This window comes from Haemorhous mexicanus, chromosome W (genome assembly GCF_027477595.1).
Source record: "Haemorhous mexicanus isolate bHaeMex1 chromosome W, bHaeMex1.pri, whole genome shotgun sequence".
NCBI classification, from domain to species: domain Eukaryota; kingdom Metazoa; phylum Chordata; class Aves; order Passeriformes; family Fringillidae; genus Haemorhous; species Haemorhous mexicanus.
Window position 1 is genome coordinate 701,334 of NC_082380.1, and position 72,089 is coordinate 773,422.

The 72,089-nt window shown below is 43.3% G+C and overlaps 1 long non-coding RNA gene across 4 annotated transcripts; it reads right to left on the reverse strand.

Moving 5' to 3' along the window:
• Positions 1-10,527: 10,527 nt before the first annotated feature.
• Positions 10,528-58,783, reverse strand: LOC132341489 (uncharacterized). 4 transcript variants are annotated; one of them, XR_009490238.1, is made up of 8 exons: positions 58,731-58,783; positions 57,608-58,006; positions 56,394-56,553; positions 55,144-55,210; positions 54,903-54,946; positions 54,668-54,809; positions 12,807-12,882; positions 10,528-11,139 (listed from the first exon to the last, which is right to left on the reverse strand). It is a non-coding gene; the product is annotated as an uncharacterized LOC132341489 (long non-coding RNA). The 4 variants fall into 4 exon arrangements; XR_009490240.1 differs by lacking the exon at positions 56,394-56,553; XR_009490239.1 differs by lacking the exons at positions 10,528-11,139; positions 12,807-12,882 and adding an exon at positions 33,849-35,249.
• Positions 58,784-72,089: the final 13,306 nt, after the last annotated feature.

Genomic DNA, 72,089 nt, shown 5'->3' on the forward strand with positions numbered 1-72,089 from the left:
CTCTGCAGAGCCCTCTACCTTCCAACAGATCGACACACACTCCCAGCTTAGTGTCATCTGCAAATTTACTAATGGTAGAATCAATACCCTCATCCATGCCATCAATAAAAATTTTAAACAGAACTGCCCCCAGCACAGATCCCTGAGGGATACCGCTAGTGACTGGCTGCCAGCTGGATGCAGCACCGTTCGCCACCACTCTCTGGGCCCAGCCATCCAGCCAGTTCTTAACCCAGCAAAGAATGCTCCTTTCCAAGCCGTGGGCTGCCAGCTTTTCCAGGAGTTTACTGTGGGAGACAGTGTCAAAGACTTTGCTGAAGTCCAAATAGACAACATCCACAGCCTTTCCTGCATCCACTAGGTGGGTCACCTGGTCAGAAAAGGAGATCAGGTTGGTCAAACATGACCCACTCCTCCTAAACCCATGCTGGCTAGGTCTGATACCCTGATCATCCTGTAGGTGCCATGTGATGACACTCAATATAAACTGTTCCATTATCTTACCAGGTACTGAGGTCAGACTGATGGGCCTATAATTTCCAGGATCCTCCTTCCTACCCTTCTTGCAAATGGGTGTCACATTGGCCAGCTTCCAGTCATCTGGAACCTCACCAGTGAGCCAGGACTGTTGGTAAATGACAGAGAGCAGCTTCACAAGCTCATCTGCCAGCTCCCTCATCACCCCGGGATGGATCTCATCTGGTCCCATGGATTTATGAACATCCAAGCAGCTCAGCAGTTCTCTGACTGCTTCCTCCTGGATAATAGGGGAACCATTCTGCTCCCTGACACCATGAACCAGCCCAGGACAGTTGTCCTGAGGACAAGCCATCTTCCCACTAAAGAGTGAGGCAAATAAGGCGTTAAGCACTTCTGCATTCTCCTCATCTGTAGTCACTAAATTCCCTCCTGGATCCACTAGAGAACCGAGGTTGTTCATACCCTCCCTTTTGCTATTAATATATTTGTAAAAACATGTTTTATTATCCTTTACAAAAGTTGCCAAATTAAGTTCAAACTGAGCTTTGGCCTCCCTAATTTTTTTTTTCTACATGCCCTAGCAACCCCTTTAAATATTTCCTGAGATACCTGACCCTCCTTATAAGATGACACATCCTCTTTTTATTCCTTAGTTCCTTCAAAAGCTCCTTGCCCATCCAGGCTGGACGTTTGCCTCATTGACTCATCTTTCAGCACACAGGGACAGTCTGTTCCTGTGCCCTCAAGATCTCTGTTTTGAAGCAAGCCCACCCTTCCTGGACTCCTTTGTTTTTAAGGGCTGCTTCCTAAGGAACTCTTTGAATAAGTCTCCTAAATAGGCCGAAATCTGCCCTCTGGAAGTCCAGGGTGGAAGTTTTATTGATGCCCCTCCTTATTTCACCAAATATTGAAAACTCTATAATTTCATGATCACTGTGCCCCAGATGGCCTTCAACCACATCTCCGACTAGCCCATCTTTACTTGCAAGCACTATGTCTAGCGCAGTCCCTCCCCTGGTGGGCTCACTCACCAGCTGCGACAAGAAGTTGTCCTCCACACTCTCCAACAAGGCTTTCCCTTTTTGTTGGTATGAAGTCAAGCAACACACCATTCCTTGTGGGATCCTCCACTACCTGTGATAGGAAGTTGTCATCAGTGGTTTTCAGGAACCTCCCAGACTCTTTGTGCTTCACTGTGTTACTTCTCCAGCAGATGTCAGGGCAGTTAAAGTCCCCCACAAGAACCAGGGCCTGTGACTGTGAGGCTGCTTTCACCTGCCTGTAGAAGGCCTCATCCCCTTCTTCCTCCTGATCAGGTGGCTTATAGCAAACACCCATGACAGTGTCACCCTTACTAGTCTGCCCTTTTATCCTAATCTATAAGTTCTCAACTCGCTTGTCATCCACCCCAAGACAGAGCTCAATACACAATGTGTTGCCTCACATAAAGGACAACTACACCACTGCACCTTCCTGGTCTGTCATTCCTAAACAGTGTCACTCTTTCTAGTGGGTTGATGCTGACGAGATGCCAGGCACCTACCAAAGCTGTTTTATCACTCCCCTCTGCATCTGGACAGAGGAGAGAAAACATAATGAAGAGTTCATGACTTGAGATAAGGACTAGGAGAGATCACTCACCAAATACTGTCACAGGCAAAACAGGCTCAACTTAGAGATACAATTTGAATTTATTACTAACAAAATCAGAGCAGGATAATGAGAAGTAAAATAAGACCCTTAAAAACACCTTCCCCCACCCCTCCCTCCTTCCCAGCTCTACCTCCTATCCCAGTGGTGCAAGGAGACAGGGAATGGGGGTTATGGTCAGTCCATCACCTGTAGCTTCTCCTGCTCTTCAGGGAAAGGAGTCATTCTCCTGCTCCACCGTGGGGTCCCTCCCATGGGAGACAGTTCTCCACGAACTTCTCTGACATGAGTCCATCCCATGGGCAGCAGTCCCCCTCAAACTGTTCCAGCGTGGGTCACTCTTATGAAACAGAGTGGAAATTTACCAGGGTGGAAATCCATTTCAGATTTAGGTGAAATGTGCTGTTTAAAAAACCTGCCTCACCTGAAGGAAAAATGTGAGAGAGATAAGAGGGACCCCTTGAACTTTGAAACAGATGAAAACCAAAGCTGAGGCTGTGGGAGACAGGGCAAGAAGACCCAGGAGTTCTTTCTGTACTTTCTGATAAAAACACTAGCTGCAAGTTTAACAGGAAACCAGTAAAATGAATATGTATTGACCTATTGTGAAATTCTATGTATATGTACCAGTAAGGGAGATAAAAAAGGATCAAGAGTTCTCAAGGGTACGCATGTCCTTTATGGGGAACGATCCCCACATGTGTCCAGCGCTGTAATAAACATACTGACTTTACAACTTTGTAAAAGTTGTGGAGTTTTTTCCTTCTGCAAATCACTTCCATGGGGTGCAGTCCTTCAAGAACAGGCTGCTCCAGCATGGGAGCTGGGCCCCTCTCTCTACAAGTCTCCCACAGGATCACAGCCTCCTCCCAAGCATCCACCCACTCTGGCTTGGGGCTCCTCCACGGGCTGCGGGTGGACATCTGCTTCCCTGTGGACCTCCATGGGCTGCAGGGGGACAGCCTGCTTCGCCATGGTCATCACCACAGCCTGCAGAGGAATCTCAGCTCCGGTGCCTGGAGCGCTTCTGTCCCCTCCTTCTTCACTGACCTTGGTGTCTGCATAGTTGTTCTTCGCACATGTTCTCACCCTGCTCTTCTCTGGCTGCAATTACAACTGTGCAATAACTTTTTTTCCTTTCTTCTTAAATGTATTATCACAGAGGGGTTACCACCATTTCTAATTGGCCCAGCCTTTACCAGCCGCACGTCCATCTTTGGACCCACCAGGAATTGACTCTGCTGGACATGGAGGAAGCTTTTAGCAGCTTCTCATAGAAGCCACTCCTGTAGCCCCCCCTGCTACCAAAACCAGGCCACGCAAACCTCATACACCCTTCATGACAACAGTCCAGTCATGTGAGCTATCCTACCACGTCTCTAATTGCAATGAGATCAAAGCCCTGCGACTGCACACAGATCTCTAGTTCCCCCTGTTTGTTCCCCATACTGTGTGCATAGGTGTACAGGCACTTTATAGAAGTGGGATTTTGTGTCAATATCCCAGTAGGGTGCAAGGAATTCCCCATAGTCCTGTCTTGTAATGACATCTTTGGCTGCTTGCACTTGCTGAATGTATCCCCTCTTAAGCGTTCTTTTGCTACTTGGGTGAGCACCATAGTTGTCCCCTTCCTGCACCTTATCCCTGTCAAGCCTGGCTATGTCCCTGTTCCCCTTCAAATCTAGTTTAAAGCTCTCTCAACAATCCCTGCTAACTCCTGAGTCAGGATCCTTTTATCTGTTTGAGACAGGTGGACACCATTTGTTGCCAGCAGGCTCAGTGTCATATAAACTGACCCATGATCAAAACCCCCAAAATTCTGCTGGTAACACCAGTCTCGAAGCCAGATATTCATCTGCATGATTTTCCCATTTCTTGCCCCACCATTCCCTGCAAATGGCGGGATAGAAGAGAACACAACTTGTGCTCCAGATCCCTTGACTGGTTGTCCCAAGGCCCTGAGGTCCCTCTTGATTGTCCGCAGCCTTCTTGTTGTGACTTGGTCAGTACCCACCTGGAAAACCAGTAGTGAGTAATAGTCAGTGGGCTGTACCAGACTCAGAAGTTTCTAGGGAATATCTCTTATCCAGACCCTAGGGGGGCAGCACATCTCCCTATGGGTTGGGTCCAGTTGGCATATCAGGCCCTAAATTCCTTTTAAAAAGGAGTCATCAATGACTACTACCTTACTTTTTTTCTTAACTGTGGAGGTCATGATGCCGGAGGTTTCGCTGCCCTGCCCTAAGTGACGTCTCCAAGCTGGATGCATCTTCATCTACTTCCTCATTTCCCTGGTCCTCAAATTCCAGGGCCTCATATTTATTGTGTAAGGGCACTTGGGGAAGTGAGGTAGGTTGGGAGGGGATTTGTCTGCCACCTGGAGCAGAAACCCATTTCTATTCCCCTCTGTCTCTAAGGTCCCCTCCGTCTGCCTAGTGGTAAGAGGGTAGGGGATCCATTGATTCTTGTGAAGTGAATGGCAGGTCTGTTTGTCTGAGGCTTGCTAGAGTGAGGCTTCCTCAGTCAATCCCTTCTTCAGAGTCCCTAATACTTCTTAGTCTTTTTACTTCACCTCTCAGTTCGGCCACTGGGCTAAGTATATTGTTGATCTGATTGCACCTCACACAGCTGTTCTTTCTGCTGCCTTCTGAGAGCAGCACCAGGCTCTGGCACCCCCTGCAACCTAAACCATGGACCCCTGCATGCTTTCATGGGCATTCTGTCTGAGTTGCCACATCCTTTCTGATATGCACAAAGGAAAAAACTTTTGTCTGAGTATACACCATACCTGAGCTCTCTTTGTGAGGGTGATGACCACTAACTGAGCTAACTGAGCTGGCAATGCCTCAGCACCCTTCCTGCTCGTCCTGCCTGCGTGAACTTCCACACTCCTGGTCACTCTTGCTCCCTGGGAGTGGCTTATCTATGAGGGGCTTGGGCACCTCTCTCTGCTGTGGTATCAAGGTCTTGCTGGGTAGGAAAGCTCATCTTACTCCTGTCACTATAGGATACGTGTCCTGGTTCAGGGCAAATTTGGGAGAGAACCCCCAAAGGGCTCCTCTAGGAAATCAGATTCTACCACCCCTCCCCCAACCGGTCCAGGAGAAAATACTTCCTTGGAGAAAAGTGGAAAAAAACTGTTTATTAAACAAGAAAACTTAATATTAAACAATAAAACCCCTTGCTGCTCCAAAGGAGATGACAAACCCAGAAAGTCCCCTCCCCAGATTCCAGTTCAGCTCACTCAGTCTCTTATCAGTCCCTCCGGCGCTGGAAATGCCGTGGCCCAGGCCTGGCCCGGCCCACCGATGTGAGCTGCTGGTGCTCTTATGGTTGTTCAGTCCAGAGCAGGTGTGAACAGGTCCAGAGAAAGGGGAAAAAAAGGAAAAAAAGCACAGTCCAGGGAACTTCTTTGCCTCAGCTAGCTAAACTAACTAAAAAGCAAGAAAAAAAGAGAGCCCTGTCCCGCCGTCTCTTCATCCGCAGAAACACGCAGTCCAGAAGCAGGAATGTGTAGGAGTGAGTTCAGTGTCTGAAAACAAACTGCGCGCCTCCTCTACCCACCACAATCTTTGAAGCAAGTCTTAAAGGTGCAAAACTTACTATTCAGCATAAACGGAACAAGACGATTGGGGATAAAAGCATCATATAGTCAACCTAGGACAATACGAAAGAACACAAGTGCACACTGCTGTTCTCAAGGTGAAGGAAAAAAGGGAAGTTTATTTTCTGACTCCAACATTTATAGTTTTCCAAAAGTGACAGTGGATTGGAGGGTGACAGTGCCACCTCTCCAATGACACTGGACAAACCAACAGTCCATCAAATTTCTCCTCCTCCATAAAAGAATGCAAAACAATGAGTTATTTATAGAAAGTGTGTGAGAAAGTTAGCTCAAAAATGTCAACATCAGAGGGCTTAGACAATCTTAAAAAATCAGGGCAACATTCCTCCCTCGGCACGATCCTGAGCTCCAGAGCACATCTGTCCGTGCAGATTGCCTTGGAGTCTTCACTGACATTGGCCACACATTTTCATGTACTTTTAAAAGGGCAGAGTTAAAAGGTGACCACATACTTAACTATAATGCATCTGTGTCAGAGGGTACATTTATGGTCTTTAGTGTACTAGAAATCAAACTTTGATTTATTTAATTTACAATAAAAAACCATCTGATTGAAAGCAGTATTGAAAAAACTGCTACATGAATAATTAAAATATTAAGCTTATGGACACTTCTCTCAAAAACTAAAGTTTCTAACAAAAGAAATAGAAAAGGAGGAAAAGCTATCCATACCTTTGCCTAGTGCTCCTCCCATTCAGGGAAACTCCTTAAAACCGCAAAAATATCTCTATTTGTCTCCTATCAGAAAGTAGTGTTGAGGAAACTAGACCAGGGATTTGAACTGGAAGAGGCCATAGTAAGTGTTAAATTAAAAACTATTTTCCTCAGAGATACTAGAGCACAATCATTCATGGTTAAAGCAGAATCATGTCCTGAAGTCATCCCTCTGACACATCAGAAAATATTAGTGAATTGATTAAATAGAGTAGTGGTTCCTTACTCAATAGTAAAGGTATGATTGGAACTTCCTTTTTTCACCCATAGTCATCCCTGCGCCCCCTCACCCCCAGTAGTGAATGCTGCTAAGAAACTTAAATATAATGTGTATGGATATTTCGTGAGGCAAAAGCTGGATACAGGGCAAAACTAAACAGGCTTTTGAAACAACTGATAAAGAAAAAAATGCTTGTTACCTTTTTCAGCATCAAATAGTTAGGGGATAGGAAAGAAGTCCCCATGTCCACTTGGCAAATTGATTATGTCAAACCTTTCCCTCAAATACCTGAGAAGTGATGTTATATCCTTACTGAAGTTGAAGTAATATTGGGCTCAGGGAATGTTTTTCCATGCAGGAAAGTTGATGGTCTAACTCCTGTGGCAGGACTTAATGGATAGTTTTCAGACACTCCCATGATTTCTGCCGTGCAGTCTGACAATGGCACTCATTTAAAATTGCACAAGAGTGGTGTGAACATAATGGAGTTGCCTGAGTATTCTACCTGCCCTCCAGACTCCAAAGTAATGGCATGGTTGAGAGATGGAATGATCTACTAAAATGAACTCTAGAGCTAAATTTATATACAGAAAAACAAAGCAAAGCCCTACATGAAGCTGTCTGATTCTTAAATAATGGACAGACACCCACCAGCTGCCCAGTGGAATGAGCTCATTTTTCTGGTCTCCAAACAACAAAACTTTTAAAACCCCTGCTGTCAGCCTGTTGCTTTTCTCAGGGTGATGCTGTTCTTGACTGGAACAATAATCATGTCATTCAGTTAATGAACATTATCTCTCAAATGGGTAATGAATCAAACTTTTGGTATTGTTCATACCATTCTCAGTCTTTACATGCTAATTCCACATGGTTAGCTGAATCTGTTCCTGAAACATCTTAGTATCAATCTAAACTAGTATACTTACTTCCCAACCCTACAACTTATAAAGCCCAAACTTTTAAAGCACATTCATATGATAAAACCCCATGGTGCATTACAATGCCCAAACACATAAATACAGTGTGGGAGAAACAAGCCTTTGGGACTAAGTACTAACAATTGGACCACCTGTAACTGGCATAACATGACAGGCTCTACATATGCAAATTCCTTTTCATACTATTTGAACAAACCACACTTGCCTACTCAAATTTCATCATCCTGACAATGAAAAGGAGACTTATCAATGGTGTGAGGAATATTTCCCTCAATATTCTTATGAAATCAAATTGGTGGCCTACCATTCTAGCATGGGGACAGTTCTGGCTCTATAGCAGAAACACGTATAAAAGTCTTCCATCACAATGGGAAGGAAGTACTTGAACCATTGCACATCTTGCTTCCTGTGCATTTCAAACCAAAAATGTAACTATTCTCTTTTCATACAACCATTAGCCTGTATGCCATAAGCATTTTGTGATTAAACCCCTAGTAAAAACACCTATTTACACCTATATCACAATTAGCTATTCAAAACCATTAAGCCATAGACTATCTTCTAGCATCACAAGGAGGTGTATGCGAATTGCCAAACACCATTTGTTTTTATACTAATTAATCTAAACAAATCAAATATCATATAAACATAATTCAAAGACTGATGCCTTGAGAGGCTACCGAGAGCAAAGGCTAGACAGAGTTAAAGGATAAAGTAGGTATTTATTAAAAAGGCCTTCAAAAGAAACACTTTGGGCAGTACAAGAGCCTAGCCGAGTCTACACCCTAGATGGATGACGGGTCACGAATTTTCACACTTTTATAAGTTTGGTCCATTTGCATATTGGGGTTAATTGTCCAATTACAGCTTCAGGTAATGAAGTCACATCCTCCTAGTTTGCTCCCCCCAATTCACTTTTGTTTATACTTTTGGGGCCTGAGGCTGCAATGGTGACCTATGTTCACAGGCTGGAAAAGGATTGTTTTGTCTAACTAAACTGTGAAGAGAACTTGCTAACACTCTATATGAAGTTCAGAGTTGTATACTAATGCAGTACAGAATCTGAAAAATATGAGAGCTAAAACTTACGGCATCAAGACAAGTTCATACCTTTCACCAAATAACTCGAGCAACTCTTGTCTATGAACTGCCTGGTTTTGGCTGTGGTCTTGGTTACCTTACTTCAGACCATGGGCCTGTCATGTTCTGTTAATATTAGCTCTTACTACGGCTGTTGGAATTATGCTATTTTGTATTATATCTTGCTTTAAATCTTTATGCATTTTGGTTTCTAAAAATTAATGTTTTATAGTCTCCTCCCTCCTCAAATGAACAGCCTTCAGACAACAGGTGGCCCATTACTGCCGTGGAGTCCTCTTTATGACCCAATTACTAAATTGCAGGTCATGGGCAAGAGGTGATGGTGCCACCACCACTGGTGTCCTTCCCTGTTTGTAATGGTGTTGGGGGTGGGGTGTGACTGGTGGCCCCTGCCCCCGACCCCTGGTAATATGGTTAGCATAACTACTGTCATTTCATAAGGCAAACAGACATTCTCTGTGACCAACCTGGTTACATATTAGCCCCCTTTCTCCTCATTATCAGGCCCTGAAGGTCCTGTGAACCAAGCAGATGAATCAGATTTCTTCTTTCCCACCCTACTGGCCTCAAGATTCCTGGGTGCCAGGCTAACTACTCCCCTCCTTACTGGCCTTGAAAGCCCTGGGCACCCAGATAACCAGGTTTGGTTGGTGACTCCCTCACAGAACAGGGAAGCATAACAGAGCAATTACAAGTTCTAAGTGGGAACTTGGACCAGAACTGCGGCTCGTCAGTGAGACCTGTGACCTCCCAGTGGCCAGGGGTGCCTCCACTGGCACCTGCTTCCTCTGAGGATTGAGTGACAAGGGTTCTTTTATATGTTTTTCAAATCTAGATTATGATTGTTATGTTGATACAGTAAGCCAAGTATTAAGATGTGACCTTATCTGCAGAGGGTCCAGATGATTAGAAACCATAAGCTAAGTGGTACTATAAAATTCTGTACTACTGTTGCCAGATGAAAAATTGTCTATATCTAGTGAGATAACGCAATGCTTATTCTTCAAAACCCACTGGTCTGTGGAACTGCACAATGTCCATTGTGTAAGAAGAACTGGAAAGCAACCAGACCACTTGTGCCAGCTTTTACCAGTTCACTGGGTAGTCAAGTATGACTTTGGGGTCACTGACCACCAAGGACCACCAAAGAGACCTCAAAGACAGAAGAACGCATGTGTAAAGGGGAGGGAACATATGCTAATGATTTCAGGGAAATAGTTATCATATGTATGCTTATTTTGGGAAAATCAATGAATATGTATGTAAAATATAATATCTAAATAGGAACGTTGCTGTACTCAGCTTGCGTGACTTTAGGAGGAGCTATCCCTTCATGCATCCAGTCGAATAAAGAATGCCTGATTCTTAATGCTTCATTGGTGTTAAGGCATTTTTATTTTTACTGATTTTTTTGGTAACACTATGCTACTTTATAAAATTGTACTACACTGATTCTGCTTATAGAAATCTTGTATTATTCTGATTTATAAATTATATTCTATACTAATAATAAAATCCTGTTAAGTAAAATAAATCTGCAACTGTAACTATGACTTAGTGCTGTCATCATTCTGCCTAAGATCCCTGAAGAAACCTGTCTGTCCCCTTGGTTTCAGGTGACACCATGTAATCTAGATACATTTATCAATGTCTACTGTAGCATATCACTTATTAGTTAAGCTATTAAATCTCTGCAAGGAAAAAAAGCCATGATAATCAATACAGAAACTTTCAAGTTCAGTGGAAGGTATGATATATATTTTTTATAAAATTAGGATTAAAACCAGATATATGGATATACCAGAAATGCTAGAGCAGTTTAAACAAAAAGATAATGTTAGAAGACTTTTGCATTGAAATGTACTGTAAAACTATTTGCTAGTTAAGACTTTTGACATACTAAGTTCCTGTGTCATTAACATTTTCTAAAGCTTTAAGCACTTAGGCTCATGCAGTCATGTAAAAGTCAAGCTACCTTTTCTGTGGCAGACTAATGCTTCAAAACTGACATGAAATTTCCTAAGTTGCTGATCCAGATTCTCAAACTGCTCCTGTTTTTCTTCAAACCATTGACAAAAGAGGAAAAAGTCTAGCATTATAATTTAGATTACCAACAGCATTCCTTGTTTTAAAGAAGCAAATTATTCATTTATTGCTAGGATGGTCAATTGATACAGCTAAGAATCCAAGCCAATAAAGCAGATTACTATCTTATTTTCTATGTCTACAGCTTTAAAATGCAATTGTTGAGCTTCATTAATTTATTTCATTATTTAAGTAAAAAGAAATGAAGTCTTACTGCATCTGATTCATTCATCTTAATTGTCATTTTGTTGACAGCATCAGCAGCCTTGTTTACCATCCTCAATATTCCTGCTCCACTCAGCCTGGGTGTTAACCGCTCTAGGTAGCTGGAAATTAATGACAAATAAGGGCAAACAGATTGGTTAAAAGGCTGAAGGTTTAACTGGGTGCAAGGGGGAGAAAAGGATAAACTATTTTCTTTACTCCTATGTGTTACAATTTAGTGAAATCCAATTTCTCAGTTTTACTAATTTTACATTCTAAGAGGAAAACTTAACAATACAGACTACAGACTATTTACTTTACTTCTACACCTTTATATTAAAATGGAACAAACAACCTACTTTTCAGAAGTTATGAACTAGCCAAAGGCTGTAACTAGTCAACTATATACTACAAAGAACAAACAGCCACTACAGAAACAGAAAAGCTTAGATTTATAATTACATACAACAATTCTGTAAACCACTTCATTATAATGCACGATTCACACTGTGTACAGTTCATAGAACGTTGATGTCTTTTTGCTTTTAAATACAGGCTGGGTTTCAAAACCTACCTCATGAGTATTGAGAGAACTGTGCATTTTGAGGTACTTAGAAATCCCCATTAATAAGTTAACAAATTTGAAATTGATATTATTCTTTGTTAACATTAGTCTGAATATATCAGTCCATTTACCCTTCATATCTGATACTTTGTGTCAGCGGCATTGACACTTTTAAGTTATCTATCAATTATGCTTCTGTCAGTAACAAGGCCTGTGTGACTTATTAGCATAGCTAAGATACTGACATTGGCCAAAAGATAATCCACTATTACAGCAAATCAACTGTGCACACTTATAGATGTGTTTTTGGAGACATAACAGACAACCACAATATATTTCATTTTGTGAAAGGGGCCAGATTGATAATACTGGTTGTTAGCGTTCAGGAACACATAATCACGAGAAATGATTATATGCAGGTGCTTTTATTGAAGAGCTCTGGGTGTCAGGGGTACAAACCCAAATCTGACTCTGACATAAATTCAGGATGAACATGTTTTTATATTCTACCGTTATATAACTTTCATGTTAATTATTAAACTTGTATTGTTCAATTGATACATAGATTTTGGCCAAGCATAGCCTCCTTAGATTTGGAACATACAGTTTCTTATGGTTCTTCTTATGATTATACAATAATTATTTTTAATTACTAAACAATCATCACATCTAACAATTATATCATTTATCATACTACTTATGCAGGTGAAACGCAAAACTTAACATTTCAGAGTCTTATCTTAACATTTTTCCAGGGCCCCACTATCATGGTGACTGAAGTCCTCAAAACGTCTAGTGTGGCCAGCAGCACTGCATGCCTGTTCACGTTATGCCAATAAACATCAAGCTTGACTCCTAGAGGCAAGAACTGCTTCCAAGCCAGTTTAATTCATTATTTTAATTAACTCTCAGTAGCACTGATTATGGACTTTTATTCTGTATATGATGAGCTGCACACAGAACCGGAAAGACCAACTCACTTGGCAGAAGTCATTGAACAGCAGATAGCTTTTGGTCACTGCTAACCTAAGATTTATCAAAGGCAGAGGGAGTAGGCTTTGTGCGCAATTACCTAAGTAGCCTTTTGTCCCTCTGTCCCATGAACGGTACAATCCAATTTGATTTCATATTAATTTAGGAGATTAGGTCTCAATACAAAGAGTGCATTACTTGGTAGATTACCACATCTTGAAACAAATAAAGAATTTAAAAGACTGTAAATACCTCAGAACTTTCCAAGAATAGCCTTAAATCTGGATCTTGCAACAAGGTAGGGTGTTTTACTGTTCTTTGTAGATACCTATGATTTAAAAAAGTTCAAATATTAGATAACAAAATGGACGTTATGTGCCTGACAGCATTGGAAAGTATCCTTTAGCTAAAGAATGGGTACAATGCAGGCAGCATGTAACATTTTTATTATCTAATGGGGTTTGAACAGTTGTAGTCATCTCTAAAGACAAGTTGTTGGCAGTGGCTTCTAACCTAGTTTGTTTATATGAAACTTAAGGTGTTATAATCTGCCATTAATCTATGTTGCACAGTATTAAAATAACATACCCGATATTTTTAACACCTCGGTGAAGGCTTCCTGTTCTAACAACAACCAATTTAAATGAACTATTTATTCATTGGCTAGACAGCCTTCTACCTATATTAGCTCTAAAGGACTCATCCACCCAGAAGTTAAATTAGTGCAAGTCTTTCTTTTAGCAATTTTTTGCATTTCTGCTTGGATCTAAAAACCATTGATTGTACAAATGAGTTGAAGATGGAAATTTCTACACTTCTAATTCACTAAAAACTGCTGCAAGTTTGTCTAAACTGTTTTTAATATTATATATTAACAGATAGTGTCTGACATTTAGAAGAATGCTTTACAGAAACGTAATACCTCAAAATACCATGGGAGCATGGGAAAGTATTCAATATTGCCAATTAAGATGCAATAACAGAACATCATTACCAGCATTTGTATTTTTTGCAGAGCTTTAAGTTTGCTCAAGCCTCAGCTGTAAAGTACCAAAACTGACCCATTACAGGCACAAATTGCTTGGAAACTATCCTGGAACGTTATATAGACTGGGACTTAACTGAAATTTTGAGTACATTGATATTGTAAACACAATGTATTGTCTCTATCCTCCATTAGATATGGCCACCAGATCCTTATTTTTCTTCCTAAAGAAGCTAAGAGTTGCAGCAAAACTTTTTCATACATTAGATTGTTCAACCTTTCCTTACTTGTTCTGATAGTCAATTGTAGGCACACAGTTTGTAGAAATTGGGAGTGGGGCTGTGGCCAAGCCTCAACTCTAATGGGTTACAACTGTGTAGGACAGGTGACCAGTATTGAAGGTAATGAGACATGGAGTGCCCAGGTGTACTGACCAATCACAAAAGGGTACAGAGGGCACACAGGTGTAATGCATGTAAGATGAAAGGTATAAAAGGTTGTACTGAAGAACAATAAAGTCCTGATGCTAAGAACTGTCTTCAGTGTCAATCATACCTCCACTGTCATCTGGTGACCCTGACATGATTCCAAGGTAATTTGGGTAGATGACTGTGGACCCAAGAGCGGTAAGACGATGGGGCCCAGCAGAACTGAGCCAGGCAAGAGGCTGAGGAACTGAGCGGGTGACGTTCAAACAAGCATACCACCCCCAGGTGAGCAGCTGGGATCTTAGGAATGGGGGCTCAGATATTAGCAGAGGAAAAGCGCATCTTGGACATCCTGCGGCGAATTCTACAGAGGAAAGGTAAAAAGTGTAAGGAACGGGCGCTACCATTTTGTTTGTTTGGTGTGGATGAAACAGCGTGAGTATGAACGCACAGACTGCCTTCTTTGTTGAAACATGGGAAGAAGCAGGGCATGCACTGTGGGATGCACCTACACTGGGGGACGAGACAGCTGCAGGATTGCTTACAACGTGACGTGGTTTGGGATACCTTGTTACAAATACAGGCTGATAGAGAAGTGGCAGTCACCGCCGTCGGTCCCCCAGCTCTGGTCACAGTCGCCCCTCCAGCAGCTGACCCCCTGTCGTGGCTTGAGGGGAAATGGTTTTTTTGGGATGGTGTGGTCACGCCAATCGGTGTCCAGATTTTAATATTGGCACCTGGTTTGTCCACTGAGGGCATGGATATGCCTCTGAGAACACAGGGGGTTAAAAGCTGTGAACTCCCACTGGAAGTTCCTTTTGAGTTCCGGCCCTGGACCAGAGGAGACCTCTCCCCTGTCCAGCTCTGAGCTGGGCAGGGGGGAGGGGAGCCATGCGGCCGGAGCGAGGTAGGCCAGGCCTGGGCCGAAGGGTGGAGGAGAGCACTGCGAGGGCTTCGTGCAGCCATTCCCCATTCCACCCCCCCGGAGGAAGAGAGAGAGAGCAGACTGTGCTTGTGATAGCGCGGCTGGAGTGAAGGAGAAGGGGGGGTTGCCCAGCAGGGCAGCCAGCCGTGGGAGTTCATGAACCAAACCGGCAGAGCCTGGGACTTTTAACCCTTGTTGGGACGATGGAAACCTTGCAAATGCTGATTCCTCCTGGAGTTGGTGAGATTGAGAGAAGTTGAGAAGAATTCTAGGTGGGAAGAGATGATGGAGTGGCTTTTGGCTGGACTTTTCTTGGATAGCTATGGACAGAACCCTTGAGTTCCTGTGACACAGAGACTGCATCTAGGGGGAGGCAATGGCTCAGAGCCAGGAGAGTGCGGTGACGTGAAGGTGTGTGAACAGAGACAACGGGTGAGGAGGGTGGTGGTGGTGCCCTCCGTCTTCGATGAAGGAGAAGAGGAAGATGATCTCTGTTTGAGAGACCCCTCAGCCCCAGGGGGTGAAACATGGGGGGGACAGGTGTCCCAAAAGGAGAGGGACTGTGCTCTTTTTTGGAACTGGACAAAGCATCCTTAAAGGGAAAAACCCTAGAAGTAGCTCTGGTCCATGTGCAGTGGTGAGAGCACTGGACATAGAAGGAAGAGGTCACGATGGCAAAAATGTTCTCCGGGTGGTGCCACACGTGACACGGAAACACGAGAGGTTTCGACTGTTTCCTGGGTAAAGTCTGTGGTGCAAGAGGGACTCCTCTCTTCTCAAAGAATTGAGAATTGATTATCCAAAGGGTGGTAACAGAATTAGGAAATTTGGTGCGGGGGAGGAGGAGGAAATTTGGAAGGTTTTCATCCTGTGTTCTGTGTGTTTTTTCCCTGTAGTTTTATGTTAATAAAGTTTTTTTCCTTTCAATCGTAAGTTGGAGCCTGCTCTGCTCTGTCTCTGATCACATCTCACAGTAGATACCAGGAAAAGAGGTATTCTCATGGAAGCACTGGCATTTTGCCAGGCTCAGACCATGACACCCCCCCACTGCAGCCATGTCCCTTTTGTCTCCTCCTCCCTCCATGACTGCTCCTTCTGTGAAGGGTCCTATCCTGATGGTATTGCCCGAGAATTTCCCTGTTCTCCCAGATGCTGATGACAAAATTCCAAGATCTCGGAAAGCGGCACCAGTCTAGCCTGGCCATGGTGGAGCCACTGTGACCCCACCGCCCGCATGAGTGTGGCGGCCCACAGGGGTTTCGAGTGGCGGCCAGGAGCCTGCGCAGGTTGCTGAGAAAGGGCTGCCAGCTGCTGCTGCTCCCCTTGGCAAACAGCCACCTCTGCCACTACATGGGCAGTGTGGTGATAACCAGGAGCTGCTTCCGAGCGCTGCTGCCGCAGACGGAGCTGGGGCTGCTGAGCCCTGGGGAGAATTGGTGGGGCTGTATCAGCAACATTGAATGACTCCTGTCTGTCCTCTGCAGCCATCAGGACACTGTGGCGGAGGCTGCGTGGAGGCTGCAGACAGGCAGGCACACTCCCCACAGGCAAAAGCCAATGGTGCATCCTGTTCACAACCAGAGCATGTTTTGATCAATTCATTTGAGTCAACAGAGTTAAAGGAAGTAAGATGTCTGCCAATCACCCCTCTGCTTCAAGAAATACTTGCACCAGAACCAGTGACAGTTCTGGTAAGAGGGGCAGACCCAAAAAGATTTTGGCAAAAATTGTAAGAACAAGCAAAGGAGGTGGGGGAACTAGACTTGGCAAATCAGATTCTAGCATGTCCCATGATCTGAAATAATAGTGACAGCCCGGATGAGTGGGAACCTTTTCACTGGAGTGTGATCAAAGACTTAAGAAACACTGTGATGCAGCATGGTTTTACTTCTCATTTTGCTCAGTCTATGCTGCAAGGGATCTTTACTAATGAGTTAACCCCCTTCAGTTGTTGGCAGATAGCTCAGATTTGCTTGTCCCCAACTCAGATGTTGATTTTCAAGGCGCGGTGGAGATGGTTAGTGAATTAAGTTGTCTTAAGTAATGTAGAACGCTCTCAGGATGACCCTTGCTTTGGAAAGGGTCCGCCCCAGCTCATGGGAGACCCTCCAAATAACACCCTGCAGCTCCAAGCCAGGCTGCACCCCTTAGCGCTAGAGGAAGGAAAAGATCTTGTGTTTCTTGCTATGTAGCGTGTGCTGGATATGAGGGCTCCTTGTCAGTCATGGACGACTATTAAACAGAAGCCTAGTGAGCCATATATCATGTTTAGAGATTGCCTTAGAGAGGTGATTGAGAAACAAATTGATAATGTAGCAGCCCAAGAGGCTTTGCTTTTACAACTGGCTAAAGATAATGCTAATACAGAGTGTAAGCAAGCCTTATTGCCGCTGCAGAATCTAATGCTACTAGATATGATTGAGGCTTGCAGCAAAGTTGGGACAACACAATATCAAATGGAGCAGGTTACAAAACAGGTTACTGTAGCTGTGCAAATCTCCAGAAGTTGTTTTCAATGCAGTCAAAGAGGGCATTTCAAGAGAAATTGCTTCAATCAGCCTGGTGGTTTTTCGGTGCCAGGGAATAGCCCCTGTCGGACTGTGTGTACACTGCAGCAGACTGGGACACAACAGTGCTATTCTAAGTTTGACAGCAAAGGACGAGCATTGCCACCCAAATGGCCGCCAGGGGCTGGGAATAGGTCCAGATACCCCTTCCAGGCTTATGCGGCACACTCAGTGCCAGAACCAGGGGAAGTGCCAGAGCAGATGTGATCACACCTGCCTAAGTCACCATAGGCAACACAAAGGTACATGAAATATCGATGGATGCTTTTGGACCTTTGGGATATGGGTTAAGTACATTACTGGTTATTGATGTGAACTATCTTGGGCAGATTAATGCCATGGTGTGAGCGCTCGTATTGTTCAATTGCTTTATATATGTCTATGTCTATGTAGATACATAATTTAGCAGGTGAATAATATAAGGAAGGAAATGAGCCACAGGATATTCCTATTTTCTTTTTCACTACATTATTTTTCAAAAATGTTTAATTACAAAAGGTAGTTTGCACTCATGCACTGATCCAAAGCATCTTGAATAAACCCTAGATCTCAGTTAAAGGTGAGAGGATTCAGGAATTTCAGAGTCACTATAATGCATTTGTAAAAATCCGATGTTGGCAAGAGGTGCAGTTAGATTACTTGGTCTCTTTAAAATGGACAGAAATAGGTCATTGGAGGCAATAGGAAAACAGGGAAAAGTATGAAGGATACTAAGAAAGCTGTGATGTCTCAATACGAAGTTCCTCTAGCAGATACCTTTTGCAATGCAAGTACCTAGTGCAGAATCTCTTGAAAGAAAAGCTGGAGGGTTCAGATCTACAGGCACCCCCAAGGTCTTTGGATCTAAATGGTTACTGACTCTAGATCTAAGAGGAAGTGTTGTTTAAAACATGTATGAGGTTTTCCCCCACCCCCCGCAAGTGACTGTTGCTCATAGACTTGACACTGGAGCTGATGTCACTATTATTTCAAAGACACAGTGACCTTTTACTTGGCCCACAGTAATTTCTGCAGCAGTGGCAGGAGTTGGGGGAACAACTGACAGTTGCCAAGGTCCAGTACCTGTGAGTCTTGTTAATCCTGATGGGCAGGTAGCTACAATCTGTCCTTATGTAATCTCAGTACCTATAGATTTGAAGGGATGTGATTGTTTGACTCCATGGTAAAGCAACACACTCCCTGGAAGTCTTTGGGAATGGAAATCTTAGACCAAACTGTTGAACTGCAGATGGTGACTATTCTGCATTTTACACGAACATTGACTGACTTGCAAAAATTGCTAAGTACAATTAATTGGATCAGGCCACTGTTGGAATTATTGAATGTGCTGTTGGCACCACTTCTTGATGTATTAAAGGTGATCCCTCCTTGTTATCTTCCAGGAGCTTATCCCCAGGAGAGCTTGATGCATTAGGGCAGGTAGAAATAGCAATGCAAGGGAAACAGCAGAAACGTGTGGGTGATGGGAACATATAGACTCTATCTTATTCTTGCATGTTACTTTATGACGTTGTATAGTTATTGATGCGATTAAAATTGTATAGCTATTGATAGAATTGTATGGCTGTTGTATTTGTTATTATCCTGATATATGGCCTTTAGCTTATTCTTGTGTGTTGTTTTATAAAGTTGTATAGCTATTGACCTTGTCAATATTCTGTAGGTATAGGTATAGGGATTTTGATAGGGTGCAGGAGAACATTACCAGCTATGAGGGAGAAGAAAAGGACTTTGAATGCCTGTTGGAGGCTTTTAGGACTAAAGATGACAGGATGAAAGAGTTAGAAGAACTAAACAAAAAAGAATCTACTATTTGAAATCTAGAAAGTAAAACAGTAGCTCTGCAAGGGAAATATACCAGTGTAGACAGAAAACTAAAAGATGACATTAGAAGGACAAGGACAGACTCAGTTTGAACAAGATCAAGTGCTTGAAGCCAAATCGGAGGAGATCAGCAGATTAAGTTTGGAACTGGTAGCATGGAAGCAGAAGTATTGAGAGCTGAATACTCAGTAAAATGTGTTTATTTGCTAGTAAAACCTATGTGTTGTACTTCAACATGTCTTTCTACCTATTAGTCCTAAGTGAAAGATGTGAAATATGTCATAATGTCAATTTACCTTAACATGTCTTTCCAGGGATGCTGCAATTTTATAATTAAAAAAGAATGGGGGAGTTGTAGGGGGACGGATAGCAATAGTGTTGAAGGCAGTCTTGCCCCTGATAAATTGCAGCTGTGCCAATTACCAAAGAGTGGGAACAATCTTGCCCTCACAGCTATGGATGGATGTTATGAAAACAAGTACAAAACTACATGAGGGGAAGCGTTGAAAAGAACAAGACAAGAGGGAGAGAAACAGCAAGCAGAGACATTGCTTCAGCAGATAGAAGAACTGAAATTACAGAAGACAAAAGCAACAAAAACTGAAAAAGGAACAAGAGAATTTACTGTAGCAGCAGTGGGAGCGAGAGACAGAGTAGTTCTATTATTCAATACAATGTGTATATTTGCTGGTGAAACATATGTGTTGTGATAGTGAATTGCAGCTATTAATCTTTGTTAATATTCTGTAGGCATAGGTATGAAAACTGATTCCATAGTCATAAGTATAAAGACTTTGATGGTGCTTGTTAATATCCCATAAGTATAAAAACTTTGATATGTATGTTGGTTAGGGGAAGGAATTAAGGTCAGTACACCAATGCAGTCCAGAATTAGTGGAGCCTACACAAAAGATACTTGTACCATGCTTGTACTATTCCTTCTGCAAGGGCCCTGTAGAAGGATGGTAGACACGGCATTTATTTAAAAGAAAAGAAAGGAGGAACTGTAGGCACACAGTTTGTGGAAATTGGGAGTGGGGCTGTGGCCAAGCCTCAACTCTAATGGGTTACAACTGTGTAGGACAGGTGACCAGTTTTGAAGGTAATGAGACATGGAGTGCCCAGGTGTACTGACCAATCACAAAAGGGTACAGAGGGCACACAGGTGTAATGCATGTAAGATGAAGGGTATAAAAGGTTGTACTGAAGAACAATAAAGTCCTGATGGTTAGAAGTGTCTTCGGAGTCAATTGTACCTCCACCATCAGTCATTAACAAGTACTATCTGACATGGCAAGTAGTTTTTTCTTTTGAGCTTTGCTACTAGAGAATAGCACTTACTGCAAGAGTGATAACTAACATTTTCATTAGAGACAACTACAAGTATGCTTGAAGATGCCTGTCAGGCTTGAAATACTTGAGTTTACTATTCTAAGCCGTGAACTTCAATGAATTTTTAAAAAAGGCAAATTGTTTTTCTTCCCACTTTCCCCATGATATCAAAAGGGTTAATTCAATTTTTACTGTTTCTGTGAAACTTTAAGCAGAGAAACAAGGCATGCAAAAGCTGCTTTCAGCAAGAACCGTTGGAAGATAAGAAGAGGACATCTGGCTCAAGAATGCCATGACAGACAAAACAAAGGACTGAATCTCTGGGAACTTGGGATGGGATTTATGGTAATGGGTAAATTGTAATATGTATGTAGCGATTGTATATAAGCAACACACTTGTAGAATCATGTGTCCACATGGAGTTAGAATGTCCTTCGTGAACCTCAGGCCTGAAAAAATTATGCTCTCTTTTGATGACAAACTGATTTTTGCCTTTTTGCTTTGATACATTCTTGTCCTAGGGTGACGTTATGATGCTTGTATCCCCATTTGTGTGTGCTGTTTATGCTGGATTTTATGTTCTGTGCCTTCAAGACTGGCTCTGAAGAGCGAATGTTTTGTTTTGGTTTTGCTATCAACCACTCCCCCACAGCTGGTGGGACACAGAGACAGGACAATACATAGTGCAGGTTTTGCTTTTTGCTTGGCTTTTCGCTTTGCTCTTGCTTCTGCTTTGCTTCTGTTTTGCTCTTGCTTTTTGCTTCTGCTCATTAGTTAGTAGCAAAGCCGTCCAAATTTTTCCCTGGACTGTTTCTCCTTTCCCTTTTTTTGGACCTACTTGAACCTGCTCCGGACTGGGACCTGGGAAACACCGAGAATTTGCACCCTGTGGGCTGCAGCAGCTACCCCAGCACCGGAGGGACTGATAACAGAGCGACCACCCCCAAGAGAGACTTTCTGAATTTGTCATCTTTTTCAGAGCAGTGAAAGAGTGGTGTCATCTGGTATTGTTCATTTTGTGTGCTGGGAGGTGCTGTGCCTGTTAAATAAACAGGTTCTTTCCACTTCTCTCCGAGGAATCCTTCCCAAACCGGTGAGGGGGGAGGGACCGTGTGGGTTTGCTTTCTGGAAGGGCCCCCTTTTGAAGGTTTTCTCCCAGATTTGCCCGAAACCAGGACAAAATTTGGCACCCAATGCACGGGGCTCGAGAGAGAGTGGAAAAAACCCTGTTTTGAGTGCATTTTGGTTGCCATCACTCTGTGTTAGTATAAAGCAGTTAATAGCCATGCTTTTTGAATTCATAATGTCTCTTGGGGTGAAGGCTTGCATGCATATCTGGTCCCTAGGTTTTTTATAGATCTTAATACCTCTATGGTCCCTAGGTTTATTTTCTTATCCAGAAATAGCTCTAGTATTGTCCCTAATACAATTCCTAATATATTCTTCATATATATTTGTAGCTCTGTAGCCAATTATTGTATAACTACATAGATTGATACCTAGCATTTCACCAACTCTGTTAGACAGAAAGACAAAACACGTTCCTAAAGGCCCCAATCTAATCTTGCTTCCTCTGAGAACCAAGGTTAAACCAGCTTCTTGAGACACTTTCCCATAAACAAAGTTTTGTTAGTATCTGAAGGGGATGTACAGAAGAGGGCTGAACCAAGGGAGAAATTACCTCATCACCTGTGTCTCTAATTGGGGATTCTTGCCAGTTATGCTAATTTGGTAAACTCAGAAAATTGTGCCCACTTCATATCATGAGGCGTACCTTCGGTGCATTTTCAGTGTGTATCTCAGCATGTTGTGCACCAGAAAGGATTCTTTAGAAAGGAAACCACATTTTATCACCTAACTGTATCTGACTCGTGAATTTAGGACCAGAAAAAGGCATCACTAACACAACTTCAGTGTTGGAGACTTTTATTCCGATATTTCAAACAATTGGCAGTGGGAGAAGCTATCACCCCATGCATCCAGCAGAATAAAGAATGCCTGCTTCTTAATCCTACATTGGTGTTAAGGAGTTTTTTATTTTATAGAATTTTTGGTAACAGTTTTGGCCACCCAGGTGAAACACTCCTGAATTTCAAGGGATCTGAGCCATCACCAAGGGATTCTTGGGGAGAACCTTTGATTCCCCAGTAAGAAGGAAATCGGAGCAAGACCCCTGGTAAGATAAAGGCATTCTTTATTTTAAAGGTGTTAACTGTTAACCTGCCTGTAAGGTGCTGCTAAAGCTATGCAGGGTTCTATTTAAAGGTACCTAAGGTGGGAACAGGGAAGGGTTAGAGTCCCTTCTAGGAGTTCCTAAATGGTAATTGGTTATATTGTGAAACAAAACCTCAAAAGAGGCATCACAGGTGTCACCACGGGAATGTATCTTGAAACATCAGAAACAAATTGAGGGTGATCCCCTTACACGAGAAAAACTAAAAAATATTGTACTCAGTGGTGACCACTTTATATATTGGAAAATCAAGAGAAGTGGCATAAGGATGGAACATTACAGTATACCATATTGCAATTGATGTTGTTTTGTAGAAGGGAGAATAAGTGGGATGAAGTTCCCTATGTTGACTAGTTTTTCACCCTAACAAATCATCCAGAGTGGCTGTCCTGGGGTGACTTTATGATGCTTGTATCCCCATTCATCTGTTTAGTCCAGAAATAAGTTTTGCACCTTTAAGACTAGTTCTGAGAGTGAAGGGGGGGGGAGAGAAAAAGTGCTCTGTTTTCAGAAACTGCACTCACTCCTACACATTCCTTCTCCTAGACTGCATTGTCTGTGGATGGACAAACAGCAGGACAGAGCTGTCCTTTGCTTTTTAGTTAGTTTTTAGCCAGCTGAGGCAGAAAAGTTCCCTAGATTGTGGTTTTTCTTTTTCTTGAAACTGTTCAAACCTGCTCTGGACTAAAGACCCAGAAAAACACTGAGAGCTCACACCTGTGGCCCACTGGGCCTGGCTTAGGCCACAGCATTTACAGCACCAGAGGGACTGATAACCGACTGAGTTAGCCAAGCTACAACCCACCAAGTGGACTTTCTGACTTTATCATCTCTTCAGAGCGGCAAGAAGTTTTATTGTTAAATATTGTCCATTTTTTTTTTTTTTTTGTGAAGGTGAATGCTTTGCCTGTTAAATAAACAGTTTTTTCCACTTTTCTCCAAGGAAATATGTTCCCAAACCAGTTGGTGGAGGGGAAGTTTGAATCTGCCTTCTAGAGGGACCCCTTTAGAGGTTTTCTCCCAAATTTGCCCTAAACCAAGACAAATATGTTTTTTGGCACCCAATGTAGGGCTTAAGAAAGTGGAAAAAACATGTACTGATTGCATTTTAGTTGTACTTACTCTTTATTGGGATAAAGCAGTCAGTAGTCATGTTGCTTGAATTCATAATGTCTCTCAGGGTAGAGACCTTCATGTGTTTCTGGTCCCTAGGCTTTTCTGAGGTTTTAATACCTTTCTGGTCCCTAGGATTATTTTCTTATCCAGAAATAGCTCCATTACTGTCCCAAACATGTAGTTTTTACAGTAGAGGGGCACAGATTAGAATAGCTATTGTGCTGGGCTCGGTGATAATGATTTATAGGGAGTTTACAAAGGTACTGGAGTCTGTTCAATATATGTATGGTTTATAGTTTCTTCGTCCTTCCCTACATCCCAGTTCCAATAGCATGTTTTAGAAGTTTATTAGTAATTGCACCCAGTTTGTTAGAGGAAGAGCAGGGGATGAGGCTTTTCAGCCTTTCCTTTCCTTCTTCTCCTTTGAATCTGTTACATCAGTTTTTGAGAATATTCAATTTCCCCTAAATGCCAAAGATACCACCTTCCTGGTATTTCATCTAGTAAGCTTCATCTATACAGTCTGCAGCTTCTCTAGAATGAGGGCTGAGATTTCTAGATGAGCTGATGAGACCCCTGACCCAGAAGTAGACCCAGGCGTGGAAAATCCTGAGTGGTGTAGAGAATGAGAGAGAATGGGTCAAACCCTGAAACAATTTTCTCATCCTCAGCCTGGGAATTTTCACATAAACAAATTCAGAACCAAGATGAGCTGGGGAAATATCTGGAAGAGAACTGCCATAATGACTTTAAAGAGAAAAAAATCATTGCAATAAGCTGAGCCCTGGCATATGCTTAGCACACGCTGCTAAATACTGCAGGCCAACAGATAGAGGAAGGGGGGCAGGGGGATAAATCAGCAGCTACCCCAGTCCCTCAGGCTACAGCCAACACCCCAGCTACTCAGGCTGTAGCTAAACCAGACAGTGAGCCTCAAACAATGGTTGTTGCTCCTACCACGAGAGGTGGAAAACATACAACCAAAACCTATCAGCCAGTAGATGATGATGTATCAGAGGAAGGACCCTCAAAACCTATTACTGACACAAAATCACAAGTCACTATTGAGTCCTTTTCCCTGAAGGACCTTCATGGCCTAAGAAAAGATTGCACTTGATGACCTGATGAATCTATAATTAGTTAGTTAGTCTGTGTTTAAGATGCTGCAAGCGAGGCTACAATTCTGGACGGCACTGAAGCGAGGCATTTGGGATCCCTGTCACATGACCCAATTATTGACCAAAGAATGATGAGGGGGGCTAACCCTCACAGTTGCTAGGCATGGGTCCTGGGAAGTGTGGCACAAAGATATCTATGTCCAGATGCTCTCTATATGCAGCAAACCCAGTAAAAAACCATAGAACAAAGGATTCAGTGCTTGAAAGAAATGACAGTGGCAGAGATTGTCTTCTCAGATTACGAAAACACTGTAAATCCAGACTTAGTACCATTTACATCCGTGATGTAGTGAAAACTTGTACAACTTGGGCCACAAGAATACTCTTCTGCTTTAGCAATAATGAAGTGGGATGACAGGGAAGAGACCGTGCTTGATATGACAAAGAAGCTCTGAGCATATGCAGATGCTGTGCATGGCCCAACACATGCCAGAATCGCAGCAGTGGAAACACATCTGCAGAAATTAGAAGATAAGATAGAAGAGAATCACAGGAAACTCAGAGAAGAGATTAGAAAAGAGATGAAAGAGGGCTTTCTCCAAATCTTAGCAGTACAAATCAGAAGTTCTAGTACCAAACACAAACATCCCCCAGATAGGGAGAGAAGGTACACCCCATGAGCTGAGCTGTGGTTCTTCCTGCATGGTTGTGGAGAAAACAGGAGGAGGCGGGATGGAAAATCTACTGCTGCTCTGGCACAACAGGTGCTTGAATTGAAGGACAGCAAGACTCAGAGAGGAAGTTCCACCAAAAGGAAAGCAGCTCCAGTAGCCTGTAGATGAACTGCCAGGTATGATGATGATGACATGTCCAATCCTCTTGAAGGAACCTCGAAGACGTACACCCAGGGAAAGAAGGATAACCAGGCTTAGAGAGACCCTGCCTCTAGCCAGGTAGAGGCTAGGGAAAATCATGTTTTCTGGTCTGTGTGAATTTGTTGGCCTGGCACATCAGAACCACAAAAATATGAGGCCTTGGTCAACACTGGTGCACAGTGCACATTAATTCCATCGAGACATGTGGGGGCAGAATCTGTTTCTATTGCTGGTGTGACAAGAAGGTCACAAGATTTCACTTTGGTGGAAGCTGATGTGAGCCTAACTAGAAATGAGTGGAAGAAACACCCTATTGTAACTGGCCCAGAGGCTCCATGCATTTTAGCCATAGACTTCCTCCGAAGCAGATATTTCATAGACCCAAAAGGACTTAAGTGGGTGTTTGGGATAGTGGCTGTAGTGACAGAGGGTACCCAGCAACTGAACACCTCGCCTGGACTATCATAGAACCCATCTACAGTAAGACTCCTAAAAGTAAAAAAGCAACAAGTACCAATTGCCACCTCAGCAGTGCATTGCTGACAGGTCAGAACAATTCAAGATGCTGTGATCCCCATCCACAAAATTATCCGCGAACTAGAAAGCCAAAAAGTAGTCAGCAAAACCCACTCACCCTTCAACAGCCCCATTTGGCCTGTGCATAATTCTGAAAGAGAATAGAGATTGACTGTAGACTACTGTGCCTTGAATGAAGTGACTCCACCGCTGAGTGCTGCTGTGCCAAACATGTTAGAGCTCCAACACAAGCTAGAGTCTAATGCAGCAAAGTAGTATGCCACTATTAACATTGCCAATGCATTTTTCTCCATTACTTTAGCAACAAAATACAAGCCTCAGTTTGCCTTCACATAGAGGGTTGTGCAGTACATCTAGAACCAATTACCCCAGCAGTGGAAGCACAATCCTACTGTCTGCTATAGACTGATCCAAACTGCACTAGAAAAAGGTGAAGCTCCAAAACATCTGCAGTACATTGATGACATCATTGTGTGTGGGAGCACAACAACAGAGGTGTTTGAGAAAGGAAAGAAAATTATCCAGGTTCTCCTGAAAGCCAGTTTTGCCATCAAAAAGAGAAAAGTTTAGGGACATACTCAAGAGATCCAGTGGCTGAAAATAAAGTGGCAAGACAGTGTCAGATTCCCACCGATGTCATCAACAAGATCACAGCAATGTCTCCACCAACCAACAAGAAAAGAAACACAAGCTTTCCTAGGCACCGTAGGCTTTTAAAAAAATGCATATTCCTGAGTACAGCCAGATTGTGAGCCCTCTCTACCCAATCACCCACAGGAAAAACAGTTTCCAGTGGGGCCCTAAACAGCAACAAACCTGTGCCCAGATTAAGCAAGAGATCACTCATGGAGTAGCCCTTAACCCCGTCAGAACAGGACCAGATGTAAAGAATGTGCTCTACTCTATGGCCAAAACCCATAGTCTGTCCTAAAGCCTTTAGCAGAAGGTACCTAGTGAGACTCAAGGTCGACCACTATGATTTTAGAGTCAAAGCTACAGAGGGTCTGAAGCCAACTACGCTCCAACAGAGAAGGAAATTTTAGCAGCCTATGAAGGAGTCCAGGCCACCTCAGAAGTAATAAGCACTAAAGCACAACTCCTCCTGGCACCCCGACTACCAGTGCTAGAGTACATGTTCAAAGCAAAGGTTCCCTCTACGTACCATACCACCAATACCACATAAAGCAAGTAGATTGCCCTCATCACACAGCATGCCTGTATTAGAAAACTGAATCTCCCTGGGATTTTAGAGATAATTACAAAATAGCCTGAAAGTGAAAACTTTAGTCTCACCGATGAAGAGAAACAAGAAGTGACACAGGCTGAAGAAACTCCACCATACAACCAACTGCCAACAGAAGAAACACATTATAGTCGTTTTACTAATAGTTCTTATCGCATTGTAAGAATAAAACGAAAGTAGAAAGCAACCATATAGAGCCCCACACAACAAGTTGCAGAAGATACTAAAAAAGAAAGTAGATCGAGTCAACTTCCTGAACTCAAAGCTTTTCAACTAGCCCTAGACATTGCTAAAAGAGAGAAGTAGCCAAAGCCCTATCTCTACACTGGTTCATAAATAGTAGCCAATACTCTGTGGGGATGGCTGGAGAAGTCTAAAAAGTCTAATTAGCAGCGTAAGAGAAAACCAATTAAGACTGCTGAAGAGTAAAAGACATCGCTACCAGGATAAAGAAACTACCTGTGAAAGTCTGCCATGTTGATGCCCGTGTCCCCAAGAGTAGAGCTAATGAAGAGCACCAAAACAATCAGCCGGTAGATCAAGCTGCAAAGATAGAGGTGTCAGAGATAGATTAGCAACACAAGAGAGAGTTGTTCCTAGCTAGATAGGCTCATGATGCCTCAAGTCATCAAAGTAAAGATGCCACCTATAAGTAGGCACGAGACTGAGGAGTAGATCTAACCAGGAACAATATTTGTCAAGTTATCCATGACTGTGAAAGGCGTGCTGCCGTCAAGCAGTTAAAACCCCTCTAGTATAGTGGGCAGTGGTCCAAATATAAGTATGGGGAGGCCTAGCAGATTGATTATATCACACTGCCTCAAACCCACCAAGGCAAGCACTGTGTGCTCACAATAGTAGAAGCCACCACTGGATGGCTAGAGACCTACCCTATGCCTCACGCTACAGCCCGTAACACCATCCTAAGCCTTGAAAAGCAAGTCCTTTGGAGGCATGGTACCCCTGAGAGGATTGAATCAAACAATGAGACTCATTTCAGAAACAGCCTTAAAAACACCTGAGCTAAAGAACATGGCATTAAGTGGATGTGCCATATCCCCTACTGTCAGAATTCAGGACATCCCTCTGGCTGTCCTGGATGGCCAAGACCCCTGCCAGGGGGCTCAGAGACCCTGGCACAGAGCCCAAGATGCTTATGGTTTTGATTATGACCCATGGAGCAAGTTACCAACCTTAGCTGAAGATCTGCAAGCCACGATTGTTGTGTTGTGTTAAGTTGTTCCCCCTCAGTTATGAGTTGGACTGTTCTGTTTTCCCCTGTATCTGGTATGGTTCAGCCTTGGCTCACTCCACCCTCCTCCTCACTGCCCATCAACACCGCTCCTCCCATCCCTCAATGTATCCTTCCCAGACTCCTCCCTGGTGCCCTGCCTGTCACTCGGCACCCCCTCCCTTCCCTCTAGAAAGTTCCAGCTGGGGCGTCGGGTGATTGGCTCAGAGGCCAGGTTTCCGCCCCTCATGTTCCCTTATTGGATGTTCCTCATTGTCACTCCCTCAGAGGCCAAACCCCTCTCCGCTTCCCATTAGCCCAAGGACTGTCTCCACCCTCATTTCTGGTGCCCCTCAAAAGCTGGTGTAAGCCGGGTTTGTGCTTTGTCTCCAGCTCTGGGTTCATCTTCTGCATTGGGACTTCCCAGTTAATAAAGGCTGCTTCAATCCTCAGCTGGAGTCCCTCTCTTTCCTGGCTGGATTGCTGCTGCGAGTCTCCCGTCCTACGTAGGGAGCTGTCTCCACCACAGAGTGGGGCAGTCGTCCCTAGGCTCTCTCTGGGTAACCCAAGCCTAAGGGAGTGCCCCCTACTGCAAGCAGCGTGCTGGGTGCTTGCCGGGCGGCTGTGAGGGTCGAGCCCTCTTCTGAGATCACTCGCTGCTTCACACGATAGTTTAAATAGAATGATAGTGAATTTATCACGGGGTGAAAAAATAGATTTTTGGGGTTTTTAGAATGGGGGTTCAGGGGGCAAGATGGAGGGATCTGGGCGTGTCCAGCCTTTCTCCTTCTTCTTCTTGGCCTCCATCTTCTGCTGTGCTGTTGGCACTTTTAGATTGGTTTAGAGTAGAAGCTCACTGTCCAACATAGGTGATAGGTATTGGAAATAATTGTAAACATTGTATACGTAGTTTTTAATATAAAAAGATAACACCGCCCTGGGGGCAGGGAGAATGCCTCTGACTGTCTTGCTGAGCAGACCTCGGCTGGACAGGAGAAAGAATTTTATAGATAAGATACAATAAACAACCTTGAGACCGAGAACCGAAGAGCTCTGACTCCTTCTTCGAGCACCGGGCTGGGAAAAGAGATTTTCTAACTTAACTCGGGGTCACTCTGACCAGCTAGAGACCCCAAGACCCTACCACGCACCAGCTGCAAGGAAAGTTGAGAGGTACAATGGACTGTTAAAAACCACCTTAAAAGCAGTAAGTGAGAGATCTTTTCAGAAACTGCACTCACTCCTACACATTCCTTCTCCTAGACTGTGTTGTCTGTGGATGGACAAACAGCAGGACAGAGCTCTCCTTTGCTTTTTAGTTAGTTTTTAGCTAGCTGAGGCAGAAAAGTTCGCTAGACTGTGGCTTTTCTTTTTCTTGGAACTGTTTAAACCTGATGTGAAAAACGCCAATCACTTGTTTTAAAAATTTAAAAGTTTGTTAGCAATAAAATGGTTATAAAAATACTAATACAAATTAGTGCAATAAGAATTTGGACAATCAGAGTTAGGACAATAAAGGCCAATAAAAGCAAATAATACGAATGCTTGGATGCTTTGCTAAAAAAAAAGCATGGCTCACTAACAAAGGATTAACCCTTAAAAGCAATAGCCTGCTGAATATTCATTTATCTCATACATGATTCAAAAACTCTTTTCAAACAAAGGGTGTTTTCCGGTTATGGTCAACTTCCCCCCTTCATCTTGTAAATCATGGTCAGACTTCATGGAGTCTGCAAGGAGACTAGTTCTTCACGATAAGGAGGCAATAATTCTTTCTCTTTGGGATTTTAGGGTCTTGTTGCTGTTATGTCTGTGCGAAGAATTTCTTGATTATCTCATCTCTTTCTTGAGCTAATTAAAAAGTATCTTACTTAGCATCGTTTCTATTTTAACATTATGTTATAACCTAAAACTGTATTTAACATGCTACTTAAGAAAATTAATACAGCATAACTTTCTAACATAACACATTTAATATCAATTTTAATATTTGCGAAAAGCCAATCATAAAATAAATATTTTTCACACCTGCTCTTAAGACCCAGAAGAGCACAGAGAGCTCACACCTGTGGCCCACCAGGCCTGGCCTGGGCCACAGCATTTCCAGCACCAGAGGGACTAATAGCTGACTAAGTTAGCTGAACTACAACCCACAAAGAGGACTTTCTGAGTTTATCATCTCTTCAGAGCGGCAAGAAGTTTTATTATTTAATATTGGGGGGGGGGGGTTTGTGCTAGTGAATGCTTTGCCTATTAAATAAACAATTTTTTTCCACTTTTCTCCAAAGAAATATTTTCCCGAACCAGTTGGTGGAGGGGCCGCTTGAATCTGCTTTCTAGAGGGACCCCTTTAGAGGTTTTCTCCCAAAATTACCCTAAACCACTACAGGCAAAAAGAATGTGGGAGGACCCCACAAGATCGAATAATTTTAACATTTGAAAAGAAAGGGAAAAAGGGTTGAAGCAATGTTGTTCTGCATGCAGCATGTGACAGAAGTTTTTAAAGTGTGGGCGAGAGGAGGAGGAGGATTTAGAGCTGATGGTTGCTCTGTGGCAAAGAATGGGAGAGGGGAATGATGCATCACTGGGAAATATGTTTAGACCTATGAGTACATTGTGGAAAAATGGACTGGAATGGAGAGAATGTTTTAGCGGATGAGAGGATTTTAGTCCAATTGTGAGATGCACTAGAAGGCAGAAAGGAAATGTTGGAGGAGATGCCAGGGAAGTTCTTATGGCTCCCCCACAGCAGGCAGCCAGGAATCATGGTCCAGTAACCCCATTTTTAATAGTGGATTTAATGCTTGAAGAAAGATGGCAGGAGTTTATAAGGAAGATCCAAATAGAGTTGCTAAAGGATTTGAAATCATAATTACGACTCAGGACCCCTTCACTTGGAAACAATTGGTTGAATATTGTAATATTTGGTGGCTGAAGTATATTTGGCAATTTGTAAAGAAAGGGGACATTGGAAAATGGAGTGCCCCAAAGCTGGGGAAATCAGACAGGAAACCAAAACCTGGCTCTTCAAACCATTAAGCTCAAGACCTTAAGTGAAAATTAAGGATTTCCCTGAAGGGGACCAGGGGGAATCATCCTCAGATGAACTCCTGGTTACATTATAGCTGGGGAATGAAAACGTAAATTTTTTTAATTGATACAGGAGCAACTTATTCAGCACTGAATATGTACAGAGGAAAACTTAGCTTGGAACTTGTAAGCATTATGGGTTTGACAAGGAGGAAAGAGAACAGGCCTTTTTTACAACCATTACTATTTAAATTAAGAAAAAAGTGGAGGACACACCAAATTGTATATGCCTGAATGCCCAATCCCCTTGTTGGGGAGAGATTTATTGGGAAAATTGGATACCCAAATAACTTTCCGGGATGGGGAAATCCAAATTCAAATACCAGAATCAAAAACTGTCAAGGCAAAGATACTTATGTTACAGGAATCAAGTGAGTGGGAAGAAATCCCAAAGGCGGTAGAGAATGCTGTAACCTCACTGGTGTGGGCAACTGAGATGCCTGGATGATCAAAGATGGCCATGTTTTGCGGAGAAGATCAAAAACTCCCCAACTTTGTAAAAGTTGTAAAGTCAGTATGTTTATTGCAGCGCTGGACGTATGCGGGGATTACTCCCCTTAAAAGGCATGTGTACCTCTGGGAACTTCAGGTCACTTTTTATCCCCCTCTCAAATACATATGCATACAATTTCACAATAGGTTCATACATATTCATTTTACAAACTTGTGTGACATTTAGCGCTAGTTCTTTTGTTATCAGAAAGAATTCCTAGGTCAGGTTGACCTGCCCCCCCCAGCAGTCTCTGTCTCTCTCTGTCTCCCTCTGTCTCCCCTCCCTTATCTCTGTCCTTTGCTGAAGCAGTTTCTCTGAGCCTAGGCTCTTTGTGAGAACAGGCAGTCAGACTAAATAGCTATGGTTTCGAACTCTAAACTTAACTTAAATATGTACATTTCACCTAAATCAAAATGGATTTCTACCCTGGAAAATTTCTACTCTGTCTCAGCCAAATCAGTGAGGATTACTCTCAAACCTGAAACCAGACCAGTAACTCAAAAGCAATATCCTGTAAAGGGGAAGGCAAGGAAAATTTGGAGAAGCTTATAGAAGAATTTTCAGAACTAGGTTATTGAAAGAGTGTGAATCAGAATATAGCACACCAATATTACCACTAAAAAATCAAAATGGGGAATATACATTAGTACAAGATTTAAGGGCCATTAATAAAAGGTCCCTGATATTCATCTAATAGTAGCTAATCCATACACACTCTTGACAGCACTGAAAGGGGAATACAAAAGGTTCATGGTGCTCAATCTTAAGGATGTCTTTTTCTGTAATACCTCTTAACTCAGATGTTAATGATTTTGGGGAATAATTATCATATGTATGTTTATTCTGGGAAAATCAATGAATATGTATGTAAAATACAGTATATAAACAGAAACTTTCCTGTACTCAGCATGCGTGACTTTAGGAGGAGCTACCCCTTCATGCATCCAGCCGAATAAAGAATGCCTGCTTCTTAATGCTACATTGGTGTTAAGGAGTTATTTTATTTTACTGAATTGTTGGTAACACTCTCACAACTGCTATCCTGAACATTGCTACATTAACTGCCACCCTTCAGGCAGCTGCTCACCCCTCGATGGCAGTACTAGATATAAAAAATATGTTCTTTAAGGTGCTGCTAGAGGAGGAAGATAAGGAAAGATTTGCTTTTATCTATGCTTTTGTTTGAAAGACAGGTGTCTGCCAAGGAAGGCAGGCACGTCCCTTGGAATGGAAAATATTACCGCCTTCCCTCTGAATTATTATAACTTTGAAATTAAGGGGCTTTCAGGCAAAGATATGGGAAAAGGTATAACAGTTCTTTACTAGTATGTATATGCATAACAAGGTGTCCTGGTTTATGGCAAATTTTGGGAGGAAACTCCTGAAGTGATCTCCTCTAAAAAAAGCAGATTTCAGCAGCCCCTTCCCCAACCAGTTCGGGAGAATAATCTCCTTGGAGAAAAGTGGAAAAAACTGTTTATTTAGCAAGCAAAGTACTCACAAACATGAAAAAATGAATAATATTTAACAATAAAATCTCTCATTGTTCTGAAGAGATGTCAAATTAAAAGAGAGTCCTTTTCCTGCGCTGGAAAATGCTGCGTCCCGAGCCCTGGTGGGCCACAGGCGTGAGTTCCTGGTGTTTTTCTTGGTTTTTGGTCCAGATCAGGGCTGACCAGTTCCAAGAAAAAGAAAAGCCACAGTCTGGGGAACTTCTCTTCCTCAGCTAGCTAAAAAAACCCCCTAACTAAAAGCAAAGGAGAGCTCTCTCCCGCTGTCCGTGCTGGAGACAACACAGTCGGTGAGAGTGAGGAATGCGGGGGAGTAGAGTGAAGCTTCTGCAAACTGCACACCACCGCTTCCACCTCCCTTTGCTCTCAGGTCTAGTCTTAAAAGCACAGAACTCAGCATCCAGCATAAGCAGATCAAATGACTGGGGATATAAGCATCATAAAGTCACCTTAGGACACAAGGCAAACAAGCAACAACAATGGCAGCAACAACACACAAAAACAGAAATGCAGTAACAGCCTTCTCTCAGCTGTCAAGCACTTTCCCCTTTATTGTAGTTATGGTCACAGCTGGCAGGGCAGGTGTGATGATTCCCCCGTGGCTGCAGGGGGCGCTGTGGCACAAGCTCAGTTGCCTTCTCCACGAGGTTAATGGGGGGCGCGCCAGGGGAAGAGATAGAAAAGGGGCTTCCTTTACAACCTCACAGGAGCAGCCGGTCCCGATGTCCCTCCAGATAGCGAAATGGGCTGTAGCAGGATCCTTGGAGCAACGGCTGGAACAGCAGAGGCGGGCACACGTGGGGTAGTAAACGAAATGTAGTAGAAACTCCGCAGCTGTAGCAGGAGCTGAGAGGTGTCCTGGCAGGCATGGGGTGCTGGGTTACAGTGTAGCGAAAAACCCGGAGCAGTGGCAGAAAAACTAGCAGGGCTGGGCAGCAGCAGCCAGGGTCCCAAACACAGTTGAGAGAGGCTCCCTCAGAGAGGGCTTGGGGTCCTGGGTTTTCCCCTGAGGCACCTGAGTAGATGGTGAGGGTCCTTTCCAGTCAGGTAGGGTGTTAATAAGGTCCCAATACAACAGCCGCTCTTACGAGCAGAGCCTCACTCACAGTAGAAGACAGTAGGAGACGGGACTCCGCAGTGGTGGCGAATTCTTCCCATAGCAACCACTGCCTGTTTCTCCTTCTATCCTGAAAGCAAGAGAGAGAGAAGCCTAGCCCAGCCTCTCACCCCGCAGCCAAATTTCTCAAGGTATCTCTGCCCTTCCAAAAGAAAGTCCCTCTGCTAGGAGAGTGCAGCTGCCCCCTATCCCTCCACCTTAGCCACTACTTTTGTCTCTCTTAAGTACCAGTCGTTATTATCTCTTAGGCAACAGATGGGGGAAAATTCCCTGAGAGAAAAAGAAAACAACAAAGAACAATCCTAACCTCCAACAACCTACAATAGGTTACAATTTACTCTTAACAGACTTCCTCATGGCTATAAACATTCACCCACTATAGCTCATGCAGCTCTTGCTGAATTGTTGGACAAGCTGCTGCTGCCATTTGGCAAGCACTGTACAAAACAAAAGACAACAGTGGAGCTAAACATCATATTAGCTCAGGGTGGATATACCCTAGGCACTCACTAGAAAGGGTATTCAATCCAGTCTCCCTGATGAGGCTTGAGTTATTTTTATTTCCCTTTCCAGGAACAATACCGGTGACAATATCAAAACACCTTCCCTGGAGATGGTCAAACACTGGAAGAATACTTATCCTTGCCACAAGACTAATCATCTCCAGTATGAATCAGATCCAGTTTATACATTGACAAGTCCAACGCATGGGGTGGAAGCTCACAATTCTTTTATTTGTACTAATCAATATGGTAACTGCAGTACTGTGGAGATTCTCAGTTCAGTTGAAGAGAATTCTCCCAGGCTTCAGGCCTGGGAAACTTAGAGAGGAAGAATGAAAACAATTATTATCTCTCTTTCTGTTCATGTTGTTTATAGATACGTACCTTCAGAGTGTGTTATTCATAGTTTACCAATAGTGTGAAAGGTTTTTACTTTGAGACCAATCAGATTTCACCTTAGCGATCCTGGTTATAAAAGGACGCTACCTCTTAATAAAGTACCTCTCTTTTTCGCCTTCTGAACCATGGAGTCATTTCCTCCGTCCCTGACTCAACAGCATCACAGTACTTTCTAAATCATACGTTTAAGATTGTTGGAAATACAGGAATATTGGGGAATAAAACAAAAAAATAACAAAACCAGTCAGTCAACAATACAGTAAGTGGCTAAAATCTGAAAAGGTAGAAGGGAATTGTCACTTTTTTGTCCCACAAAGCAGAATCATCTTTATTAGACTACACAAACAGAAACACCCTTTTAACTATAAAAATGGTGAATCAGATAGAAAAAAAGAAGTCTGTCCACAATGCATCCTACTGTCTCTAAGACCTGTGATAAGACTGGTGACCTTATCCCCACAGGTTTTTGAAGATGGACCCTATGCTATTAAAAAGAGAATAGCAACAAGTGGTGTTTAATCCATCATGGTCCTCGAGTAATTTGAACTATCAATGCAAGTTAATATCTCTGCAATTAAACCCACCTGCTCACCATTCCTAAATGCATCCTGTGAAAAATGCATATTATTAAAAGGAATACTATATGTGTTATGTTGGAAAGTTATGTTGCATTAATTTTGTAGTACTGTATTGATCTTTTTAAGTAGTGTGTTAAATATAGTTTAGGCTATAACATAAAATAGAAACTATGCTATGTAAGATACTTTTTCTAACTAGCTCAAGAACTGGATAAGATAATCAAGAAATTCTTCGCTCAGAGATAACAGCAACAAGACACTAAAATTGCAAAGAGAAGAATTATTGCCTCCTTATCTGAAAGAATCAGGCTCCTTCTACCTCCTTCCAGACTTCACAGAGCCAAACCAAGATTTACAAGATGTAGGGGAGGAAGTTGACAATAAACAGAAAAATCCCTTGTTTGAAAGGAATGTTTGCATCATGTATGAGATATATGAATATGCAACAGGATATTGCTTTTAAGGGTAAATCCTTTGCTAGCAGACATGCTGTTTTTGAGGAAAGCATCCAGATCTCCATAATTCTTTGCCTTTTTTATTGTCCTTTATTGTCCTAACTCGGATTGTCCAAATTCTTATTGCTCTAATTTGTATTACTATTTTTATAACCATTTTATTACTATTAAACTTTTAAAATTTTAAAACAAGTGATTGGCTTTTTCAAAATCCTATACAGGGTGGTTAGCATGGTTGCATGGGCAAACCCTCACCTCTCCCAAACAAGCAAGGAGAGATGTGATTGGCATTCTGGGAACAGGATTAGGAGTATTTAACAGCATAGATACTGAAGTTTTAGCAAACAAATTAAACTTGGAAACAAGTGATTTTTATAAATTGGAACATCTGTTAAGATCTTCTTTGCTGGCACTAGGAACTAGTCAATGTCTCTTAGCTGTTTGTCCTAGGGTGACATTATGATGCTTGTATCCCCATTCGTGCATATTGTTTATGCTAGATATTATGTTCTGTGCCTTCAAGACTGGCTCTGAAGAGCGAATGTTTTGTTTTGGTTTTGTTATCAGCCTGCTCCCCCACAGCTGGCGGGACACAGGTGGGGCAGTATATAGTGCAGCTTTTGCTTTTTGCTTGGCTTTTTGCTTTGCTCTTGCTCTTGCTTCTTCTTTGCTCTTGCTTTTTGCTTCTGCTCATTAGTTAGTTTAGCTAAGCAGCTTGAATTTTCCCTCGACTGTTTTTCCTTTCCCTTTTTTGGAACTACTCGAACCTGCTCCGGACTGGGACCTGGGAAACACCAAGAGTTTGCACCCTGTGGGCTGCAGCAGCTATCCCCAGCACCGGAGGGACTGATAACAGGGCGACCACTCCCAAGAGAGACTCTGAATTTATCATTTTTTTCAGAGTGGTGAAAGAGTGTTGTCATCTGGTATTGTTCATTTTGTGTGCTGGGGGGTGCTTTGCCTGTTAAATAAACAGGTTCTTTACACTTGTCTCCAAGGAATCCTTCCCAAACCAGTTGGAGGGAGGGGCCGTGTGGGTTTGCTTTCTGGAGGGGCCCCATTTGGAGGTTTTTTCCCAAATTTTCCCTAAACCAGGACACTGTTATATTGCCTAAATGGGAAAGAATGAATGAGAAGGATCACCAGCTAGTTGTAGACACCATCACCCAGAAGAATGTTTCTCTAGCTCTTACCTGTATGCAAGTTCACTTATGGGTGTTCATTGGTTTTGTACGGCCTGGTTTTTGGTAGTAGGGGGGCCACAAAGATGGCTCCTGTGATAAACTCCTGGAAGCTTCTACCATGTCCATCAGAGCCAATGGCTGATGGCTTTGAAGATGGACATGCTGCTGGCTAAGCCTGGGCCAATGAGAGAGGTTGGTAATACCTCTGTGATGACATATTTAAGAAGAAAATCAAAACAAAGTCACAAATTTTTTCTCCTAATCAGAGAAGAGAAGGAGGTGAGAATATGAGGGAAACAACATGGCAACAAGGTCAGTGGAGAAGGAGGGGGAGGAGGTGCTCCAGGTGGCAGAGCTGAGATTCCTCTGCAGGCTGTGGTGAAGACCATGGTGAAGCAGGTTGTGCCCCTGCAGCCCATGGGTCCACTGGTGTCACTGACATGTTTTATGAAAAATCCTTTCCTTAGGATTTTTTCCTCCTGAGAAGCTGAGAAGCCTCAGGAACAAAATGTAAACAATGATTATCGGCTGCTGTGGAATGCAACAGGTGGATCTGTGATTGGTCTCGTGCGGTTGTTTCTAATTAATGGCCAATCATAGTCCAGCTGCCCAGACCATCTTGGTCAGAGACAAGCCTTTGTTATTCCTTCTTTTTCTATTCTTAGCTAGCCTTCTGATGAAATCCCTTCTTCTATTATTTTAGTATAGTTTTAATATAATATATATAATAAAATAATAAATCAAGCCTTCTGAAACATGGAGTCAACTTTCGCGTCTCTTCCCTCATCCTAAGACCCCTGCAAACATCGTCACACACTGGGGATGCAGAAATCTACCTGCAGCACATGGGGGAGGTGCCCATGCCGGAGCAGGTGGATGCCTGGAAGAGGCTGTGATCCAGTGGAAGACCTGTTGGAGAGAGAGGGCCCTTGCTTCCAGGCTGGAGAAGCCTGTCCTTGGAGGATGGCACCCTAGGGAAAGAGAGACCCATGTTGTAGCAGTTTTGGTAGGACTGTTTGCCCATGTGAGGGACTTACGTTGCAGCAGGTGTGGTATGGCTGCTGCTCATGAGAGTGGACCCACACTGGAGAAATTCACGGAAAACTGTCTCCTGTGGGAGGGATCCCATGGTCTCACAGGGGAAGGACTCCTCTCCCAGAGCAGTGGAAGAAAATCTCGGTGATGAACTGACCAAAACCCCTATGCCCTGTCTCCCTGTGCTGTTGGTGGGAAGGAAAGTGTGACTGGGGAGAAATGGTGTTTTAAGGGGTTATTTTGCTTCTCATTATCCTCCTCTGATTCTGTTAGTAATAAATTTCTCTGTGCAACCTTAAGTTGCACCACTTTGCCCTTGAAGTGTTTTCTCCTGGTCCTTATCTCACCTCATGAAGCATTTGTTAACTTTTTTACCCTCTCCTCTGCCCAGCTGTGGCTGGGGAGGGTAAACGAGAGACTCTAGTGGGTGCCTGGTGTTGGGCCAGTGTCAAACCACGACAGGGTGCAATCAACTATAGCAGCAATTATAAAGAAAGGTGATGAGGGCACATTACCCAGTGAGATTCAAAATTTACTTTGGGAAAATCCAATTCTATTTGAAAAGGATTTCCAGTCTTAGTGGTATCTAATCAACTTCGCTTATGACCCCACCAAAAGTACAGCCATAGCTTTTGTTTTTATAAATACACAATGCTTTGGTATATACTATGTACCTAATCTTTGCACTAAGATTAAATCACCATGGAACTATATCTTTTAGGACAGAGAGTATGGGACCAAAAAATGGGAACAAATGTCACACTGATGATGTTCATATGTGTTGTACAGTGTCTTAGGTTGGAAATGGGTGTGTGTATTCTATTTGCCATGTGTTAGAGGTGAGGCAGTTATCTTTTGCTAATTGGGCATTTCTCTTTATCTCTTCCACAAATAATCCTCCCTCTGGAGAGATATCTTCTGCTAATGGGCCATTGAATCTCACTGCATGACTGATAAAATTGCATCATTCCATTGTGAGAAGCTCTGCCCAGAGGAAGGAGACAAGCATTCCTACCTGGATATAATCTGAGATTTGGAACACCACAGGCAGCTTTCTCCACTGGATACCCAGAGGAAGACCAGGCCCATCTACACCACCACTGGACCTCCAGAGAAAAACTACACCCTTCCACAGGATCACTACTTCAACAGAACCATATCTGTCACTCCAGGAGGACTGCAGCCACCATCTAATAGGACCATGACAACAACCTTACCAACAGGGTGTCAGGTTGTATTCTGACTCTTTCAGTGGGTTGTTTTTTTTTTGTTTGTACTATTTGCATATTTGCATTTGGCAGAAGGTGCCTGGGGAGACTCGAGGCTGATCACTGGGATTCTGGAGCCGAAGTTACAGAGAGTCCGAAGCCAACTATGCTCTCACAGAGAAGGAAATCTTGGCTGCCTGTGAAGGAGTCCAAGCCTCCTCAGAGGTGATTGGCACTGAAGCACAACTCCTGGCACCCTGACTACTGGTGCTGGGGTGGATGTTTAAAGAAAAGGTTCCCACTACTCACCATGCCACCAACACTACATGGAGCAAATGGATTACCCTCATCACACAGCGTGCCCATATTGGAAACCCAAATTGCCCTGGGATTTTGGAGATAATTACAAACTGGCCGGAAGGTGAAAACTTTGGTCTTACTGATGAAGAGGAACAAGAGCAAGTGAAATGTTCTGAGGAAGCTCCGCCATACAACCAACTACCAGGAGAGGAAACATGCTACACTCTTTTCACTGACGGTTCCTGTCGCATTGTAGGGATGAACCAGAAGTGGAAAGCAGCCGTATGGAGCCCCACACAACAAGTTGTACAAGCTACCAAAGGAGAAGGTGGATCAAGTCAACTTGCTGAGCTCAAGGCCCTGGACATTGCTGAAAGAGAGAAGTCATCAAAGCTATACCTTTATACCGATTCTTGGATGGTAACCAATTCTCTGTGGGACTGGCTGGAAAGGTGGAAAAAGCCCAGCTGACAGTGCAGAGGAAAACCAGTCTGAGCTGCTAATGAGTGGGAATACATTGCCTCTCGGGTAGAGAAGTAACCTGTGAAAGTCCGTCACATAGATGTCCATGGCCCCAAGAGTCGAGCTAATGAGGAGCACCAAAACAATGAGCAGGTAGACCGCGCTGCAAAGATAGAGGTGTCAAAGATAGACTTAGATTAGCAACATAAAGGGGAGTTGTTCCTAGCTCAATGGGCTCATGATGCCTCAGGTCATCAAGGTAGAGATGCCACCTATAAGTGGGCATGAGACAGAGGGTTGGATTTAACCATGGACAGTATTTTGCAGGTTATCCATGACTGTGAGACGTGTGCTGCGAACAAGCAGGCCAAGGGAGTGAAGCCCCTATGGTGTGGTGGGTGGTGGTCCAAATATAAGCTTTGGGAGGCCTGGCAGATTGACTACATCACACTGCCCCAGACACACCAAGGCAAGTGCTATGTGCTGACCATGGTGGAAGCCACCACTGGATGGCTAGAGACCTACCCTGTGCCCCATGCTAATGCCCAGAACACCATCTTGGGCCTAGAAAAGCAAGTCCTGTGGAGACATGGCACCCCTGAGAGAATAGAGTCGGACAACAGGACCCATTTCAAGAATGGCCTTATCAACACCTGGGCCAGAGAACATGGTATTGAATGGATATATCATATTCCCTATCATGCACCAGCTGCTGGGAAAGTTGAATGGTGCAGTGGACTGAAGGCACTTGGCAGGGGAACCTTTAGAAATTGGGAAATTAACTTAACAAAAGCCACCTGGATGGTCAACATCTGAGGGTCCATCAATTGAGCTGGTCCTGCCCAGTCTGAACCCTTGCACACAGCGGATGGAGATAAAGTCCCTGTAGTACACATGAAAGGTATTTTAGGAAAGACTGTTTGGATTAGTCCTACCTCAGGCAAAGACAAACCCATCCGTGGGATTGTTTTTGTTTAAGGACCTGGTTACACTTGGTGGGTAACGCAGAAAGATGGAGAAGCCTGTTGTGTACCACAGGGAAACCTAGTCTTAAGTAAGAACTGTAAGATTTCATTGTGTAGAGTTTATTGATTTGGGTATGATGCGGATGGTAATAGAATAAGGGGTGGGAAATGTCCTAGGCTGTAAGATATGTGTGTATTCTATTTGCCATCAGTTAGAGGCGGGGCAGTTGTCTTTTGTTAATTGGGCAACATTCGTTATCTCTTCCGCAACCAATCCTCCCTCCGGAGAGATATCTTCTGCTAATGGGCCATTGAGTCTCACTGCATGACTGATAAAATTACATCATCTCCCATTGTGAGAAGCTCTGCCCAGAAGGAGGAGACAAGCATTCCTACCTGGATATAATCTGAGATTTGGAACACCACAGGCAGCATTCTCCACTGGATTCCCAGAGGAGCAGCTGTCTTCTTCACTGGATTCCCAGAGGAAGACCAGGCCCATCTACACCACCACTGGACCTCCAGAGGAAAACTACACCCTTCCACAGGATCACTGCTTCTACAGAACCACACTTGTCACTCCAGGAGGACTGCAGCCACCATCTCATAGGACTTCTACCAACCCTCTGACCAACAGGTTGTCAGGTCATATTCTGACTCTGTCAGTGGGGTTTTGTTTTTTTTTTGTTTGTACTATTGCATTTAGATTTTTAGTTTTCCTAGTAAAGAACTGTTATTCCTATTCCCATATCTTTGCCTGAGAGCCTTTTAATTTCAAAATTATAATAATTTGGAGGGATGGGGTTTACATTTTCCATTTCAGGGCAGCTCCTATCTTCCTTAAGCAGACACCTGTCTTTTCAAACCAAGACATACAGAAACAAGGATTTATTTGTTAAAGCGACACCATTAAGGCCCAAGATATTTGTCTTGACACTGAACGAAATGTTTGTTATTTTGAAATACATCCTGATGAAGCCTATAAACTGTACTGGTATATGTTGGAAATTGATGTGTTTTTATGAGAGAATGTGCTGGTTTTGACTGAGACAGAATTAATTTTCTTCACAGTATCTAGTATGGGGCTATATTTTGGATTTGTACTGGAAACAGTGTTGATAATAGATGTTTTCCTTATTGCTGATCAGGGCTTACACAGAGCCAAAGCCTTTTCTGCTTCTTACACCACCCTCACTGTTGCCAGAATGATTTTTGCTTTCATATTCTCTGTATTCTTCACACATATATTTGTAGCTCTGTAGCCTGTTATTGTATTTGTAACTGCCTGCTTGCCAACCCTGTGTGCAAGTACATTTCCCTGTATGTTTCCCTACCTTTTCGCTACCCTGATAGGCAGAAAGACAAAACACATTCTAGAGCTCCAAGCCTCGGGCGGGGTACAAAGCTCTTATCCTATCTTGGTTCTTCCTGGGAATCAAGGATGAAAACAGCTTTTTGAGACACATTTTTCTAAACAGCGTTTAGTCCCTATCTAAAGGGGGGATGGGATTCAGAGTGGGTTGAACCAGGGGGAATTACCTCATCACTTGTGCTCCTAGTTGGTGATTTTTGTAAATTATGCTAATTTGCTAAACTTATAAAACTGTATTCACCCCATATGGGGGTGGGCATTTTGGGTATTTTTCATATCTGCCCCTTGGAGGCCTCCGATAAAGACCAGCCTTTATATTACCTCCTATATTAATATTAACTCAAAACGTTGTTGTTTTATTTGTAGGTTCTTTAAAGCATCACTACCAGTAGAGTAGGCTGGGGATGCACAGGAGGTTGGGAGGGGACACAGCCATGACAGTTGATTCTGGTGGACCAAAGGAAAATTCCATATGGTATGATGGGTATGATGTCATGCTCATCATATAAAGCTGGGGGAAGAAGAAGGAAAGGGGCACATCTGAAGTTACAGTGTTTGACTTCCTAAGTCACCATTAGGCATGATGGAGTCCTGCTTTCTTGAAGTTGGCTGAACACCTGCCTGCCCATGGGAAGCAGTGAATGAATTCCTTGTTTTGCTTTGATGTGTGTGAGTCTTTTGCTTTGCCTGTTAAACCATCTCGACCCATGAGTTTTCTCCCTTTTATTTTTCTGATTCTCTCCTGTATCCCACCAGAGGAGAGTGAGTGAGTGAGTAGCTATGTGGTGCTTAGTTGCCAGCTGGGATTAAAGCAGGATAGAACCCTTTGTTATTTTCTATTTATAGACAACACCACTGTAGATATGCAAATATCTGTATTTTCAATTTTAGTGAAATTATGGGATGTCATTAGGCATTCAGCTCCTGTTACAACCTAACTATACATTGTATCAAGATTTATTACCTACCCCTATAGGAATCAATCTCACATTGGTAAGAAAACTGTGGCAGTAGGAAGACCTGTGTCAATTGCTAAAATGAGTTAAAGAAAAGAGGACAAAGTACCGTAATCATGGCACAGATGAGATACACCATGTCCTAGAAAGAGTGAAGATAGTGGAGGACATCACTGGTGGGAAACTCTACTTGGATGGTCACCAACAGCAACTGGAGATTTGAATTTGATGTTATACCCAATTGTAGCCTTGTTAATCTTTGTAGTTTTGTGTTTACTGTTAACCTTTTGTTTATATATCAAGTTACAGTGCTTATCTCAATGTATAATAGCTATGAGTACGCATGTTGATATTAAAGAATCAAAGAATCTAATATTCTAATGTATTTACCAGCCTATCAAAAAGGTGATGTCTTTGGCACCTTTTATTTATGGCACAAAGGCAAGAAACGACCATACCACCACTCTGGGAAGTAAAATGGATTGACTGTAGTCACAGGGTGGAGAATATGTTGGGCACACTCTTCCCATTGAAACTAACTGAACTTTGGTGTGGGCAGGTGCTTAACAAGTAGGCCTATTCAAAGTTAATCCTGTTGTGTGAGGCTAACAGTAAATACAGCACCAAAACCACAAAACTCATTTAGTTGGGAACAGGGCTCATAAGTGCCTGAAACTGCATGAACACAGCACAAAATCTGACTATGAGTCAGCCACTTGACGCTACCAATATGTGCAGCCATCCAGGTCTGTTGAGCTCTCTCTCCATAGCAGCTGGCTGCGTAAACGTGATCTCCCCTCAAGTGGAGACGCCTCTCAAGGTTACCCCTCAAAGCTGAGAGATCCCCTACCTGACACCAGGCATCGGTGGGTTGCAAAGTGACATTTTTTGCATGCATGTAACATTTAGATACATAGAGTAAGATTACACTCTGGTCTTTGTTTTCCATGCTAACTTTAAGTGTAGTAGATCATAGAGCATTGACTGCTAATCCATCTGTACTCATTAAATATCTTACATACCTACATTTACTGATTAGAACTCAACAAACTACTAGATCAGATTTGAGTGATGTAATCTAGTCTTATAACACCTTTCCACAGCAAAGGTATGTGAACAATGCAAGTTGTATGCCAGTGCTGGGTGTCAGAGATCTGCTATCTCATACCAAAACACAGCTAGTTATGCTAATGCACTATAATTCATCACAAGGCTGTTATACAGGAGAGCAGACTTTGGCCTCTTCAGGAATCTGCTTGGTAGAGTACCATGGGATAAAGACCTGGAAGGAAGAGAAGCCCATCAAAGCTGGTGTCCTGACCGTCTTTGTTGGGATGCATCACTCCTGAGCTTTGAGGAGGTGATCCTTGAATATTAACCAACTGTCCTAGGTTGACTATATGATACTTTTATCCCCAATCGTCTTGTTCTGTTTATGCTGAATAATAAGTTTTGCACCTTTAAGACTTGTTCCAGAGAGTGAAGGGGGGAGAGAAGAAGCGCACAATTTGTTTTCAGACACTGCACTCACTCTTCCACATTCCTGCTCCTGGACTGTGTTGTCTGCAGATGGACAGACAGAGGGACAGAGCTCTCCTTTACTTTTAGTTAGTTTAGCTAGCTGAGGCAAAGAAGTTCCCTGGACTGTGGGTTTTTTTCCCCTTTTTTCCCTTTTCTTTAGACCTGTTTAAACCTGCTCTAGACTGAACACCCAGCAGAGCACCAGCAGCTCGCATCTGTGGCCCACTGGGCCGGGCCTGGGCCGCAGCATTTCCAGCACCGGAGGGACTGATAAGAGACTGAGTGAGCTGAACTGCAACCTAGAGAGGGGACTTTCTGGGTTTGTCATCCCTTTCAGAGCAGCAAGGGGTTTTATTGTTTAATATTGTTTAAGTTTCATTGTTTAATAAACAGTTTTTTTCCACTTTTCTCCAAGGAGGTATTTTCTCCCGGACCAGTTGAGGAGAGACACCAATTGAATCTGCTTTCCTAGAGGAGCCCTTTGGGGGGGGTTCTCTCCCAAATTTGCCCTGAACCAGTAAAATGTCAAGATCAACATTGTCAGATTCCAATGGACATGGTCAACAAAATAGCAGCTCTGTCCCACCAATCAGCAAGAGGGAAACACAGGCTTTCCTAAGCGCTGTGGGTTTTTGGAGGATACCAATTCCAGATTACAAGCAGATTGTACACCCTTATCACGTCACCAGGAAGAAGAATGATTTTAAGTGGGGTCCTGAACAACAAGCTTTTGAACAAATTAAGCAGGAGATTGTTCATGCAGTAGCCCTTGGGCTAGTCAGGACAGGACAAGATGTGAAAATGTGCTCTATACTGCAAGCTGGGGAGAATGGTCCTTTCTGGAGCGTCTGTCTAAAAGTACCTGGGGAGACTTGAGGATGACCCCTGGGGTTCTGGCGGTGGGAATACAAAGGATTCGAGGCCTGTTACACCCTGTGGTGGTTTAACTCCAGCAGGAAATTGAACTCCAAATAAGCCACTCCCCTTCCCCTGCCCCTTCTGGTAAGGGAGGGACAAAAGCAGAGATTATGGATTGAAATAACAATTTACTGAAAGCAAAAAGGAATGGAATAAGAAACTTGTGGTAACAACAGCAATATTAATAACAAAAGTACAAAAAGAGAAGGTGTTTTACCCACAAAAAAGGTGTTCACCACTGGGAACAGAAAAAGTTGGTAGATGCTTACTGCAGGCCATGTCTACATGGCTTCCCCAGACAAAGATAAGATGGAGACCATTCCCACATGCCACCCCACTTGGCTGTCGGGAACAAAGGCAAGATGGTGAGGGCACTCCCATGGCTAACATTTTCCGCCCCCCAGCCCAAAAAAACAAAAAACAATAATGAACAAAACTCCCCCAAAGGTAGGTCATCTGAGTCAGGTTGTGCTGCCATTTTGCTGAGCTCAGTTCTGTGGTGATGTTCACAGAGGTCCCAGGACAAGAGAAGAGATGAGAATCTTGACTCCATGTTTCAGAAGGCTGATTTATTATTTTATGATATATATTATATTAAATAAAAAAAGATATATTAAAGCTATACTAAAAGAATAGAAGAAAGGATTTCATCAGAAGGCTTGCAAGGAAAGGGAATGGAATGATAATAAAATCTTGTGACTGACCAGTGAGTCTGAGACAGCTGAACTGTGATTGGCCATTAATTAAAAACAACCACATGAGACCAATCAAAGATGCACCTGTTGCATTCCACAGCAGCAGATAATCATTGTTCACATTTCATTTCTGAGGCGTCTCAGCTTCTCAGGAGAAAAGATCCTAACAAAAGGATTTTTCATAAAATATGTCTGTGACACAGTTCCACACTGGTGCCTGTGCTGCTGCCTCCACCACTCCACTGTGTTGGATGTCAGTCCCATGGGTCGCTGCCACTTTCCCACTGCTCTGCCATGCTCCCTTTAGCTTGGCTCAGCTGGATGGGGCTCAACTCCATTCCTGTCATCTGGGCTCCCCTTGGCTGGACTAGGGGCCACACCCCTGGTCCCCTCCCTGCTGGCAGCCTCCCCGCTTGTGCTGCTGTTCAACATATGTCAATTTGTGTTTTGCTGTTTTCCCTTCAGCACCATGTCCTGTAGCCATGCTCCATAAAAAACTGGAAAGGGAACTGGTGGGGCAGCAGAAGGACCAAGGTCCACAGGGGCTGATCCTGACAGTCCCTCCACTGGAGAGAGAGAGCAAGACAAAAATGGCACCCGCTTCTGTTGGGTGGGGTCATTTTCATCCCGAAACTATGCTCCCCAGCGATAATGTAAGTGGTATAGAATATCAATTTAGATGCACCCACACTGCACTAAGCTCCCTCCCCCCCCCCCCTTCCCCCCCCGCAACCAGGACACACCTCAACTGAAAAAGAAATATTGGCATCTTAGGAAAGGGGTTTGAGCTGCTTCAGAAGTAATTGGCACCAAAGCACAGCTCCTCCTTGTAGGAATGTGGCCCCTGTTGACGGAGTGAAAAAACTATCCTTTGTCCCCTCAAAAAGGAAAAAAGCCCAGAAGTTTCTCTCCTCGATTAGGTGAAAAAGCCACCTCATAGGCCTAGGGGACTTCACCTCAAACTTAAGGATAGCTAATTGGACAGAAGCCAAAAAGTCCTGCCTGGGCAATTTACTAGAAAAAGAAGTGAACAAAGAAACTAATCACTTTTGTGAGGTGTTTTACCAGGAGCAAGAACTTCCTGCACCTGGCTCGGTTTTTCTCTGTTTGTTATTTTGCCTTTTATTAAACCATTTTGTTTCCAACACTGTAATAGAAGCCATCCTGCTGGTTTTTATGCCTCCAAGGGTAGCTGAGCTTTCTTGGGTGTGTTATAGACCTCCAAGAGCTTATGAGACGTGGCTCGAGGAGGCTATTATAACACCTCCTGGCACCCTGACTGCCAGCTGGATGTTCAAAGGGAAAGTCCCCTCCACATAAATGCCACTGATGCTGCATGGAGTAAATGGGTCTTGCTGGTCACACAGCAAGGTCAAATAAGAAAGCCTACTAGCCCAGGGATCTTGAAAGTCATCATGAACTGGCCCAAAAGTGAAAGTTTCAGACTACTGCCATCATTAGAGGAGGAAAACGTGAAACGTGCTGAGGAAGCCCCACCATATAATGAGCTACTGGAGAGTGAAAGACCATATGCCCTCTTCACTGATGGTTCCTGCCGTATTGTAGGGATACATCGAAAATGGAAAGCTGCCGTATGAAGTCCTACATGGCAAGTTGCAGAAGCTCGAAGGACAAGGTGGATCAAGTAAGGTTGCAGAGCTGAAAGCCATCCAGTTGGCTTTAGATATGGCTGAACGAGAGAAATGGCCAGTACTCTACCTCTACACTGATTCATGGATGGTAACAAATGCTCTGGGGGGGAGGTAGACTGATGGAAAAAGATCAATTGGCAGCGCAGAGGGAAACCCATCTGGGCTACTCAATTATGGCAAGACACAGCTGCCTGGATAGAGAAGTTGGCTGTAAAAGTATGTCATGTAGACGCACACGTACCTGAGAGTTGGGCTACTGAAGAACATTGTAACAACAGACAGGTGGATCGAACTGCCAGGATTTGTGTCTCAGATGGATCTAGACTGGACACATAAGGGTGAATTATTTATGGCTCAGTGGGCCCATGATGCCTCAGGTCATCAGGAAAGAGATGCAACATACAGGTAGGCTTGTGTTCGAGGGGGAGACAACCATGGACACCATCTCCCAGGTTATCCCTAACTGTGAAATGTGCTGCAGTCAAGCAGGCCTAAGCGGGTAAAGCCCCTCTGGTATGGTGGACAATGGTCAAAATATATATAAATATGGGGAGGCCTGGCAGATTGATTACATCACACTCACAGAAACCCACCAAGGCAAGAGCTACGTGCTTATAGTGGTAGAAACAACCACTGGATGGCTGGAGATGCACCCTGTGCCTCACACCACTGTCCAGAACACCATTCTGGGCCTGGAAAGTCAAGTCCTGTGGTGACATCGAACCCCAGAAAAAATAAACTTGGACAACGGGACTTATTTCAAAAATAGCCTCATAGACACCTGGGCCAGAGAGCACAATATTGAATGGGTATATCATATTCCCTATCATGCACCAGCCTCAGGGAAAATTTAGCAATACAATGGACTGTTAAAAACCACATTGAAAACAATGGGTGGTGTGACCTTCAAACACTGGAATCTACATTTAGCAAAGTCCACCTGGTTAGTTAACATTAGAGGCCCTACCAATTGAGCTGGCCCTGCCCAATCAAAACTGCCATGTATGGTAGAGGGGGATAAAGTCCCCTTGGTGCATATGAGAAATGAGTTAGGGAAGACAGTTTGGATTAGTCCCACCTCAAGCAAAGACAAACCCATCCATGGGATTGTTTTTCTCAAGGACCTGGGTGCACTTGGTGGGTAATGCAGTGGGATGGGGAAACATGATGTGTAACACAAGGGGATTTGATTTTTGGCTGAGAACAGTCTGTAATGTTGAATTGCATAATATTGGTTGCTGAATGACACTGCCACTGTTTGTCATAACTACCATGGACAATGAACATGGACTGCTCCAGATACATCATCATGAGCTCCTGATGCAGCTTGCACACCAGCCCTCCTGCCCTGAAAGACATTAAGGACATATAGAAGCCACAGTCATGGCCTAAATGAACTCATCAGACATCTTAGAAGGATGGCCATTGATTATGGAAATACTACTTGTGCTTATATATATATACGCGCGCGCGCGTGTGTGTGTGTGTGTGTGTGTGTGTGTGTGTGTGTGTGTATAGTGGGGAAAAGGGACTCTCTCTTGCCTCTGAGAAGAAAAGGTGTTCCTTTCCAATCAAGGGAAAGCGTTGGGCAGAGAGTTTGTCTGCCATTGTTTTTCATTGTCCTGGACTTGGTGAGTATATTGCATGTAAATCACCCTCTCTTTGTACACTTTTGTTATTAGTATTGTTGCTGTTACTCTTAATTTTCCTATCTCATTGCTGTTTCCAGTAAATTGTTCTTATCTCAACCCATGATCTTTGCCTTTTTTGCTTCTAACTGGAGGGGGGGGGAAGCAAGTGCTGGTGTGGCTTGGGTGGGAGCACTAAATTGGGGAATACCATTCCTAAACCATGACAACCCAATACCCAAATTAGTAATTAATTCTTAAAACTTAAGTCAAATACTTCAAGTCAAGTCTGTTTTGCTCACAACAGCCAAAAGATGTCCTGTTGCGTTGTGATTTCAGGGTTTACCCCAGAACCTCGGGTCCCTCCCCTGATAATTCCCTCCCAGATGTGTCAGTCACCTCTCCTTTCTCCTGCCGAGCACTGTCTGTCAATCCTGAAATTCCAGAAGGGTGTCGAGTGATTGGCAGATTCAAAGGATGCCCTCTACCCCTGGGGGGGGGTATTGGGCCATCCAGGTGTCCTTTGTCCCTTAAGACCTTCTTCTATGTACCTGGTTGGTGGGATTCCTACCCCTTCCCTCCCCCTCTCCCCGGGGTTTAAAGAGCCAGCAACCACGTGGTTTGAGAGTTCTGTTAGAGCTGTTGCTGGATTCAGAGGCCTGTGGGCCCGAATAAAGTTCTGGATCAAAACCCTCCATCAGAGCCGACTCCTTTCCTTCACCATCGCCTTAAAGCTTCTCCGCCAAAGGTAAACCTGAGGAGCAGACCCTGTTAAGGGGAAGCTCCATCCCGCAGCCACCGGAGCTCCTGCATGCCTGGACTTGCCTCCAAGCACCCAGCTGCAGCATCCAGCAAGCCAAAAGTGTCTCTGGGGTGAAACCACCACAGTAGCTGCTATTTGGTTCAGCACCAAGGGCCAGACAAGCTCAGGCACGTCCCGTCCAGCTATATTGGTATTATTCCAATAATGTCCATAGAGGAAAATCACTGCTTCAGTTTCTATTTGGCAGAGTAGAAGGGCTGATGTTACTTCTAACCCTAAAGAAGGGACTTCTGGTATGCAGTTACAAAAAAAGGCAATAATACTCCAACCAGAAATAAATGGGCCCTGCCTCCAGCCAGTTGAAGGAAAGTGACAACTGGGTTTACTGGACTGTGTGGGTTCAGTGGCCTTGCACACTGGACTCAAAGCAGTATAAGGCTGTGGTTGACACCAGTGTACAGTGTACCCTAATGCCATTAGGTTACAAAGGAGCACAACCCATCTGTATTTCTGGAGTGATAGGGGAATCCAAACAACTGTCTGTGTTGGAGGCGAAGGTAAGCCTAACTGGGAATGAGTGGCAAAAGCATCCTATTGTGACTGGCCAGGAAGGTACATTCATCCTTGGCATAGACTATCCCGAGAGAGGGTACATCAAGGTGGACTTTTGGTATAACTGCCTTGAGTATGGAGAAGATTAAACAACTATCTGCCCTGCCTGGCCTCTTGGAAGAGCCCTCTGTTGTGGGCTTACTGTATGATGCCAGTGTTTTATGGTGCTGTATGTCACCAGTTCTGGGGCTGCCATATGTCGAAGATATTACAGCAAGAATCACACAAACCAACGAAGCATGAATCTCATGAGAAAGCAGGCAAGTACAGCAGTGATGCAACCAGAGCTGGTTTTGTTACACAACATTCCAACATAACACACAATCCTGCCTGTTTTGAGTGACCACCATAACAGCCAGACCCCAAAGTCATAGAGTAAATAAACTCAACAGACATTTTTATTGTCATTTTATGGACAGTTTACAGGGATGGCCCATAAGATTGAAGGAATTACGTCTGTGTGTATATCAAAGGGTGGGAAGAGTGGTGGTAGTTAATAATGAATGGGATAATGTGGGACCTGAGCATGATGTAAACAGTATGAAATAAGGGGTGGAGATGGTACTGGGACTGTCTAGGATGGAGTCAATTTTCTTCATAGCAGTTCATATGGTGCTATGTTTTGAATTTGTGATGAAAACAGTGTTGATAACACTGGGATGTTTTAGTTCTTGCGGAGCAAGGCTTTGTCCTAGATTGCAAGGCAATGTGTATTCTATTTGCCATCTGTTAGAGGCGTGGCATTTATCTTCTGTTAATTGGGCAGTTTTCTTTATCTCTTCCACAAACCAATCCTCCCTCTGGGGAGACATCTGCTGTTAATGGGCCATCAAATGTCACTGCATGACCGATAAAAATTACAGCATCCCATTGTGAGATACTCTGCCCAGAGGGAGGAGCCGAGCATTTCTAACTGGATCTAATCTGAGATTTTTGGGACACCAGCACAGCTTTTCCACTGGATTCCCAGAGGAGCAGCTGCCTCTTCTACTGGATCTTCAGAGGAAGACTACACCCTTCTACAAGATCACTGCTTCAACAGAACCACATCTGCCACTCCAGGAGGACTGCAGTCACCATTTCAATTGGACTGCTACCAACACCCTGACCCACAGGGTGTCAGGTCCTATTCTGACTCTGTCAGTGTTATTTTCTTTTACTGCATTTTTTTTTAATTTATTTTTTCTTCCCTAATAAAGAACTGTTATTCCTTATCCCATATCTTTGCCTGAGAGCCCCCCTAATTTCAAATTTATAACAATTTGGAAGGAGGGGGTTTACATTTCCCATTTTAGGGGAGGCTCCTGCCTTCCTTAGCACACACCTGTCTTTTCAAACCAAGACAGATTTACACAGTGTCAAGGCCTCCTCTTACACACTGCCCTGCCAGTGAATAGGCTGGGGGTGCACAAGAAGTTGGGAGGGGACACAGCTAGGACAGCTGACCCCAACTGACCAAAGGGATATTCTGTACCATATGACATCACTTAGCAATAAAAACAGGTAAGGGGGTGGGGTGTGTGTTTCCGATGCTGCTGTTACTCAGGGACTGGCTGTGCGTTGGTCAGATGGTAGCGAGAACTTTGGTTTTTTTGCATCACTTGTATATCTAGGTTTTGATTTTATTTATGTGTTAGGTTTTTTTTCTCTTCCTTTTTATATTGTTTTTATCATCTCAACCCACGAGTTTTTTCACTCTTACCCTTTTGATTCTCTTGTCAGGAGGAGCGATTGTGCAGCTGTGTGGTGCTTAGCTGCCTACCAGAGTTAAATCCCAAAAGCAGGACATTTCATATTAAGACATCAGACTTAAAAAGTAAAATACAATAAACATGTGAGTGGTGTAAATGCATGTCATCTACTTAAAACTGTTTTGTCAGCTCTCTGCTTCAAGTTGCCTCATTTTAAATCAGCCTAGACAACTATAGTTTCCCTTCTTCTCTCCAAAATTATAAACATGTGGACTATACACTTTTAGATGGGAATAAATACCGCTCAAGAAGTGAAAGGTTGGCAGTTCAAGTTTAAAGTGGGAGCTTTGTGGTCTTTAGAGAAAGGTCCAACAGTCTGTGACTATTCCCAACTTATCCACAGCCAAAGAAAGTCTCTCCATGAGGACCTTAAGTTACACCCAGAGCTTGCTTACATAACAGTAAGTCCCACCATTTTACCATGTTCCATGTATATTTATTGTACAAGCACAATTGGTATTAAAATATTTCATTTATATTACAATACTGAAATTACAGGCATACATTCAACCTTGCAGAAAGTAGACTTACCTACAATACTTTTTTCTGGAGTGGGAGGCACAATGTAACCAATATGCATGTACTTCATTGCTAATTTGCTGTGCAAGCCAAGGAAATCGCTGAATCTTCTTTTAGCACAGAATTAATTTTTGTGAAACATGGAAAGAGATGTCTAAAAAAAGAGTCATTTTAGTTATGACTTACTGATACATTTACTCAGCTGTGATATAAAGTTATTTGCAAATATATTTGTTGCACTAGTTACCTTTGTTGTTACTCTGTAAGCCATATAAGCATTCATGCCAGCCCCTGTAATAAAATTAAAATACTTGTAAGTTATTTTAATCCCTCCACACACTCTATTTTTCCAAAATACACATTAAATGGCTTTTTATTTGCATGCTAAAAACATCAAAAGATAACTGAATATGGAATTATACTAACATTTCAGAAGTCTCTAAGAGGTAAGACAGCCTAACATGATTTAATAGGTTCAAGTAACTTACCAATTTTCTCTGGGTCTGATGCATTGATTTCTATATCAAACAAATCTCCATTTGCTTCCTCTTCAATCTAGAAAAAATGTATGTCATTTTTAATAAGTAATGTGCATTAATGCAACATATTGGTACAAAGATAAGGATATATGTGAAGGAAGAGTCAGCGTGTCTCAATGACTAAAAGCTCTTCTAGATCTACCATCCAATTTAAAGTGAACATCATTTCACATCTTGGTTTTTAATTTCGAGTCTTCCAGAAAATATTTTAGTGTGGCAACTTCTTCAGACTTGTTTGCCTCAGAGCTTTAGTAAACATTTATCTCAGGGCAATGCTCATTTTATCTCCTCCAATCCCAGCAGGCACAGAAGTTCTAAAATGCTCTCACTTGCAATGTTTCTATAAGCTTCTAATCAAAAGACAGCTATATTCCTCATTATTAATGGTATCTGAGGTTGAAGAGTTGGGGATGAGGAAAGGAACATCTATGGAATTTTCAGACACTTCCCTGAGCTGTGTGATAACAGAATTTCCTAAACTTTTGTGCAATATACATAAGTTTATTATAACAGAAGTAAAGAAAGACCATGACAGAACAATATGTCAAGGCTGAGAAGGAAAAAAAATCTGAATGAAATGTCAATTTAGGGAATCTGGGAAAGCAGCCATCAAGTCCCAAGCCAGTCTTATTTGCCAAACCTCACTCATCAATGACGTTTTCTAGGAGCATATTGTAGAATGAATGGTATTTGCCAATGCACAGACTTTGAATGGAATGGCAAATGTAAATAGCAAATTAAGTGGTAAAACTATGAGCAGCCTTATCTGTTTGTTAGTATGCAGAATAATGCTAACAAGTTTCCTCAATTTCCTTAATAACAGCAGATTCAGAAATCTGAATTAAAACCTGTAACATGCTAGTATGAATTAATACACATCTTTAACACATAGCTCAACACCTGTTCCCTTCACACACTTTTGCAATACCTATCCTGTAGGAATAGAGCATGTTACTCCTCATACTACAGATCTCTCATCACCTAAGCAATGAACACACATGATTTGATGAGTCAAATGCATATTAAACACAAAATAAACAGAATAGTTGTTCTCTTGCATAGTTCCCTTTAACAAGGAATCTTCCAGTAGTTAGGAACTGCATTAAAAAACCAAAACCTGCAAATAGCAAACACATGCCACACACACGCAAAGATATTTCCATAGTCATCAAAATACAACTTAAAATTTTTCTCAGTACCTCTTCTCTGTACCTAAAATTACAGGGGCTGTTACACTTTTCAAATCCATTCTGAGAGCTACTAATGTAGAAGGTGTTACAGAAGTGATTCCAGGAGTAGGTTCTGGTGAAAGTACTGGATCCCTCACTGGACTGTCCAATGAAACTTCTTCTGTGGCTTCTAGATAAAGATTTTGAGTTCACAAAAAAGATATTTTTTCATAGACATAGACGTACACCACAAAAGATACCAAGCAGGAACATTAAAAAGTGATAATACATAAGTTTAATAAAATAATTTATAAACAACATCCATTTCTCACTCAGATAATTTAAATACGTCAGTAAAACTAGACGTGACATCCGAGCTTTTAGTGAACAATAGGTTTAAGTAAAATTAAGTAGACAATTTTCTTTTCTCTGCTGCCGCATAAAGTCTTTTGCAGTAGTAACAAACTACTAAATCATTGATTTCTATATATGATGAAAATAAATGACATTTTTTCCACCACAGACTGCTTTTTTTAGCGCCTATGTCAAATGTAGTTTTTGCACTCTGAACAACTGCTGATTAAGTCATATAGGCATATTGAGCATAAAAGTTATACATATACACCCCCTACCAAAAGCCCACAACTCATAAAATACAAATATTAGTAGATGAGGAATTCTGACCAGTAAAATGAACTACTTATTTTTACTTTCTTCAGATTGTAGATAGTTTATTTAAAGAGTATGTATATTGTAGCAGACACGGGGCTAGCTAAAGCCCCGTGGCGGATGGAGGCTTAAAAATAAGGAAATGCCAAGTCATAGGAACTAAACCAGAAGTCTTCACTTAGGTCCTCCAGGCTTGCTTATCTTTCTGTGACCCCGTAGGCTATTTTCCCGGACCCTTACAATTGGTCAGTTCCTAAGCACCCCTAACCCTATATAAGGGGCTACCTTGGCCCATTCTGTCAGAAGAGCTGTTGTCGGAACCCTTCACGGACCCCTCAATAAAACCACCGTGGAACAAGCCAGGGCTGCCTTCTCTCTCTCTCTTCGTCTGCCTTCTTACAAGCCACTACTGGCCAGAGTGCCTTAGCAAGCTAAGAGCTGAAACTATAAAAGAGCTGAAAATCACTAAGAGCTGATAATCACTAAGCTTGCTAAGGTGGCCTCGGCTATAGAGCAGTTCGGGTTCGGACATCCAGCCTCCCAGAGGCTGAGCTATTCGGCCCAAGACTGCTTACCTGGGGCACCCTGATCCTGCAGGGATTCAGCTATCCGGCTAGAAGCAGCTCCTGTGGCCTTTTTTCAACTGACGCACCAAACAGGTTAAAAAGCTTCACCAATGGAGCAGCATTTTTCTTCGAGAAACTGTAACTGCCATTCAGATAAGCGTATGCCCTGTGAAGCAGCTCCTATGTTTTAGTGAGACTTCTCACCAGGACAGCAGATGCGACCCTCACCCAGACATCTGAACGAAGAAAGTTCCGAGGAGCCGGCCGAAGCAGACGTCTCCCAGCAGCCCCTTAGACCCACAGCTGAAGAAGTATGCAAGTTTATACCAGCCTTTTAGCGTGCTAAAAATTTCTTTGGGTCCTCTCTGTTTTGGGGTTTTTTCTTTCTTTTTTTTCTCATTTTGGCTGCTGGGGGGAATAGATAATATGGGATCGAAAATTAGTACTCTAAAGCGTTCCCACACTGAGAGAGATTTATATTTACTAATCCTAGAAATCTTATCTTCTAATAACTTCTCTTTGTCAAATGGCAAACTTTCTAAGACTAACCTAAAAAAATTTATGAAATGGATACTTTCTCAGTTTCCTGATACTAACACAGAAACAATTACTAAAGATCCCTTTCGGGACATGATAGGAAGAACATTATATAACCTACAAACTAACCAGGATTTCTCTGTAACTCGGTATATGCGTTATTTCACTTGATAACGAAATCTGTCGAGAAACTTAACAAGATTAGCCCTCATTGCATAAGAGAGACAGAGGCTTCTTCACATGCTAATGAACCTGATAACGATTGGAATGCCTCTGCGTCCAGCCCACAAACCCCCGACCCGAATCCACCATCTGAGAGTATAGCCCAACCCCCTCCACTGGCACAGGTCCCGGGCCCGGGCCGCCCCCTACCCCCGCCGAGGCTCAGCCAGCTGCCTCTGCAGCTGCTCCCGCTTCCTCCCCCAACCTTATTGCTGCTTCCCCCACATCCGGTCCACCCCCCACCATGGTAGCCTCTGCTGTCCCTTCCGTAGAGCCTCTTCCTCCACCCGCCATGCCCCACCCCCCGCCCCTCATCCCGCCGCCCCCACCCCCGGCCCCGCTTCCCCCACCCCCCCTCCTGCTGCGGTTTTACCGATTCAAGCTCCAACTCAAGCCGCCGCTCCCGTGATCACGTGTATCCCTGCTCCCAATCCTTGCAATCTGCCCACGGCAGCAGGAGGTCCCCCGGGGTGCAGCCACGCCCCAGTCCCAGCAAGCCACGTTGTATCCGTGGGGCCCCATACCGATCTGGCTGCCCCCCTACCCCCGCCTCCCCCTTGTCCCCACCCTCATGGTACCCAACCCCCTACCCATTCTCAATATCACCCGAGGAATTTCAGGGACCCCCCCCACGGTGCTACCCCTCCCCCTCATTCATGTGTTTGCTGTGGCGCCACTCCAGTTCCAATGGTGCCTCCCTCTAGCCAATCTCTGCCACGTGCTTCCTCACAGCCTCCAAAGCTTTTGAATAAGCCTGCTTCTAAAAGCTGTAAAAAGCATAGGGCATGGACTGCACGATTTCACTCCTCATTGGAGGACAACAGCAGTGCCAGTGACTCTGATTCTGATTCGGTGGATATTGACCCTCGGGCTCTAAGTAAGATATAGGTGACTGAGGCAGGTGATTGGCAGATGACAGAAAAAATAAATGCTTTCCCTGTAGAGTATAGACAGGGGAGAAACGGAGGAGAATCGACTACAAAGATGTAGAAGCCAAACTCAAACAATGAACTTGTACAATTAAGAAACATAGCTAAAGAACATGACAGAGGCTCACATATTTTTAGAAATTTCTTAGAAGCTATGTTCTCAGCACGTTTTGCTTCCGCATGATATTAAAAACATATCGCATTGCCTGCTTTCGCCAGCTGAATGCATGTTATGGGAAAGGCATTGGAAAAAACAATTTAAAACATTATCAGACTTATTCAGCAGATGCTGATAGGACAAATTTTACAGTAGAGCAGCTGGCTGGGGAAGGGCAATTACAGAAACCGGCTGACCAGCTTGAAACGTTGAATAGAGACGCACTGCAAGATGTGGCACTTGCAGCAAAAACCTCTTTACTTCACATACATGATGAGTCAATGCCCACTATGCATTTTTCTACTATTAAGCAAGGAGCAGATGAACGCTTTATCAAATTTGTGGACAGGATTAAAGATGCTTTGGAAAAACAGATAGAGAGCTCAGAGGCAAGAAAGGAACTCTTATGCAAGCTTGCCATGAGTAACTCAAATGAACAATGTAAAATAATTCTGAGGCCTCTACCCATAGATACAGACCCTAACATAGAGCAAATGCTGGAATGTTGTACATGCCACTTGTCCACTGATAATACAGTGGCCCAAGCTGTTGCTAAGGGTATTGCAGAAGGAGTCTCTGGTGCATATACAGTTATAACTTCTAAAGAACAGACTCACTGCTTTCACTATGGTAATCTAGGACATTATATAAAGGATTGTCCAGAAAGAACACCTCCCCGATATCCTAGCTATACCTATCAAAGACCCCAAAATCAGCAGCGCTACCAGCCGCGTCCGGGAAACACCTTGCGCAGCCCAGTGGAGCCCCGGGCTATGACAACAAATCAAAGGCCACCCAGACCCAACCACGCACCATCCCAGGAGGTTCCCGACCACAAGAAGAGGATCCAACACACGGGGCGATCCAGATGGGAACCTGCTGCCAGCTGGTAACTGCTCTGTCCATTGACTTTAATAATGAGAATGTTTATCATGTTCCCACAGGCAAATATGGACCAAAAGGTGGTCCTTCTGACATCTTAATTATAGATGATACTCTCAATAGCCCAAAAGAAATTTTTGTTGTTCCAGAAGTGCAAACAGTGCTACCAGGAGAAGAGATTCTTGTCCAGGTGTGCTGCATGGACTTACCACTTTTTCTTTCAAAGGGAACTCCAATCTCACAAGCCTTTCCCAAAAAATCACAGGGAACAGGTTCCTCTCAACCCTACAGCAATGTGGGCACAAGTTGTGGGTCCAAGCAAGCCTACCCTCGTGTGTGCTCTTAACTACAGAGGGGAGAGGATCCACCTACCGGGGATGCTGGACATTGGTGCTGACGTGATCATCATCGCTCGCTCAGAATGGCCAGCACACTGGGACCTACAACCCATCGCAGGCATGATTTCGGGGATTGGTGGAGCTACTGTACCTATGCGATGCAGGAAAAACATCCTCATCGAAGGGCCTAAAGGCAAGTTGGCAACCATCCGCCCATTTGCGGTAAGGGCTCCCATCACCCTTTGGGGCGGGGACATTCTATCCCAGTGGGGGACTTCCCTATTTATTCCCACTCGGGATTTTTAATTTGGGCCACTGAGGCACGTGCACTGCCAGATACCCCTCGTCTCACCTGGAAATGCCATAAACCGATCTGGATCCCTCAGTGGCCCCTCTCTGACGTAAAGCTGTGGGCATTACAAGAACTAGTAGAGGAACAGCTCGCCAAAGGCCACATCGTAGACTCTTCCAGCCTTTGGAACTCTCCAGTCTTCGTACTACCTAAACCTGGAACAGGCAGGTGCAGGTTGCTCCAAGACCTTCGCAAGATCAGCGAGGTCATCGAGGACATGAGCCCTCTCCATCCTGGCCTGCCCTCCCCATCGATGCTGCCTGGAGACTGGACACTTGCTATCATAGATATTAGGGACGGTTTCTTCAGCACACCGCAACACCCCGAAGACTCCCCAAAATTTGCTTTCTCTGTACCCTTTCTTAACAAACAAGCCCCACTCAAAAGATACCATTGGCTTTTTTTACCTCAAGGACTAAAAATCTCGCTGACTATACGCCAGTAGTATGTTGCTCACATCCTGTCACCCATTCGGAAACTATTTCTAAGTGCTATCATCTACCACTATATGAACGACATCTTAGTTTGTGCATCCGATAAGGATTACTTAGAAGAAGCAGTTAAAACAACCATTGAAACCATAGTAAAGGCAGGATTTGAGATTCGTGAGGACAAAATACAGTACACCAACCCATGGATTTACCTTGGAGTCCAGATCTGGGAAAGGACCATGGTACCCCAGCAGCTCACCACCCAAGAAAACCCAAAAACCCTGAAAGACTTAAGCAGCCTATGCAGATCCATCAAGTGGGTACGTCCACTGCTAGGAATTACAACAGAGGATCTTGCTCCTCTGTTCAACCTTCTTTGTGGCAACAAAGATCTGGACTCTCCATGCACTTTCGCAACAGAAGCCTGAGGTGCCATCACCAAGGTCCAATAACCACTGAGGACCTGGAGGATTTGCTCCAGACCAATGAAAAACCTCCAGTTTGCCCTAGATAGTTATACAGGCCAAATTTCGGTTCAGATCCCAAAACATAAACTTTTTAATCCTGATGTAACCTTTCATCTGACTCCAAAATTAGTACACAGTAGGAAACCTCTCAAAGCTCTAACCATCTTTACAGATGGTTCAGGGTCATCCCACAAGTCTGTACTGACTTGGAAGGACCCTCGAACACAAAAATGGGAATCTGACATACAAATAGTGGAGGGACCTCCACAAATTGTGAAGTTAGCAGCTGTTGTCAGAACTTTTGAAAGATTCAAAAACAAACCTTTTAATGTGGTCACAGATTCAGCCTATGTTGCTGGTATAGCAATGAGAGCAGAACATGCTCTTCTCAAAGAGGTTTTCAATCCAACGTTGTACCAATTGATGTCTAAATTAATACACTTAATTTCCCACAGAAAGCAACCTTACCATATAATGCATGTGAGGTCGTACACTGACCTCCCAGGTTTCATCGCAGATGGGAACAGGAAAGTGGATGCATTAGCCATGGCAGTAGAAACTGCTAATATTCCAAACATCTTGTCCAGGCAAAGTTGTCACATGCATTTTTTTTCATCAAAATGTACCTGCCCTTATCAGAATGTTCAAGCTGTCAAAAGATCAAGCAAAAGCTATTGTTGCTACATGTCCGAACTGTCAAAGCTATCAGATACCATCTATGGGGATGGGAGTCAATCCCCAAGGTCTGAACAGCTGCCAGCTGTGGCAGATAGATGTGACTCACTTCACACCTTTTGGAAGGTCAAAATACGTGCATGTATTGGTCGACACGTTTTCAGGAGCAGTATTTGTATCATCACATCCAGGAGAAACTGCACAGCACTCAATAAAACACTTCCTCCTTGCCTTTGTGTCCCTAGGAGTACCAAAGGAGATCAAAACAGATAATGGACCTGCCTATACCTCCTGTAAGTTAAAGGAGTTCTTCAGTGAATGGGGAATAGCACACAAGACAGGCATACTTGCAAATGCCACAGGACAATCCATTGTGGAAAGGACACATCAAACCCTCAAAAGAGTCCTCAATCAACAGAACATAGACACGAGAATCACATCTCCAGTGGAAAGACTTTGCAAGGCTCTCTATGTCATCAACTTCCTGAACTGTACAGCATCAGAGCCCGACCCACCAATACTTCGCCACTTTGCAAATACCACCCAAGCAAAGCTCACTGAGAAACCACCCATGCTCGTGAAGGACCCTGAAACACACCCGATTTCTGGACCTTTCCAGTTGAATACCTGGGGCAGAGGATACACATGCGTACTACTACCCTCTGGTCCAAGATGGTACCCAGGAAAAAACATTAAACCATACCTAGGCACTGAAAACACGACAAACAGTGACAAGAATTCTCCTGAGTCAAACACAAAACCTCTCCAAAACAAAACCACGTCTGCCTGGAGACGAAGACGTCGACGAATACCCACAAACAGAAGAAGAGACAGCCCCATCATGCGACAGCAGACAAAAAAGAAAGCTGAATAACATTCTGCTGCATCAAACCATAGATAGCCTGAACACAAAGGTGTTCTCTGAATTATATGTTTTTACACCTTTTCTACCTCACAAAACCCTAATATTCCCTTTTCCTAACTCTTTTTCAAAACCCCTTAACCTTATTCCCCTCCCTTAGCTTAGAAAGAAACAAAAAATAAAAAAAAAAGGGGGGAAGAGGGGAATGAACAGAGAAAAGAACAAAGGAGTAAACCCTCCCCTCCCACCATAAAGATAACAAATTTTGCTTATGTTCCCTATCAGAAGCCCCATTCCTGTCCAAAGATGAAAAATATCTCCGTTGGTGCTGTCCTCACTGCTGCCTGGATGTTCTTCACTGTACCGCGTGCCTTCGGCTGAATTAGCCCACAGCCTAGCCATAATGTTTGGATAACCTTAGCAAAGACATTGAAACAGGATAACTTGTACCTATCCATGGGGAGCATTGATAACCCACTTTCCACATGCCTAGTAGGAATTCCCTTTGTAGCAGATGATTGGCCCATCTATAACTCAGAGCTCCTCCGCATCACAGGTAAGAGACCCAACCTGGTAGATACTTGGGACGAGTGGACAAAAATGCTGCCCAATGCTCTAGAGGAACCCCAAGAACTGGACCTGTTGGGGTCCTCCAAGGCCACATACTGTGTCAAATTTTACTTTAGACGCCCGAAAAACAATTGGCCAGAAATTGATCAGACAAAAAACACGTACCGAAAAGACATATCAGCAATTAACAAAGCTTATAACTATCCTGATTGGTGTAATTACACTGCTCGTGTGATATCTGTGTCCTCTCTCCACCCCAAAGCATTACCCAAGGGAACATTTCTCATCTGTAGTGACAGAGTATGAGCTGGGATCCCCTCCTGACTCCAGAGAGGTCCCTGTACCCTTGGAAAACTTTCTACCCTCGCTCCAAATATCACCCTGTTGCATAATTGGAAAAAAGAAAGTGAATTAAAACACAACAAAAGGTCCTACACTGAATTTGATGAAAATTGTGACCCCAAATTATACGACTGGAACAAACCGAAAAGGATTGCTGTCTCCCTATTCTTACCATGGGTAGCTGCAGCTAAAGCCCTTGGTGAAATAAATCACCTAGGGTGCTGGCTCAGTAAGCAAGCCAACGCTACATCTGCTGCCCTGAGCGATCTCTTAAAGGAAGAAGAAACCACAAGACATGCTTCACTCCAGAATAGAGCAGCGATTGACTTCCTGCTGCTTGCCCACAGACACGTCTGTGAAGACTTCAAAGGGATGTGCTGCTTCAATCTCACTTCATGCTCGGAATCCATCCATGCAAACATCCAGAAACTGAAAGAACTCGTGAAGGACTTGAAAGTAGAAAAACCCCAGACTGGGTCAATGACCTTTTCAGTCACTGGGGATTAACTGGATGGGTTGCATCTTTGGTTAAGGGAATGTTGTGGATTCTCCTTGTAGTTGTTATTGTATTAGCTATGTTCTCATGCCTTGCTCACTGTTTCAAAAGAACTGTAGGGAATGTCCTTTTTCTGAAAACAGAAAGTGGAGTTGTAGCAGGCCCAGGCCTGGCTAGGGCCCCGTGGAGAACAGCAGCCTAAAGATAAGAAAATGCCAAGTCATAGTGACTAAGCCAGAAGCCCCTCTCTCCCGTCTTCCAGACCCTAGCTTATCTTTCTGTCACCCCATAGGTTATTTTTCCCTAACCCTTGCTATTGGACAATTTCTGATCCCTCCTACCCCTATATAAGGGACTACTTTAGCCCATTCTTGTTAGAAAAGCTGTCGCTGGAACCCTTCACGGACCTCCCAATAAACCATTGCTGTGGAACCCCGGAGCTGCCTTCTCTCTCTCTCCCGTCTCCTTGCCTGGAAGTCACTGCTAGCCAAAGCACCTTTAGCAAGCTAAGAGCTGAAAACTATAAAAGAGCTGAGATCACTAAGAGCTGATAATCACTTAAGTTTGCTTAGGTAGCCATGGCTGATAGCAGCTTGGGTTTCCGGACACTCAGCCTCCAAAATGCTGAGCTATCTGGCCCGAGCTCACCTGCCTGCCTGGGGTCACACAAACCCTGCAGGTACCCGGCTATCCGGCTTTAAGTGGCGCCTGTGGCTTTAGGGAGGGGCTCACTGGGAGAAAGCTGCCAGTATGATAAGTTTTTCGCCTTAAAGAATCACCCAGAATGGCAGAGTAACTGTGGGTTCAGAGCTCCCTCTGACCCACTGGTGTTAACTCTTGAAAAAAAAAACAAAACAGAGAGAAGGCAAATCAAATGTGTTGTTTAGCATGCAGTGTAAGACAGCAACGTATGAAATCAGACAAAGTTTATCATACTGAAATGCAAAGCGATTACAACTCGTAAAATGAGTACATATTATTTGTTAAAGGCTCCTCCTAAGGTAAGGGAGGATAAGACCTCCCCAAAAGGGAAGAAGACTCAGGCTCCAAAGGTATACCCATTCGCACCCATCCCCCTCCTGGCAGTCCTATTTCATCCAGAACTAGGAGGTAACAGGCCCCTCTGTGAGAGGTAGTGAGACCAGAAGAAAGGGAAAGGGTGGAATTCTGGTTGATACAAGAGCCATATATTCAGTTTTAAATAAAGCTTTAGTACCTGTGGAGAATGATTATGTTGTAGTGTGGGGAACAACTGGCCAGTCTGAGAAGGCGTACTTTTGCAAACATTTAATGTAACATGCGTACTTACTAGTTTTTGCATATGCCCAATTCACTAAACATTCTAAAATCGGGAAGTTACTCTGGAGGTAAATGATTAAAAGTATACAAAGGTGTTAGGCTTAACATTAACAGTCATTGAAATTAAGAAGGAAATTAGTAAAGAGATATTAGGACAATTATTTTCAGGGGTATGGGCCTCTGATGTACCAGGGAGTGCGAAGAACGCCCCCCCCCCATAGTAATCAAGCTTAAGGGAGGGACACAGCCAGTGAGAATTAACCAGTACCCCCTGAAAAAGAAGATAGGGAAGAAATCAGCCCAATAATTGATAGTACAGGATTGAGGGCTGTCAATACGATAACAAAGAATTTATATTCTGTGGTAGCAAATCCATATACTTTATTAACTTGTTTAACGCCTGAGCTAACCTGGTTTACTATTTTAGATCTGAAAGATGCTTTCCTTTGCCTCCCTATCCACGAAGCCAGACAGAAAATTTTTGCATTTGAATAGGAAAGCCCTAAAAGCAGCACAAAACACAGCTCACATGATCCATGTGCCTCAAGGCTTCAAAAATTCCCCCACTCTGATTGGAGAACAACTTGCAAAGATCCAGAGTCCTAGGAAACTCCACAGGAAGAAGGAAGAAGCCTTTTGAATTTCCTAGGACTCCAAGGATACAGAGTATCAAAGAAAAAGGCACAGGCAGTGAAACAGAAGGTAATCTACCTGGGGTACAAGGTCAGTCCTGGTCAACGGACTTTAAGGCAAGGAAGCACTATGCTAAATGCTGAAACCCTAGACAACAAAGGAACTCCGAACCTTCTTAGGCATGGCAGGGTGGTGCCGGCTGTGGGTTTATAATTATGGACTGCTCGTCAGACTCCTCTATGCTCTTATTGCCAATGGAAATAGAGCTCTCCAGTGGACAAAGGAAGCCACATGGACCTTTCACCAGCTAAAGAGTGCCCTCATGTCAGCTTCAGCTTTGGGACTTCCAGATGTAAGTAAACCATTCTTTCTATTCTCCCATGAAAGATAGGGAATTTCCCTGGGAATACTGGCTCAGAACTTGGGTCCATATCAGAGGGCAGTTGACTTCTTCTCCAAGCAACTAGATGCAACAGCCAAAGGATGGCCAGGTTGCCTCAGAGCTGTAGCAGCAGTCGTGCTGAATATTCAAGAGGCACACAAGTTTACCCTGAGACAAAGAATGACTGTGCTAGTGTCCCATACAGTGTCCACAGTACTGGAAGTAAAGGGCAGCCATTGGCTTTCACCACAGAGGTTTCTGAAATACCAGGCCATCATGGTAGAGCAAGATGATGTAGAGATAGTGGTAACTAATATTGTCAACCCAGCTTCTTTTCTCAGTGGAAATCAAGGAGAAGCAGTACACCATAATTACCTGGAGACCATTGAAGCTACCTACTCCAGCCGCCCAGACTTAAAGGACACTCCTTTAGACCATGCAGAGACCTGGTTCACTGATGGGAGTAGCTATGTTGCCAATGGAAAGAGACTTGCTGGATCTGCAGTGACTACATGCAGAAAAGTAATAGAATCCGGACCCTTACCAACAGGCACCTCTGCGCAGAAGGCCGAGGTAATTGCACTGACCCATGCCTTGGAAACGGCAAAAGGAAAGAGAATAAACATCTATACAGACTCGAGGTATGCATTCGGAGTCGTGCGTGCACATGGAGCCATCTGGAAGGAGAGGGGACTGCTGACCTCACAGGGAAAGAACATTAAACATGCACAAGAGAAAATCCGGCTGCTGGAAGCAGTTCAGCTGCCTGAAAAAGTAACAATCTGCATATTAAGGCGCACCAGAGAGTAAGCTCAGAATTGGAAGAAGGAAATGAGCTGGTGGATAGAGAGACAAAGGATGCAGTGAAAAGTGAGATAACTATTGAAGGAGCCCTAATTCCAGATGGACAGATTTCCCTTGAAGGTAAGACAGAATATAATGAGAAAGATAGAAAACTAATTAAAGATTAAAAAGGGACGTATAGCCAAGAAGGGAGGGCTACCATTGAAGGGAAGCTGGTAATCCCTTCCCATTTGTTGTGGTCACTAGTAAGGGAAGAACACCAGAAAGCACACTGGAGAATAGATGCCCTAAACACCTACTTAATTGAGAGAATTGTTGCCAGGAATTTATATGCCACTATTACTCAAGTAACCTGACAGTGTGATCTTTGCCTCCAGACTAATCCCAAAACTACCCCCAGGCCGAAACTGTCAGATTGGGAGAGGTCATGGGCCTGGACAGCACTGGCAAATTGACTTTTCAGAACTCCCAAGGAAAGCGGGGGGTATCAGTATTTATTAGTACTGACAGATACATTTTCAGGGTGGCCAGAAGCGTTCCCCACCAGAACTGTCAAGGCTCAAGAGGTGACCAGGGTATTATTACAAGAAATAATACCATGCTTCAGCATTCCAGCTACAATATCCTCAGACAGAGGATCACATTTCGTTTCCAGAATAGTGCAACAGATTAGTAGCCACCTGGGCATAGATTGGAAACTTCAGACTCCGTACCGCCCCCAGTCAAGCGGCCAGGTGGAGAAAATGAACAATTTGATTAAGCAGCAGATTGTAAGACTGGGGCAAAAAGTAATCTACCCTGGCCCCAAGCTCTTCCACTGGCACTGTTGCAAATTCAAACTAAACCTCGGGCTAAAGATAAGCTGAGTCCCTTTGAAATGCTTTATAGATGACCATATAGAATACAAAAAAGAATGTCCACCCACACTGAGGAGGTAACATTGGCCACCTACATGGTGGCTTTAAGCAAACAGCACAGAGAAATTGAGAAACACGTAGCTGGAACTCAGAGCAGGGATCTAAGTGAACCAGTATATAACATACAGCCTGGAGATTATGTATATGTTAAGTCTCTTACAGAAAAGACTTTGGAACCACAGTGGGAAGGACCATTCCAGGTGCTTCTCACCACCCTTGCCGCAATCAAAATTAAGAAGCAAAATGCCCATATCCACTGCAATCAAATAAAGAAAGCCCCAGAAGCCCCTTAGAAATTGACACCAAGAGACAATGAACTGAGACTGAAACTTATTCAAGCAAAATGAATATATTGCAGCCAGAAGCAGTTTGTAATTTAATTTACAAAATTGTTTTGTATATAATATAACTAAAGTCTTAGAGTTAAAAAGTACCTCTATCCAAAGCAATACTGAATGGCCTTGGTCCCAGGCTTTTAATCAGTATACTAGATCCATGGAAGAACCTTCTGAGAGAAAAAATTTAAACCTATCCACTGTGGTAATCCATGAGAAACATCCTTTAAGCCTGGACAATGTAGTTACAAAGACAAGTATACCTCAGGAGCAAAATAAGAAAAGATCTAACCAGGATATTAAGGACAAGATTAGGAGTTTTAAATGGACCAAGACCACAAGCTAATAGTAGAAAGGCTTAGTACAGTTCAAAACAATGTCTTTAGCTTTCAGTTGTATACAAGCAGAGTTATGGATGCAGGCAACAGCAACTTTAATCACGGGAAGGGGGTGAAGGTGATTTTCCGGCTGAAATTGGAAAATTGGCTGAAATAGTGCAATTAATTTTGAAAGGAAGTTTCAATTCTAGTAGACTATAGTAAATTTTACCTATGATCCTGCTTCTAATGTAGCCACTGCCTTTGTGCTTACCATACGTAATGCCACTGTTTACGTTATCCACCCCATCATTGCACTAAGATTAAATAATGAAAAAACAGTGCTCTACCCTTCAAAACATAAGGTGTAAGCACAAAAGGTGAATAAAAAGTAGCAAACAGTAAACTTAGAATCTTTTGTTATTAAGGAACAGCTAGGAAGCAATACTATTAATGCTCAAGACGTGTGTCTTGACACTGAACAAAGTATTTGTCACTTCAAGATTCATCCAAACACTAATCAACAAACTGTGCTTGTATATACTGGTAAAGGTTGTGTATGCGTGAGAAATGTCCTTATCAAATGTACAGAGTAAAGCATTAATGCACGCCTATTGTTGTAAGAATTTGCATTAAGTAAAAGAATTTACATATTTCTTTTAATAAAAGGGGGAAATGAGACAGTGGAAATTTTCCAGACTAGAAATCCATTTTGATTTAGGTGAAATGTACATCTTTGAATTAAGTCTGTAGCTTGCAAACATAGCTGTTTAGTCTGACTGCCTGTTCTCACAAAAAGCCTGTTTGAAGAAACTGCTTCAGCCGAAGGACAGAGATAAGGAACAAGGGCCCCTTGAACTCTGAAACAGACAGAGAGGCTGCTGCAGAAAACAGGGCAAGGTGACTCAGGAATTCTTTGGGATAAAAAATTAGTGGCAAATGTCAGCTGAAATCAGTAGAATGAATATGTATGAACCTATTCTGAAATTGCATGCATATGTATTTGAGAGGAAGATAAAAAAGCATCTGGAGTTCCCAGAGGCACTCATATAATTTTTAGGAGAATGATTCTCAGCGCTGTAATAAACATACCGGCTTTACAATTTTCACAAAAGTTGTGGAGTTTGTTTCCTTTTCTGCAAATCAGGGCTCTTCACCCAGCTTGATAAGCTTAACTCTTCCAGCCAGCGATCTATCTCAGAAAATCCTCCATACAACAAATGTCATCAAACTTCACAACCATTTCCATGAGCTACCAAAAGAAAATCAATAGCAGTACGATTTTGCAAGGTAGCATGCCACAGTCTATCTACATCTATAGCCAAACCATTCAAGATTAAGGAAGTTTCATTTACACTTTTTACTACAAAGCAAGCCAATCTATCTAATTCAGAAACTATCAGGGGTAACATTTTGCTTTCTTGTTCCAATTCCGTCCCACATGTGTCCTGGTGCATAATTAAAAAATACACATCCTTCTGCTGATAATATCCCTAAAATGTCTAACTCTTGGGGTTTAAATGAAATAATAGGTATATTGTCATCCCAAAGATCCCATATTTCCATACAGCAGGTTGCAGCATTACAATTGTTCTGGGAAGAGCAGCACATTTTGACAAAATTTTGTATTACTTGTATATTTTGTGTGCCATTTAAGGGGTATCCCCACTAAGCAGGTGCAAAAAGGTTGTTCTGGTTGGTCCGTAGACATACAAAATCACGTCTAATTCCAGACCAGAGCATATAGCAGGGCACACACACCAGGCAGATACCCATCGAATGCCGGCATCTGTAGAAATACAAGCATACCCGTGCCCCCAAGTGACAAGGTCTCAAGGACCTTCCCACTTGTTGGTAATGAGGTCCCATACTAATACCTTAGTCTTGGGTAACTGGAGGTCACTAGAGGACTGCAGTGGCAAAAAAATGATTTAAAATAACAGGGTTTTGGGAATTTGCCAATATTGTGAGATGATTCAGCATATACAGAGCTTTGGCCACCTTACTCAGTGGGGTTTCACCACACATTCCCCCTTTTTGTTTTTTGAGGATGCCCTTCAAAGTGCCATGGGCATGCTCAACAATGGCTTAACCTGTAGGGGAATGAGGAATACCAATGAGGTGCAACAAACCCCAGAATTGCAGAAACTGTTGAGTGTTCTGCAAGACATGCAGGGCTATTATCAGTTTTTACCATATTGGGAATGCCTAGGACAGCAAAGGCTAATCGCCAATGTGGAATAACATCACAGCTTTTTTTCTCCAGTATGAACTGAGGTCCCTATAGCAGATGAAAAGGTATCTACTGAAATGTGGTAGATTGTTTTTCTGTTGTAATCTTAAGGTGTTCCTTATTGTGAGTTTATAGTTGTTTGTTTCATGTACCCCATTCGGCTTCCCCAATGGTTTTGCCCTGAAGTTGTTTACTACTATTTTCCCACCTAATCTTATGTCAGTCCCCATGTCAATCTCCCTTGCACCTCCATGATTTTGAAACCCTTCCCTGCCAATCCTGGAAGTACTGCCCTCTTCCCTTGTTCATCA